The 50,926-nt window shown below is 37.1% G+C and overlaps 3 protein-coding genes and 1 long non-coding RNA gene across 5 annotated transcripts; all 4 read left to right on the top strand.

The window, feature by feature from the left end:
- Positions 1 to 18,972: 18,972 nt before the first annotated feature.
- LOC109116470 lies at positions 18,973 to 22,338 on the top strand. The gene is made up of 4 exons (XR_002023969.1): positions 18,973 to 20,040; positions 20,578 to 20,689; positions 21,346 to 21,433; positions 21,528 to 22,338. It is a non-coding gene; the product is annotated as an uncharacterized LOC109116470 (long non-coding RNA).
- Positions 22,339 to 28,657: 6,319 nt separating this feature from the next.
- On the top strand, positions 28,658 to 30,992 carry LOC104808250 (aspartic proteinase Asp1). Its single transcript, XM_010533897.1, has 8 exons — positions 28,658 to 28,917; positions 29,296 to 29,413; positions 29,496 to 29,722; positions 29,803 to 30,027; positions 30,120 to 30,258; positions 30,351 to 30,548; positions 30,639 to 30,708; positions 30,800 to 30,992. Exons 1-8 carry the CDS (start codon positions 28,748 to 28,750, stop codon positions 30,895 to 30,897), a joined length of 1,245 nt encoding a protein of 414 aa, XP_010532199.1. The 5' UTR covers positions 28,658 to 28,747; the 3' UTR covers positions 30,898 to 30,992.
- Positions 30,993 to 37,863: 6,871 nt separating this feature from the next.
- Positions 37,864 to 40,849, top strand: LOC104808251 (cyclin-A1-1-like). 2 transcript variants are annotated; one of them, XM_010533898.2, is made up of 10 exons: positions 37,864 to 38,225; positions 38,553 to 38,937; positions 39,041 to 39,180; positions 39,249 to 39,347; positions 39,478 to 39,611; positions 39,693 to 39,845; positions 39,940 to 39,973; positions 40,080 to 40,229; positions 40,310 to 40,444; positions 40,624 to 40,849. In XM_010533898.2, exons 1-10 carry the CDS (start codon positions 38,016 to 38,018, stop codon positions 40,693 to 40,695), a joined length of 1,512 nt encoding a protein of 503 aa, XP_010532200.1. In that variant the 5' UTR covers positions 37,864 to 38,015; the 3' UTR covers positions 40,696 to 40,849. The 2 variants fall into 2 exon arrangements, with proteins under 2 accessions (XP_010532200.1, XP_010532201.1); XM_010533899.2 differs by having other exon boundaries at positions 37,866 to 38,225; positions 39,255 to 39,347.
- A 2,020-nt stretch (positions 40,850 to 42,869) lies between these two features.
- On the top strand, positions 42,870 to 44,379 carry LOC104808369 (valine--tRNA ligase, mitochondrial 1). The gene is made up of 5 exons (XM_010534044.2): positions 42,870 to 43,122; positions 43,217 to 43,717; positions 43,792 to 43,898; positions 44,032 to 44,131; positions 44,224 to 44,379. The coding sequence occupies exons 1-5, from the start codon at positions 42,886 to 42,888 to the stop codon at positions 44,377 to 44,379; spliced, it is 1,101 nt and encodes a 366-aa protein (XP_010532346.2). The 5' UTR covers positions 42,870 to 42,885.
- The last annotated feature ends 6,547 nt before the right edge of the window (positions 44,380 to 50,926 follow it).

Raw genomic sequence — 50,926 nt, forward strand, 5'->3', positions numbered from 1 at the left:
TATATATATAAATTTATGTGTATATGTGTAATGTATACGTATATGTGTATGTGAATATACGTATATATGTGTATATGTATAATATATTTTTTATATATTTTTTTTAAAATTAAAAAAAATATTTGCGACGGATTTTTCTGTCGCAAATCTGTATTAAACGTAGATTTTTTGTTTTTTTTTTTAAATATTAAAAAAGATATTTGCGACAGAAAAATCTGTCGTAATTCTGTCGCAAAACTCGGATTTTGTCCGTCGCAACTTTGCGACAGATTAACGACCGGCAAACTTTTGCGACAACAATATACGGACAGAAATGATTCTGTCGCAATCTGTCGCAAATTTGTAATTGCGACAGATATTCTTGTGTAATTGCGACAGATTTTTCTGTCGCAAATTTTGATGTTTCTTGTAGTGGTTGATGTTTCTTGTGGTCGGCTTCCCCCCATTTGCTCTACATGCGCCAATATGGGGCAGGGGCACACGAGTAAATATTGTCCCAGGAATCCCCTTCCGGTTGAAAAACCCGGTAAAAGAGTGTATGTGAGAATAGACATAACCGTAGGATACAACTATTGTACTGGTTGTGTCTCTTGCATAAACACCACTTGATTCCTATAAAAGTATAGGTTCTATATGACAAATAAAAATGTAAAAACACCAGAAAAGAAAAACGTGAGTTATCAGTTTTGGTGAGTAGCATTTGGGTTGTGAATCTGCGATTCCGACTCTAGTAGCCGATTTCCGACCATCGTCCAGAGAATTAGAAGACTGTGATTTCAACCAAGTAAAAGATCGACAGAATCGGTACGCAACTACACTTCCGTATTCTTACATTGGTATTAGAGCATGAATGGTTGATTTTCTGTCTTCATTGGGTTCTGTGTTTGTGCTTCTGTTCTCTGTCTTCGTTCGTTCTGTGTTTGTGTCTCTATTCTCGTCTTTCTGTCTTCGTTTATGCATCTGTCGTCAATGAGAAAATAGTGAATCTCGTCGGATTACGATGAGGATCCGAGTCCCGTCTCTCTTTCGCAATGTTCATCGTTTTTTTCGATGATTGCTGGTAACTTGCGATGTCGAGTGAGAGGCGGAGAGTGGACATGAGATAGACAGAAAAGAGAAAGAAGAAGACACGGGTTTTTTTAAAGAAACCCTAAATTTCATTTTTTTTAAGTTGGGCCTGCGATATGTTAATAAGATTATTGTTCCAAATTTTTTAAATAAACTTTAATGGGCCGAGACTTCATTCTTTCTGGACCACATGTTGCAATTAAAAAAAAAGGCATGAAAGTTGTGCTCAGAAAAATGCACTTGCATTTAGAAGTAATATATGCATAATAAATATATATATATATATATATATATATAATAAATAAAGAAATTAAATAAAATAAAAGTATGCATATTTGACTGACGCAAGTATGGCTAGCATGCAAATAACACTAACAGTATGTCTTTCAATAAACTTAGTACATGTGTTGTAATTATTTTTTTTGTTATGCGTACTTGGTTTATTGCATTAGTTTTGAGATTTGGAATAAATATGTCATGCACGAGTTTGAATGAATCATATATACAGTTTTTTAAAAGAAAATAATAATGTAATATGATGTTTATTCGTATTGATAATTATTTGATTAATACTTAGTCTCGATTATTCACATCGTGAAAATTACCGAACCGTGGGAAAATTTAGGTTTGTAGATGTAGTTCTTGCCTAAATTAAAATTTCGGTCATTTTGAATTAATTGATGGTGATCAACTTTTAATAATGGGAGATGATTGAGTGTTTAACACTTTTTTCGATTCCATGTAGATGTTTGGTCATTATTAATTAGTTAAAGATTGATCCGAAATGAGTTTATACTAGTGGTTAATTTCTGTGCACTTGTCTCTGTGTAGCGTGTGATGGCTACAAGTAAAACCATAATTGTTGACCTCAATCAAGAAGACAAACTGAATTATAAGAATTACGATGTTTGGCATCGAAAAATTCAGTATCTCCTTGAGGAGCAAGATTTTCTGGAGCACATCACAACTTAAATGGCAGAACCTCAAATAGTAGAGACTGGGGAAGGGGTCACTGAGCAGCATACTCGTGACCAAGCGGCCTATAAGACTTGGAAACGACAAGATCGCGTTGCTCGCATAGTATTGCTGAGCAGTATGTGAAACGACATAATGCTGCATTTTGAGAAGCACCGTTCAGCCATGGCGGTATGGGATGCCGTCAAGGTTCAGTATGGTGAGACCTCTACTACTAGATTGCGCCAACTCACTATGAAGTTCGATGTTTATAAGAAATGCAATGATCATTCGATGAAGCAACATCTTACGGCAATGCCGAACATGATCAATGAGTTGCGAGCTGTGGGTCATGCGTTAACCGATGAGCAACAAGTGCAGGCTGTTATTTGCTCACTTCCTAGTTCGTGGGAACATATGCGAGTAAACCTCACTCATAATGATGGTATCAAAACCTTTGATGATGTTGCTCGTCATGTTGAGCTGGAAGAAGACCGTCTCATGGCCGAAACGGCAGGAGAGGCCTATATGATGGAATCTGGTGCTCGAAAGACATCGGGTTTCAAGCGCAAAAAGAAAGGAGGAGCGTTCAACCATAACAAGGGGTTTGCTTCATCAAAGGGGAATCCAAAGCGCAAGAAAATAAAGCGCGGAGGAAACAAAGACAAGACGAACAAGACTTGTTACAACTGTCGCCAGTTGGGTCATTTTGCTAGAGAGTGTACTCAAGCAAAGGTTTGTATCGAACTATCTAAATCCTCTCGTTTATTTGTTAGTAGTTGTGTAATGTTGGTTGAATCTGTTCCTTTGTGGACTGTAGACTCAGCAGCAACAAACCACATAACGAGAGATCGGGGTGCTTATATACGTTGGTTTAGTGCTCTATGATGTACTGTTTGCGATCTTTACTTGGATGCATTTGATGTATTGACGCTTTCTATGATTTATGGATTAGTGTTTTATTCATTACATGTTTTCAATACTTAAATATGTTATGAAATCTATGTATTGTTATGAACAATACTAAACTCCCTAGTCATATATCATTGTGGGAATAATGATATAGTAAGACTAGTATGATGTGCGATTGATGATCATAGAGATGATCATAGGTATTGGATACGATCACAATCATAGGTATTCGTTGGAGAACGAAATACCGGATTGACCCGCATGAGATTGTCACATGGACTAGCGTCATGACTTGAATCTCATATGGCGGTTCCATGATTGGATCCTAAGACCTGAGATATCTACGGAATCCAACATGAGGAGTTGCGTGCTTTGAATACGTCAAACGTCCTACGTAACAGGAGGACTATAAAGGCGTGTATCAGGTATGAAACGAATCATGTGTTGGATTGTAGATAGTCAAGACGGGATTTGTAGAAATGTGTGGTCGCACTATAGACGAACGTCGTCTATTTCAGACAGTCGAACTGTGAACGAGAAAGCAGTCGAATCAGATAAGGTGGCTTGCCCATGTCTTATGTTCGACATATGATATCGCGATACAAAAGGATCATCAGCCAGAATCATCACTGGCATTCATAAGATCACGAACAAACTCTATTCGAGATAGATAGTCATAGTGTCTTGCTAGAGACCGCCTATGATTTGTATATCCGAAATAGAGATTTCGGGTTATACTGCTATATCGAATGAGTCTACAGGGTCATACACGCAGGGAATGACAAAACGCACGAGAAAAACGACAGAAAAACCGAGACGGAAGAGGCTGGAATGGACGGACCAAAAGGTCCAGACTCGATGGTCCGCCAGGTCCAGACCCGACGATCCACAGAACGGACGGGCTGACCCAGACTCCGAGATTTTTTCGTTTTCTGATCCGATTGTGCCATCGTTGTTTAATCTGATTGACTGTGACTCAAATAGACATGATTTATTCTTATGGATGGTCCATAGTGAATGAATGCATGTAACTTGATCGAGATTGAGATTACATAATCGGATGGATGGTCTATTCGAATTATGTACAATCGTTGCAAAGAAACCGGTTAGATCTAGGAGCTCTACGAGTAAAACACTTGTCAAGGCCTCGATCATACGTGTCATGGGCCATGCCAAAGCTGGGTGTATCGTGCTATCTTGGTGAGGCAGGATAGAGAAATGGTGGTTCTCATAGCTTGAAAGTAGATGTTTGATCTAAGTGTGGTTTCGAAAATCCCTCATTTATGTAATGCTAAGTGTGTACCTTCCATTACTAGAGCATCTGTCAAGGCATCGATCGTCCATATCACGGGTCATGCCAAAGCTGAGCGTGCCAGATTATCTTTGTGAGGTAGGGTGAAAAATCGTGGTTCCCACAGCTTGAATATGGTTTACCTTAAGTTAAGTTGTCGAGTTTGACTTGAGACTTAACGGTACATATGAGACGAGTATGCGATGATATTTGATATCATAGTCTCATAAACGATCTAAGAGTCACATTGGATGTGATTGACATTAGATGTCTATCTAAATAGCGTAAGGCTGAGTGTAACAACTTATTCTTATGTGAAATATGGATCTTAGTCCCATATAGAAAATTATTGTAGGGTCATTTTTCTGCATGGGAATATAGCTTGCATGTGCATCTATGTTGTCGCTGATTGATGATGGACTAGCTGGTAGTAGATCACTGATAGAATCCACATTTTGTTTTTGTTCGTTCTGTTTTTGTCTTTTTCTGTATGACATGGCGTCAACCGGTAGCGTACCGAGTTTGACAATGCGATCTATCCTTGAGAAGGATAAGCTGACCGAGACGAACTTCTTGGACTGGTATCGTAACTTGTTCTCAAGCATGATAAGAAGTCATACGTCCTGGAAGGGACTCTACCACCAGAGCCTACGGCCAATGCCACGAGAGCAATCAAGGATGCTTGGTTGAAGCATCAGACTGACGACATCGAGATTTCCTGTCTCATGTTGGGAAGCATGACCCTGAATCTGCAGAGGCAGTTTGAGGGGAGGAGCGTGTTTGATATGATCAACCAGCTCAAGACCATGCTTGAGGAGCTAGCGCGTAATGAAAAGTACAAGACGCTGAAAGCTCTAGTGAAGACGGAGATGCCGAGAGGCAGCTCTGTCAACACCCACGTCCTCAACATGCGAGCTCATGTTGAGGAACTTGAGCGTATGGGAGTGAAGCTCGATGGTGACTTGGTCGCGGACCTGATCCTGATGTCATTACCCGAGGACTATAACCAGTTCGTGATGCAGTACCATATGCATGGGATGACTAAGAGCTTAGCCGAACTGCATGGGATGCTGAAATCGGCCGAGCATGATATCGTGGTGCCCAAGACTGTGCTTGCTGTTGAGAACCACTCCAGCAAGAAGCGGCGGGGTACTGAGTCTAAACCCGATAAGGGTGACTGTCATTACTGCAGAGTGTCTGGACACTGGAAGCGTAATTGTCACCTTTACTTGGAGGATCTGAAGGATAAGAAGCTTGGTGAAGCTTTTGCCTCAGGTATTCATGTTATATAAGCTAACATCTGTACTATATCTTCATGGGTATTGGACACCGGAAGTGCTTCACACATTTGTGGAAATGTGCAGGGACTAAGAAGAAGTAGGATGTTGGCAAAGGGAGAAGCGGATCTATGCGTCGGAAATGGAGCAAGAGTTGCTGCATTGTGTGTTGGCGTTTATGATTTGCATCTTCCTTCTGGACTTGTTTTAGAATTAAGTAATTGTTACTAAGTGTCTGCGATTAGCAGAAACATTATTTCTATTTCATGTCTGGATTTGGATGGTTTTCGATTTGTGATTGAGAACTCGAGTTTGATGATTTATCGAGACAACATTTACCATGGTAATGGTTATCTTGTGAATGGTTTATACGTCTTGAATGATCAGCCTTCGAACTCGACATCGTCCATCTATAACGTGAGTACTAAACGGTTTAAGCCGAATGACTTAAACCCGACCTTCCTCTGGCATTGTCGTCTAGGCCATATAAACGAGAAGCGCATTCAGAAGCTTCATTCTGAAGGTCTTCTGGATTCATTTAACTTTGAGTCTCTTGAATCTTACGAGTCTTGTTTGATGGGCAAGATGACGAAGCATCCTTTCAAGGGGAAAGGACAAAGAGCGACAGAGTTATTGGACCTGATATATAGTGATGTATGCGGACCAATGAGCTGTCCAGTTAGAGGAGGTTATCTGTATTTCGTTACGTTCACTAATGATTTCATTCGATACAGTTATGTCTATTTGATGATACATAAGTCTGAAACACTTGAAATGTTCAAGGCTTTCAGAAACGAAGTACAGAACCAGCTTGACAAGACGATGAAATGTTCAAGGCTTTCAGAAACGAAGTACAGAACCAGCTTGGCAAGACGATCAAGACACTTCGATCCTATCGTGGTGACGAGTATATGAGCCAAGAGTTCTCTGACTATCTGATTGATTGTGGTATTGTATCACAATTAACTCCTCCTGGAACGCCACAGTGGAACGACATGTTTGAACGGAGGAACCGAATACTGTTAGACATGGTTCGGTCGATGATGAGTCAGACAGATCTTCCGAAATCTTTTTGGGGCTATGCTTTAGAGACCACTGCGTATCTGCTGAACAGGAGTCCAACGAAGTCGGCTGAAACGACACCATATGACATATGGACGGGGAAGCGTCCCGCGTTGTCGTTTGTCAAAATTTGGGGTTGCGACGCTTACGTGAAGCGTCAGATGACTGATAAATTATCCTCCAAATCTGATAAGTGTTTATTTGAAGGCTACCCTAAGGAAACTAAGGGTTACTACTTCTATATTCCGGCAAAGAACAAGGTGTTCATTACCAGGAATGCGACTTTTATGGAGCGAAAGTTCATCTCCAAAAGAGTCAGTGGGAGTAGTATCGAACTTGAGGAAGTTCGAAAGCATCAAGTAGACGCTGAGCCGAGTGAACAAGTTGAAGACGTTCAACCTGATTCACTGCCGGTTGTGACTCAACCTTTGACGAGTGAACCTCGGAGATCAGGCAGGATTCGCCAAGAGCCTGTGAGATACAGATTTCTCGTGACTGGGAATGAGGAGCTCATGTTATTGGAACATGATGAGCCTACCACATACCCATAGGCTATGGTGAGTCCGGATTCCGAGAAATGGCGCAAGGCTATGAAGTCCGAGATGCAATCCATGTCAGACAACCATGTATGGACTCAAGTTGATGCATCTGAAGGGATAAAACCCATCGGATGCAAGTGGATCTTCAAGAAGAAGACCGACATGGATGGCAACATGCACACGTATAAGGCACGACTTATGGCGAAAGGATTCCGTCAAATTTATGGTATTGACTATGATGAGACTTTTTCGCCTGTAGTTATGATGAAGTCCATCAGGATCCTACTTGCCATAGCCGCATACTACGACTATGAGATATGGCAAATGGATGTCGAAACCGCGTTCCTTAACGGGAACTTGATCGATGATGTGTACATGACACAACCCGAAGGTTTTGTCGATCCAAGGAACTCGGGGAAGATGTGCAAGCTTTAGAGGTCCATTTATGGACTGAAGCAGGCTTCGAGGAGCTGGAAACTTCGCTTTGATGAGACAATAAAAAAGTTTGGTTTCTCACAGAACGAAGACGAGCCGTGTGTTTACAAGAAGGTTAATGGGAGCACAGTAGTGTTTCTAGTGCTGTACGTGGATGACATTCTCCTTATAGGGAATGTCGTTCCTACCTTGCAAGACGTTAAGTCTTGGCTAGGAACACAGTTTTCTATGAAGGACCTAGGAGAAGCGGCCTATATTTTTGGCATCAAAATCTATAGAGATAGATCGAGGCGTCTTCTAGGATTGTGTCAGAGTACTTACATCGATAAGGTCTTGAAACGGTTCAAGATGCAAGATTCCAAGAAAGGAACCTTACCGATGAGCAGTGACACAATTCTCTGCAAAAGTCAGTGTCCTACGACACATGATGAGCGAGAACGCATGGATCGGATTCTATATGCTTCGGAAATTGGATCCATCATGTATGCCATGCTTTGTACCCGACCGGATGTATCCTATGCGTTGAGCATTACGAGTAGATACCAGTCAGATCCAGGTGAGTCACACTGGATCGCCGTCAAGAACATCCTGAAGTACTTGAGAAGGACTAAGGATGTGTTCTTGGTATACGGTGGGTCGGAAGATGAGTTCGCTGTAAGGGGTTACACCGATGCTAGTTTCCAATCAGACCCGGATGACTACAGATCGCAGTCTGGCTATGTTTTCTGCTTGAACAGAGGCGCTGTTAGCTAGAAGAGTTCCAAGCAAGCGACCGTTACAGATTCTACTATAGAAGCTGAGTATATTGCAACGTCGGACGCAACAAAAGAAGCTATTTGGATCAGGAAGTTTGTTGGCGACTTGGGTTACATTCCTAGTGCCGATAGCCCCATTGCTCTGTATTGTGACAACAATGGAGCGATCGCACAAGCGAAAGAACCCAGATCCCATCAACGATCCAAACATATACTCAGACGATTTCACCTGATTAGTGAGATCATAGACAGAGGAGACGTGCACATTTGTAGAGTGTCGACAGATGACAACATTGCCGATCCGTTGACGGAGCCTCTCCCTTCGTCGAAGCATGAGGGTCATGTTAGGGATATGGGCATTAGATGTTTAGCAGTACATGTTTAGAGCAAGTGGGAGATTGCTGGTTTAGTGCTCTATAATGTACTGTTTGCGAGCTTTACTTGGATGCATTTGATGTTTTGACGCTTTCTATGATTTATGGATTAATGTTTTATTCATTACATGTTTTGCATACTTAAATATGTTATGAAATCCATGTATTGTTATGAACAATACTAAACTCCCTAGTCGTATATCATTGTGGGAATAATGATATAATAAGACTAGTATGATGTGTGATTGATGAACATAGAGATGATCATAGGTATTGGATACGATCACAATCATAGGTATTCGTTGGAGAACGAAATATCGGATTGACCCGCATGAGATTGTCACATGGATTAGCGTCATGACTTGAATCTCATATGGCGGTTCCATGATTGGATCCTAAGACCTGAGATATCTACGGAATCCAACATGAGGAGTTGTGTGCTTTGAATACGTCAAACGTCATGCGTAACATGAGGACTATAAAGGCATGTATCAGGTACGAAACGAATCATGTGTTGGATTGTAGATAGTCAAGACGGGATTTGTACCTCTCGTAAAAGAGAGAGATATTGCTGGGCCCCTCGTGTGAGCGAGTCTGTAGAAATGTGTGGTCGCACTATAGACGAACATCATCTATTTCAGACAGTCGAACTCAGTGAACGAGAAAGCAGTCGAATCAGATAAAGTGGTTTGTCCATGCCTTATGTTCGACATATGATATCGTGATACAAAAGGATCATCAGCCGGAATCATCACTGGCGTTCGTAAGATCACGAACAAACTCTATTCGAGATAGGTAGTCATAGTGTCTTGCTAGAGACTGCTAGGACTTGTATATCCAAAATAGAGATTTCGGGTTATACTGCTATATCGAATGAGCCTATAGGGTCACATACGCAGGGAATGACAAAACGCACGAGAAAAACGACGGAAAAACCGAGACAGAAGGGGCTGGAACAGACAGACCGAAAGGTCGAGACCCGACGGTCCACCAGGTCCAGACCTGACGGTCCATAGAAGGCAGACCGTCCATTCTGGCTTGTCTAGAATGGACGGTCCACGTAGGCAGACCGTCCGTTCTGGCTTGCTGGAACGGACGGTCCACGTGCTTTTCTGGACCGTCCGTTCCGGGCTTCAGGCTTTTCTAAAATTAAACCGAAATTAGGGTAAAATCACTTTAAAAGAAGGAGATTAAAACCCTAATTAGGTGAGAAACTTTTTGAGCCGTCTTGGGCAGAACTTTGAGAGCTTTTGGTGAGATCCAAAGAGTTCAAGGAGTTCTAAGTCTCGTTTTCTCAAAGAGATACCAAATAGCAGATTTGGGTCCTAGCAGACAAGTCTCAATTGTTTGAATCCATCTCGAGGTGTGGATACGTGTAGAGGGCAAGGTATTCTTCCTCCCTTTCGTGATCGAACGAGTTCTTCAATTGATACAGGCCCCGGATCGATTGAGGTAAGCGTTCTTACTTTTCTACGATTCATAAGAAGAATGGTTCTAGGGTTTCATAAATTTTTGTTTTACATCCGCTACACAAACCCTAGAATCGATCACTTAGGAATAGGATTCACTGTAGAGATCCCAGGAAACCCAACAATATAGAGTTTCGTCGGATTCCATCGGGAAGCAGACAAATATATATGGGGAACAATTCAAGTGCAGAAGTCTTTGGCATCAGAACTTGCATGTTGAGAATGCGAGGTGGACACATATTGTATTCCATGATGTTTTATATGCTCCAAAAGTTCAACGAAATCTTATCTCTGTATTGGTCCTTCTAAGTCTAGGTTTTAAGTTTGAGTTTGTTGATGTAAGTGTTAAGTTGTATTTGGGAACTACATATTATGGGTGTGGTTATTTATGTAATGGTTGTATGGTATTTAGACATTGATTCTTCTAATAATAATGTGATTCATTCTTCATATTTTTCTTCTTCTTCTAGTATTGATGAAAATGTTGATTTCATCAAATGGCATGCTAGACTAGGGCATATAGGGCAAGAAAGAATGAACCGATTAGCTAGAGAAGGTTTATTAGGCTAGATCGCTAAAACGGAATTGCCTGTCTGCGAACATTGTCTAGCTGGAAAAGCCACAAGAAAGCCTTTTGGAATTGGTAAAAGGGCTACCACACCCTTAGAGCTATCCATTATGACATTTGTGGACCAATGAATGTGAGGGAAAGACATGGTGCCTTATATATCATCACTTTTATCGATGATTTTTCGCGTTATGATATTGTATACCTGATTCGCCATAAATCTGAAGCGCTAGATTGCTTTATCAGATTTATGAAGATGGCAGAGAATCAACTCGGTAAGAGCATTAAGGCTCTTCGGACCGATAGAGGACACGAATATTTATCGAGTCAGTCAAGGAACTGTGTGAAGAAAAAGGCATAATGAGACAGTTGACTATTCCCAGAACTCCGCAACAAAATGGTTTGCAGAACAAAGGAATAGAACTTTGCTTGACATGGTGAGATCGATGATGTCTCAAGCAAATATGTCTATCTCCTATTGGGGTGACGCTTTGTTGACAGCAACGTATATCTTAAACCGTGCTCCCTCAAAGTCTGTACCTTCCACACCCAATGAGTTATGGATAGGTAAAAAACCTGAGTTAAGTAATTTACGACCATGGCGATCAGCTGCCTATATACATGTCACGTCCCATAAGTTTGGGAAGTTGGGTCCTAGAGGGAAAAAGTGTATCTTTATCAGATATTCTGATCTCTCGAAAGGCTTTGTGTTTATAGGTGAAAATGCTGATGGAAGTGTAATAGAAATTGAGTCTCGAGATGCTACATTCCTAGATGATGAGTTTCCTCAACGAAAAGAGGTCTCAGAAGACTCGCGGTTTTATGAACTTGAAAGTCCTCTGAGTGAGTCATCTCAATCGGTTGAGGAAAAGGAGAAGAACACTATAGCTCTCGACACTAGTGGGAGTGATGTTCCAGCTGAATCTAGTCCTAAAGAGATAGATCGAGTTAAATATAATCCTATGGAAATGGATTCAGTTGTATCTCAACCACAACGAAGTAATCGTGGTCAGATTCCTAAACGTCGATTTGAAATCGAAGGGGAATCATTTATGGTAGTAGCATCACTAGATGGCGAAGAACCTACAACGGTTCATGAGGCTCTGAATGGTCCAGCGTCTAAAGAATGGATGAAAGCTATGGAAGAAGAAATGGAGTCTATGAAAGATAATCATGTCTGGGACTTGGTTGATCTACCGCCAGGATGTAAGACGATTGGGAACAAATGGGTTCTCAAAGTCAAATACAAGGCGGACGGATCCATTGAAAGATATAAGGCTCGTCTTGTAGCTAAGGGTTACACGCAGAAAGAAGGGGTCGATTATGAAGAAACGTTTTCACCAGTGGTGAGGTTTGCTTCTATTCGACTCATTCTGGCCATTGTCGCATATATGGACTTAGAATTACATCAAATGGATATTAAAACGGTATTTCTCAATGGAATTTAGATGCAGAAATATATATGGATCAACCGGTTGGCTTTGAAGTCAGAGGTCAAGAGCAAAAATTTTGTAAGCTCAATCTATTTATGGCTTAAAGCAGGCGTCCAGAAAATGGAATCTCAAATTCCACCAAGAAATTCTATTAGATGGATTTATGATGATGGAAGAGGACCATTGCGTATATGTGAAAAAGTCCAATGAAAGTTTTGTGATACTCTCATTGTATGTAGATGATATTCTGGTGGGCGGAAACAGTAGGGAGCTGATTGGCGCCACAGAAAGGTGGTTATCATCTAAATTCCGGATGAAAGATTTGGGTGAAGCTAATTACGTGCTCAGAGTTAAAATTATTAGAGAACGTTCGAAGAGATTTCTTTGTTTGTCTCAAGAGACTTACATTAAGAAGATACTTGAACGTTTCCGAATGCACGATTGCAAACTCATAGAAACTCCCGTTGAGAAAAATGCGAGCTTAAATCTTGATATGGGTTCTAAGACTCGAGATGAAATGGAGAAAATGTCTAGAGTTCCCTACTCCAGCGCTATCGGTAGTCTAATGTACACCATGATGTGTACTAGACCCGATATATGTTATGCGGTTGGTCTTGTTAGCCGGTTTCAGTCGAATCCTGGACTTGCAGATTTGAAAGCAGTCAAGAGGATCTTCCGATATCTTAGAAGGACGACAAACTACATGTTATGCTATCAAGGAAATGATTTGCGGCTAAAGGGATTCAGCGATGCCGACTGGGCGGGAGATCCGGATGAGCGCAAATCAACTCTGGTTATGCTTTCTTACTGAACAACGGTGCCATCTCGTGGAGCAGTAAGAAACAATCATATATAGCCTTATCGACAATGGAGGCAGAATATGTGGCATGTTCGGCAGTCGTACAGGAAGCAGTTTGGTTGAGGAGATTCTTAGAGAATTTAGGGGTTATTGTTCGAGCACCAGACCCTGTGACCATGTATAGTGACAGCATGGCTATACTTGTTTATTCTAAGGATCCCAAATATCATGGAAAAACTAAACACATAGCCATACGATATCATTTTTTCAGAGACGCGGTGGCACAGAAGGAAGTGGTCTTGAGATACATCCCGACTACCGAGATGGTAGCAGATCCGTTCACGAAGCCTATCGCTAGGGATTTGTTTATTAGACATGTTAAATCCCTAGGATTACAAAGGATGTGAACTATGTTTATGTATTCAGTTGACTTTATTGTATTGTACGATCAGTTTTTAATAAGGTATTATTGATATTATTCTAAGTCGTGAAAAGTACCACTAGTATAATGATTCCATAGGCTATGATTGGCTTTCTCACATGAGCAATAGCCTCTGACGCTCTGGGAGCGAGTAGAGATGAGACATGAATGAATTGGGTCGTTGGGGGACGAACTCGATTTATTTCATTATATGTCGCCTTGGTAAGAACCTAGATGAGGCTTAGAGTTGTTTTGGAGCCGACATGGATGTTATTCCACCATCCATGAAACCTATGTAGAAGCCAGGTGCGAATCCTATATGATGTTGTAGAGAGCAAGCATATTGTGAGTTCGGGTTAATCGCTTGAGTAGCAACTAGACTAGGTCCTGTATGGTGTTGAGTGACATACACTCCGTGAGGGAGAATCTCCACCATAGCATACATTTCATACTGTATGTGCTAGAGATATGACCAATCAAGTAAGTGAGTGAATGGATCCATGTTTCATCACTGTGTGAGTACTTGATATCGTATATTGATTATACGAGTATACCCTTATGTCTTTGACTATGCTACGAAGCGTAGAGTTGATGTTTGCTACTTTAGTGTGCTTCCTATGGTCACGAGTGATTCGATCTACTGGGGCATGTTTAGGAAAGCAGTCGACTCGAAACTTAGTAGTAGGGCGAAAGGAAGGTAAAGTATTGTCATATCACTCATATGTGTTCACCGGCCGACCAGTTATAATTTGTTATGTACTTATCATAACTGAGAATACATATGGAGTAGTGGGGGTTAAGTATCGTCTTTATTTATTTTATTGAGGGATCAAGGAATATTGGACTCGATGTGACAAAGTGAACCTAGGGTATAGAATACATCGTGTATTTATTTTTTTTCTTCCCCGAGGTTGATGTCTCCATTCTGGCCCTGTGTGGGTTTCTAGTTTGGAGCTCCCGCATGCAGGTGTATTCGGTGGTCACACGACCCATTTGCTAGTATGAACTCAGAACTGGTAAAGTCATTACCTTTCACGGGTGAGTGGGAGTTGACGGTTGAAACACCCAGTGAAAGGGTGTATGTGAGAATAGACATAACCGTAGGATATAACCATTGTACTGGTTGTGTCTCTTGCATAAACCACTTGAATCCTATAAAATTATAGGTTCTATATGACAAATAAAAATGCAAAAACACCCGAAAAGAAAACGTGAGTTATCAGTTTTGGTGAGTAGCATTTGGGTTGTGAATCTGCGATTCCGACTCTAGTAGCCGGTTTCCGACCATCGTCCAGAGAGTTAGAAGACTGTAATTTCAACCAAGGAAAAGATCGACAGAATCGGTACGCAACTACACTTCCGTATTCTTACATCTTGGAATAGGTGGGGGGGGAATCCGACGCTTCGACATCGGGTGGTATCCCTCCCCTTGAAGGAAACCTCGTCGGAACCCCATGCACCGGATAATGTTGTCCATAAAACCCATGCTCAGCAACCTGAGAAACCCGCTCGAAACGAAGGATGAGATAATTGTCGCACCTTGTGTTCAGTGGCTGCAAAGTTTGCTCTCTTTTAGATGCTGTGAGGATACAAAGAAAGCACTTAGGCAAGCGGTTACAGCAGAGGAGATCAAGGCAACACTGTTTTTCATACCGAACAATAAAAGTCTAGACCCGACGGAATCAACAAAGTGTTCTTCTACTCATCTTGGAAAGTGATCGAGTTCAGGAAATATTTGGATCTGAGAAATTGCTAAAGAAATTTAATGCCACAACTATATATAAGCCTTATACCAAAGAAACCCGAGGTGATGAAATTGTGCGACTTTGATCCAATCAATTGTTGTAACATCATCTACAAGGTAATCTCCAAAATCCTTGCCAGCCGATCAAAGCTTGTATTACCGTATGTCATTTCTCCCAACTAAAAGGGTCGACTTATGCTTGAAAACACCATGTTGGCTTCGGAAGTGATAAAAGATTACAATAAGGAGGTGGTGAGAAAGTTTGGCATTGATACGGTCTGTTTCTTAGACTTGTTCTGTTTTCTATATTGATGGAGAGTATCAGGAGGAGTTTTACAGGTTCTGAATTCCTTATAAAACATATTTTATTTCATAACACATAACAACATATGTAGAGTTTTTACAGAGGTGGTTACAACTGTATTACAAACTAAAAAATACAAACTGATAACTTCTTCTTGAACTTCCTTCAACGTTATCTACATTCTTCAAACCTTCTTGATGATGCAGAGTCTTATGGACACTTCCTTAATTCGCTAACATACTCCTTCTTGACCTTAAGACTTTGCACACATCCCTATCATATCTCTTAGCGCCTCGAAACGTCATGCATTAAACGATTTAGTGAATAAATCCGCCTTTTGTTCCTCGGTACTGCAGTAAACCAGAGAAACTTCTCCTTCTTGCTGAGCCTCTCGCAGGAAATAATACTTGATCTTGAAATGTTTGGTCTTGCCATGAAACACCGGGTTCTGGGAGATTGCAATCGCAGCTTGATTGTCAATAAAAATCTCGGTTGGTTCTTGGCTATCAACAGAGAAATCTTTCAGAATTTTCTTGAGCCAAATTGCTTGCTTTGATGCTTCAGTAGCTGCAACAAATTCAGCTTCTACGGTAGATTGTGCAACGATACCTTGCTTCCTCGAGCTCCATGAGAAACATGATGTTCCTAACGAGAAACAATACCCAGTTGTACTCTTCATATCATCACCTGATCCGCCCCAGTCACTCTCAACAAATCCTGTCAACTTGACTTCTGCATTTTTCCAGAATCTGATTCCCAGAGTATGAGTTCCTTTCAAATACCTCAATATTCTTTTTGCTGAAATCAGATGCTCCTTCTTAGCACAACTCAGGTACCTTGATAATGCACTAACGGCAAAGAGAATATCAGGCCTCGAAGCCGTTAGATACATCAAACAACCAATCAAACTTCTGTATATTCCTTCATCTACTGGTTCCCCTTCTTTGAATTTATGCAGTTTCGTTTTCTGGTCCAGAGGTGTCTTCATTGTCTTCGAATCTTCCATCTTGAATCTTTTCAGAATTTGCCTTGTATACTTCTGTTGACATATGAAGATACTCTCCGAAGTTTGCTGAATCTCCAGTCCCAAAAATTGAGACATGAGTCCGAGATTAGTCATCTCGAACTCCTTACTCATATAATTCTGCAGATTTTCGATTTCAACACTGTTATCACCTGTCACGAGCAGATCATCTACGTACAGGGAGACAATTGTGATTCCAACTTGATCCTTTTTCACATATAAGGTATGCTCACTCAAACTTCTATTGAACTTCAGCCCTGGAAGACATCTATCAGTCTTCTCATACCAAGCTCTAGGAGCTTGTTTTAAACCATAAAATGCTTTCTTAAGTAAATATACCTTACTCTCCTGCCCTAGCACAACATATCCTTCAGGCTGCTCAACATATGTCTCTTCCTTCAAATCTCCATTTAAAAAAGTTGATTTCACATCCATGTGAAATACTTTCCAATCTTTCTGTGCAGACAAAGCCAACAGGAGCCTGACAGTGTCCATGCGAGATACTAGTGCGAATGTTTCAGAAAAATCGACACCCCAGACTTGAAGAAATTTAATGCCACAACTATATATAAGCCTTATACCAAAGAAACCCGAGGTGATGAAATTGTGCGACTTTGGTCCAATCAACTGTTGTAACATCATCTACAAGGTAATCTCCAAAATCCTTGCCAGCCGATTAAAGCTTGTATTACCGTATGTCATTTCTCCCAACTAAAAGGGTCGACTTATGCTTGAAAACACCATGTTGGCTTCGGAAGTGATAAAAGATTACAATAAGGAGGTGGTGAGAAAGTTTGGCATTGATACGGTCTGTTTCTTAGACTTGTTCTGTTTTCTATATTGATGGAGAGTATCAGGAGGAGTTTTACAGGTTCTGAATTCCTTATAAAACATATTTTATTTCATAACACATAACAACATATGTAGAGTTTTTACAGAGGTGCTTTTTACAGAGGTTGTTACAACTGTATTACAAACTGAAAAATACAAACTGATAACTTCTTCTTGAACTTCCTTCAATGTTATCTACATTCTTCAAACCTTCTTGATGATGCAGAGTCTTATGGACACTTCCTTAATTCGCTAACATACTCCTTCTTGACCTTAAGACTTTGCACACATCCCTATCATATCTCTTAGCGCCTCGAAACGTCATGCATTAAATGATTTAGTGAATAAATCCGTCTTTTGTTCCTCGGTTCTGCAGTAAACCAGAGAAACTTCTCCTTCTTGCTGAGCTTCTCGCAGGAAATAATACTTGATCTTGAAATGTTTGGTCTTGCCATGAAACACCGGGTTCTGGGAGATTGCAATCGCAGCTTGATTGTCAATAAAAATCTCGGTTGGTTCTTGGCTATCAACAGAGAAATCTTTCAGAATTTTCTTGAGCCAAATTGCTTGCTTTGATGCTTCAGTAGCTGCAACAAATTCAGCTTCTACGGTAGATTGTGCAACGATACCTTGCTTCCTCGAGCTCCATGAGAAACATGATGTTCCTAACGAGAAACAATACCCAGTTGTACTCTTCATATCATCACCTGATCCGCCCCAGTCACTCTCAACAAATCCTGTCAACTTGACTTCTGCATTTTTCCAGAATCTGATTCCCAGAGTATGAGTTCCCTTCAAATACCTCAATATTCTTTTTGCTGAAATCAGATGCTCCTTCTTAGCACAACTCAGGTACCTTGATAATGCACTAACGGCAAAGAGAATATCAGGCCTCGAAGCCGTTAGATACATCAAACAACCAATCAAACTTCTGTATATTCCTTCATCTACTGGTTCCCCTTCTTCGAATTTATGCAGTTTCGTTTTCTGGTCCAGAGGTGTCTTCATTGTCTTCGAATCTTCCATCTTGAATCTTTTCAGAATTTGCCTTGTATACTTCTGTTGACATATGAAGATACTCTCCGAAGTTTGCTGAATCTCCAGTCCCAAAAATTGAGACATGAGTCCGAGATTAGTCATCTCGAACTCCTTACTCATATAATTCTGCAGATTTTCGATTTCAACACTGTTATCACCTGTCACGAGCAGATCATCTACGTACAGGGAGACAATTGTGATTCCAACTTGATCCTTTTTCACATATAAGGTATGCTCACTCAAACTTCTATTGAACTTCAGCCCTGGAAGACATCTATCAGTCTTCTCATACCAAGCTCTAGGAGCTTGTTTTAAACCATAAAATGCTTTCTTAAGTAAATATACCTTACTCTCCTGCCCTAGCACAACATATCCTTCAGGCTGCTCAACATATGTCTCTTCCTTCAAATCTCCATTTAAAAAAGTTGATTTCACATCCATGTGAAATACTTTCCAATCTTTCTGTGCAGACAAAGCCAACAGGAGCCTGACAGTGTCCATGCGAGATACTAGTGCGAATGTTTCAGAAAAATCGACACCCCAGACTTGAGCGTACCCTTTTACTACAAGCCTGGCTTTATACTTGTTTACAGAACCATCTAGGTTGAGTTTGGTTTTGTAAACCCACTTCACGCCAATCACCTTCTTGTTTGCAGGCCTCTCGACAAGTTTCCAAGTTCATGTCTTGTTGATCATGTTCAACTCCTCTTCCATTGCCACCTTCCACTTCTGATCCAGTTTTGCATCTTCAAAATTTGATGGTTCCATTACAGCAATATTGCACCTTTCATATATTTCTGCAAGAGATCTTGTTCCTCTCACAGGTTCATCATTTGCTTCTTCATCAATCTCGATCTGATATGTTCCTCCATCCTGTTGTTCTTGCTCTTCAACTTCTGTATCATCCCCTTGCTCATCATCATTTCCTGGTTCTGCATTTGTTCCAGACCATTCCCACTTCTCTGGTTCTAGAAACTTAACGTCCCTGCTTACGACAACTCGATTTGAGTTGGGTAAATAGATTCGATAAGCTTTAGAAACAAGACTGTAACCAACAAATATTCCTTTCTCTGCCTTTTCATCGAGCTTGTCTCTCTTAGCTTCAGGAAAAAAGCTGAAACAAATGCAACCAAATATTCTAAAGTTTGTACAGTTTGGCTTCTTCCCGGTCCATACCTCGAAAGGAGTCTGTTTCTGCAGCGCTTTGGTTGATAATCGGTTGAGAAGAAACACGGCTGTACTCGATGTTTCTGCCCAGAAACGTTTTGGCAGACTTTTCTCGTACAGAAGACATCTTGCCATCTCCATGATCATGCGATTCTTTCTTTCACTCACCCCATTCTGTTGCGGGGAGTAGGGCACCGAAAACTGATGTTTTATGCCCGATCCTTCACATATAATTCTGAATCTGCTGGAGGTGTACTCAGCTCCATTATCTGATCTGATGACTTTGATCCTGTTTCCACACTCATTCTCCACCTCGTTCTTGAATCTTTCAAATATCCCATCAACTTCTGCCTTAGCTTTCATGAAGAAAATCCAGCACATACGAGTGTAATAATCAATAAACGTTATGAAATACCTGCTATCAGTAAGAGACTCAATTGGCATAGGGTCGCAAACATCGGTATGGATCAACTGAAGTTTATTAATTGCTCTCCAGGTAGATGATTTGAACGGCAATCTTCTGTGCTTGCCGAGACGACAAATGCTGCAATCTCAAACATCTCTTTGATGTTCAGGTAATCCTTCCAGCATCTTGTTCTGGATCATGTAGGACACTCCCTTATTGTGGAAATGTCCCAGCCGTTTGTGCCAAAGATCTTCTTCCTGCAACTGTGTCTTCATAGCCTTATTCTCATCTGCACTTGGTATGAATGGAAAACTCATATTCTGCATCTTGATCCTGAACAACGTCGAGTTTGTATCATTTCCGATGATACACTCCTCGTTATCAAACACCACACGATATCCCTTACATATCAGTTGTGCAACACTTAACAAATTTTGATCAATCTTTGGAACAAATAACACATTAGTCAAGGTTTTCATCCATTCTGCGGTTTTAATATAAACATCACCTTTCCCTTCGACTGATATGCATTCTCCATTCCCGATTCTGACTTTTGATTTGAATGTTGTGTCGAGTTGCTTGAACAAGCTTTTATCTCTTGTCATATGGTTAGTGCATCCACTATCTATCAGCAATCCATGTTTGATAGAACTTGAGACAAAACAAGATGCAACTAACAAGTTTTCTGTATCTCCTGTTTCTGCAGTATTGGCCTGGAAATTTTGAGGATTCTTGCTCCTACAGAACCTCTCAATATGACCATACTTGTTGCAAGCCTGACACTTCACATTTGGGTTTCTCCAACATCTCCAATGAGGGTAATTTCTCTTGTTACAATGCTTGCATGGTTCTAAAAAATTCTGACTCGAATTTGCTTCCTCGACAGCATTACTAAACTTCTGTTTTTCTCCTTCTGGTTTCTGCCTTTGTTTCTTCTGTTTTCCTTTTTCTGAACCCTTGCCTTTAGCCTTTGCCATAAGAGCACCCTCTACTGACTCTTCCTTTCTCATACGTCTCCTCTGCTCTTGTGCCTGAAGTGCACTCAGAAGTTCTGGCAGTTTGATCTCAGACAATTCCTTTGTGTTCTCCAGGGAAGCAATAGTTGCCTCAAACCTCTCAGGAACGGACACCAGAATTTTCTGGACAATTTTGTCATCTTTGACTTTTGTACCCAATATCCTGATGTTATTTACTATGTTAACCAACCAGTCAACATAGTCCTTGACCAACTCATCTCCCTTCATCTGTTGGCGTTCAAATTCACACAGTAGATTTAGGACTTTCATACTCCTGATTTTTCCATCACCTTCATATTCGGTCTTCAGGAAATCCCACATTTGTTTGGCAGAATTCATGTTCATGATCTTGATGAGAATTGAGGGAATTACTGCGGCAAAAATGCGGGATTTTGCCTTAGACTTCTTAGTAACCCTTTCCTTGTTATTCCTCAGTTGATTAACTGTTGGATTTGCAGGGAGAGGAGGGACTTCGTAATCTTCTTCCACCGCTTCCCAGAGATCTGCACCTTCAAGGAACGCTTGCATACGAACTGCCCAAATCTGGTATTCTTCACCATTAAAGATCGGAGCATTCTGCACTGGATTCACGGTTGTTACTGTATCTATCGTCTGATCCATCTTCTCTCTTCTCACACAGGTCCCGAAAAGATCCTTTAAGATGCTCTGATACCATTGATACGGTCTGTTTCTTAGACTTGTTCTATTTTCTATATTGATGGAGAGTATCAGGAGGAGTTTTACAGGTTCTGAATTCCTAATAAAACATATTTTATTTCATAACACATAACAACATATATAGAGTTTTTATAGAGGTGGTTACAACTGTATTATAAACTGAAAAATACAAACTGATAATTTCTTCTTGAACTTCCTTCAACGTTATCTACATTCTTCAAACCTTCTTGATGATGCAGAGTCTTATGGACACTTCCTTAATTCGCTAACAGGCATGCTCAAAATTGACGTGAGGAAAGCCTTTGATTCGATGAGTTGCGATTTCGTCTTTATTGGTTGGAACAAAGTATGCATTACGTCTCTACTAGTAGGTTACTTCCCGAATTGTCGAGGATCTCCTCATTTTTGTCAGTGGAGGCACTTACGGGGCACTACAAGCTGCACTCGAGACGTGGTAATGTAACCCCATTATCACTCTCCTGCCATTTGTGGATGATATCAGCTTCGAGGGAAATCTCCCACGTTGTAGACATCTTCAACAAATTCCCGGGCCTTGCGGTAAACCTGGAGAAAACATAACTATTTCTGAGTAAAAGGATAGCGGATCAAGATGCACATTTTGCTATCTTAATTTGGTGTTTCCGATGAATGTCTCTTTACCCATCGGCTACACAAATACCCGAAATAATAGCAAATGAAATGTTACAGGAAATTTACCTTGGCATAAACTCCTGATAAGATGTTTTTTTTTCCTCACTTGGAAAGAAGTTTATTCCCTTTTGACAAATCAGTTCTCTTGCACATGGATTCATCATCACCATCATCATCATTTTTTTCTATCATCAACATCGTATCATTTCTTCATTTGCTTTTTAGGACATTTGGAACTTTTTAACAATAACATAATATTAAATATTAATTCTTATAAAGAAATATCGTATATAAATATTTACATTTTTACAAAAATTCCAAAATTATAAAACTTTATAGTATTATATAAAATTTTTCTAATTTAAATATTTATATAGAATTTTTGTAAAACTTTAGATATTAAAATACGATCTTCCCTTTTCTTTATAAATACTCGTAATTGAATATATTTACTAAATTTAAAGAGAATATACAGTTTTTTTTCAAAAAGAAGATGAATATTCTTAAATCTTAAAACCTAACTTTTAAGGTATTTATATGAAAATTTTATATTTTAAATATTTATTTGAGATTTTTGTAAAAATTTAAATATTTATATACGTTTTTTTATAAATACTCTTATTTGAAAATTCATTTAATGAGTTTAAAGAGAATCTACATTTTTTTTTTCAAAATGAAGGAGGATATTCTTAAATCTTAATAATATACAATAAAGTTAAAGCTATTTTAGAGCATTTGTTTGTATAATATATAATATGGTTTACTAGTCTCCTTCAAAAACTGATATATCATGCAATTGTTTTTATTTAATTAAATGAATTTGTTTTGATTGAGTTTGAGTGTATCTTATAATATATATTATAATGTTATAAATAACTATATTTGTTAAATATTATATTCATAAATTATAAAATACATTATGATTAGACAGATTATTAATATATTATTGATCATGGTATATTTTATGAATGGTATTCTTAAATCATCCACACACACACACACACATATATATATATATATTAGAACAAAGTAAGACGATTTATATGTGTCGATAAAAACATATTTCCATAATTTAAATAATTTTTCTATATTTCTAAAAATAATTATTTTTTTCTAAATAAGGTATTGACTATGGTAAGTAATCGCAATCGTGATGAATATGTGCGTTTACGATGTATTTATTGACGATTTTAGGCGATCAGTGCTGAATAGTAAAAAAATTACTGTTGGGAGCTATTGTAAATGATTACGATTTAGAGTGAATGGTTGACAACGATTGTGATTGCGATTTGATATTATAAAAAATTATATCATTTTATTGTATATAATATTATATTTTTTAAAATATTTTAATTAGTTTTTACTAATATTTGATATCAACTAATTATCAAAATATAAATAAATAATCATAAATTTTTAAAATATGTTTTTCATCCATTTAATATAATTTTTAATAAAAAATTAATTTTAATATTAATTTTTTTAAAATATTTATTGACAAAATAAAATAATATCAAATGTAATACCAAACAAAATTATTAATATTTTTTTGATAGTTTATGTATATATGTATGTGTATGTGTATATGTATATATGTATATATATATATGTATTTATATGTATGAGTGTATACATATATATACGTATTTATATGTATGCGTATGTGTATATGTATATATGTGTGTATACATATATATATATTTATATTTATTTATATGTATATATGTGTATGTTTGAATGTGTTTGTATATATATGTATGTATAACTTATGTATATAGTTAATTGCCGGTATACAAAAACATAGAGAGAACTAGAGGTGAACAAAATATCCGAAAAAACTGAGCTAATCCGTTATTCTATTCGTATCCGAACCAAAAATTCGGATATCCGGAGTTTACGAATCGTATACGGATATTTATTCAGAAATATTTGTCGGGTACAGATGAGATACAGATATCAAAATTGAATTATTCGGTATATCTGATGTGAGGTGTATTTTGTAATAATATTATTACATATAAAAATAATTTGGCATGGAGATTTAAAATGCTTAATATTTATATGTTTTTTAAGGAGAATAAAAAAATGTTTTATATATATTGAGGTATATGATGTTTAATGTTATGAATATTAAGATTTATTATGTTTGGTGTTTTGAATTTTGAATTTTGAATATATTTGTATGTGATAGATTATGATTATATTTGTATTTAAGTTGATTTAGAATGTTTAAATTATGAATTTTAAATTGTGAATATCATTTATATTAAATAAATTATATATTTTATTTGTATTTGATTTTGTTATTTAATTTTAATTCAAATTTTTATAACTTTGTAAGTCGGATACGGATATCCACAAATATTCGTGATTTTTACGGATATCTGAAGTTGTCGATATTTTAAAATTACAAATCGGATACGGATAATAAAATCGAATATTTGTACGGATCAGATACGAATATCTCAAAAATCCCGGATATTCGATCCATGTCCACCCCTAGAGAGACCCATGAACAAGTGATACAAAAATTAGAAAAAAGTGGATCTATCAAGACTAAGTTATGAAAGAAAAACCAATCCTACACAACTTGGTTTCCACATTCTACTTGTTTTTCTGAAACGACATCTGATAGGGATAGACGTTTCGATATTCGATTCGGGTTCGGTTTGAAAATAGTTTGATTCGAATCTTTTGATTTTACATAAGTATATAACAATCGGTTATTATATCATATTCGGTTCGCTTTGGTTTCGGTTTGGTTCGATTCCGATTTTTACTAAAAAAATAGATATGTTTAAGAAATATTCGGTTTTCGGATTTTTTTTTAAATTCAATTCGTTTTTGTTCGGTTTCTATAAATTCGGTTTTCTAAAATAATACCGTTTGAAAATTTTGGATTGTTTGGATTAGAAACATATCTTATTTTTCAATTTTGTACGGTTCAGTAAAAATAATCTATAAATTCAAACGAATAACCAGGCTAACTCCTAAATCTAGGGTTTAAAATAGGAAGAATCGTCTGTGTTCTTTCATGGTATCAAATTAATATCTATATTTTTTAATCAATTTTATATATTTGTTCGATATATATACAGAATACCATTTTTAGGAAGGATCGATCGGCCTGGTCCCGTAGACCCGAAGTTTATTTGGCCCAATTTCCAAAGTTCAAAAACTTAACGAGCCTTTTATTTTTTTAGACGGGTTTGGGGATTTTTTTATGTCCTAAATATTTCGAGAAAACAAATTTTATACTTTTAAAAATCGTGACAACATATATGTGTATATATATATATATATATATATATATCCATCAAATAACACAGTTTAGAACCTAAGCGAATAACTTACAGAAAAATGGCGTGGCAAAACAGTAGTACAACACACTCGTCACATTAGCCACAACATTGAATTAAACCTTAAAATAATAAATAATAATAATAATAATAAATAAAAATAAAAATAAAACAATTTTTTTTGGTAAAAATAAAACAAATATACGATACATATGCATACACATACATTCATATACAGATATATACATATATACATATACATATACATATATAGATGCATACGTACATTCATATGTGTATGTATTTGTAAATATGTATATGTATATATGTGTATATATATAATATGTGTATATGTATATATATATGGATATGTATATATACATATATTATATACGTATGTATATGTATCTATGTGTATATATATGTATTGTATCTGATAGAGTATATTGCCACGTCAATTTTTCGTATCTGATAGAGTATATTGCCATAATTTTTAAAGTATAAGAATATACTATTTATTTGGTAACAAATATATTTATTAATTTGATAACAGAAAAAAAATCAGAAAAAAATAAAAAATTTTGACTTAATTGTGGAATTAAAAAAGAATGAGACGAGGGATTTGTGCATTCGATATTGATTTAACTTTAATTAAGTCTTTAAAGTATAGATAGAAATTAGACTGTATTGCACAATTTTGTCACGTTTATCAATCCACACTACAAATTCAGATTTTGTGGAACATATAAATTAAATTAGATTCAAAATCACATCCATTACACTTTCACTATGGTCAATCATTCATTCTATAATCACGAGATTAAAATTCTATATGATTGATTGATTTTTATACGGATACTTGTAACTGTTTCTTGTTATATTTCCATAAAATGACATTGGTATTTTGCTTATAAAGGAATATTACTATATAAAAAAAAAATATTGCTATATAAGAATGGAATTGTCAAGATTACCATAAATTTCCGCATTCTTAATTAATGTTCCTTCCGCGTGCCAAACCGCGTTTTGATCATCCTACGCGCCTCGAAACTTCCTTATTTCAATTTTTTTTCCTTTATTTAATTCATCACTCATTATATGTTGATAATCTTAATTACTATTATCTAAAGTCTTCAAAATGTACCTCATAATCCATTTCACTACATGCCAATGTCCTTTTCCAAGATTATACATATACATGCTTATCACTCCAATGACATATGAAATGTTGGGTCTGGTACACATAATCGTATACATTAAGCTACCAACTGCATTTGCATATGAAATTTTCTCCATGTATTCATGTTCCTCATTTGTGGTACGAGATAAAACTGAGCTAATCTTGAAATGATGGACAAGTGGTGTACGTACTTTCAGGTTTTGACTTTTCATCTAATCCAAACCGTTGAATTACTTTCTTTAAATATTGCTTTTGCGACAGACAAAGCTCGCCCTTTTGTCTATCTCTTGTTATCTCCATTCCAAAAATCTTTTTTGCTTCTCCAAGATCTTTCATTTCAAATTCTTGATTTCCATTTACTTGCTTATTCAGCATTGTTAGCCCATCAAATGTGACACTTCTATTAACGATAATCTTCTTTGTTTCAAAACATCAAAGACAATATCTTTTAACCCTTGTGTAATATCCATGAACAACAACTTCTTAATTCCAGGATCCAACTTTGATTCCTTCACATGATAGTAAGCAACCGAACTGAATATGTTGTGCAAGGAATCATAATCATTAGCAGACTTGTCATACCAAACTTGCATGAGTGTCTTGTCTTCTATTGTAGTAGATGACAACCAATTGATTAGATGACTCGCATACATCACAACTTCAGCCTAAAATTGTGTGCCTAATCCAACATTATACAGCATATACCGAATCTTCTTCAGTAAACTTCAATTCATGTGTTCTACCGTCTCATCCTCTTGCGAATTGTTTCGAACGGTGAAGTGTCTGATGATGCTATCATCTTGATAGATTTTGGCTAGTGGGTTTGTATGTTCGGAGACTCTTGATCTTCATCCCAATTTGTTTCTCCACTATATTTTTCCATTTAAGGAAACAATTCAATACTTCATCCCTAGTTTTCATCACATACACCAATACTCTTCTTGAAAAGTCGTCAACAAAAGTGGTAAAATAACGACCACCACCTAATAAGGTCTCCTTTATAGGTCCCCATACGATCACCACCTAATGAGGTCTTCATGAACAATCGGGTTCGATTATTTCCGGTTTTAAAAAATCTTAACCAAACGATAATTTAATTTTAATCGGTCCGGTTATATATCGGTCGGGTTCGATACTAACAGAATTTAACGTCGTCTAAAGGTAAATGAAAAATTGTTAAATATTTCGAAATTTGATATACATATTTGAGATATTTTGAATTTACTTGTAATTTATTTTTATTAAACTGTAAATTGTTTAGGAAAATGATACATTTTAAAATTTGATATACATATTTGAGATATTTTGAATTTATGTGTAATTTATTTTTATTAAATTGTAAATTGTTTAGGAAAATGATACATTTTAAAATTTTATATACATATTTGAGATATTTTGAATTTCCGTGTAATTAATTTTTATTAAACTGTAATTTTGTTTAGAAAAATGATACATAATAATAAAGTTGGAGAAAACTACATATTTTACAGTATAAATTGCGTAACATTTTATGAGTAATTGGAAATAATTAAGTTAATATTAATTTTTAGTTTCCCAAACGTTTGTATATTTATTTACTTATTTATTGAATCGATCGTAATCTCTTGATATATGTAGATGTTTTTCTTTTGGTAAAATATGCATAGATATTGATTGAGGCAATTTTTGTTTTTTAATCATTTTCGGTTTTTGTGATATACCTTTTGGGGATTATATAGAAATATCATAATATTTAATCTATATTTCTACATTTTATCCAAAAAAGTGTAATTTTTTATAACTTCTCTTGTAATTGCGTTGGATGCATTTTCCTGTGGAACTTTCAGTTGACAAAATGAGTCAAACAACTGATCCATCCACCTATACATACACAAATACACACGCATCCCCTTCCCTCTGTCTGGGTGTGTGTATATATATGTATGTATATAGTTATATACAAACACCAAAGTCAGTCAAGAACATCGTATTCTCTTCTCCTTCTCTCTCTCTCTCTCCCCCTCTCTCCCCCCCTCTCTCTCTCAAGGTTGGTTGTTCTGCAAGGAAGAGAAGATGGACAGAGGATCAGTTGTTTTGGTCGTCTTATTGAATCTTGCTCTGTTATTTCACGACATTGAATCAAAGCAGGCTCCAAGCTTCGAACACTTCCCGGGGATTCTCGCTCCCAGTTCTCTTCGCTCCTCCGTCGTCTTCCCTCTCTCCGGCAATGTCTTCCCTCTCGGGTGATTCCTCTCTTCCCCAAATCTTTTCTGTATATATTTGTATGCGTATATGTATCTGTATTCTTGATTCTTTCTTCTGATTCTGCACATTGGTTGATGTCCTTCATTGATTTACCAGTTTCTTGAATCCTTGCGTCCATGTTCTGTTATTCATCTTTGCATTTCTTTAACTCAGTATCCGGGATTTTTTATGCTGATTTGTGTGATGGAACATCATAATGTAGAATTTCAATCATCATAATGTTTTTTTAAGAACATTCCATGAATCTCTTCAACATGTTTCATCCACAAATGCATACTCTTGTCCCTTTTTTTTTTGGTTCGGAATCTCTGAGTTACTCTGTGTTCTACACTTCTAATGTTTTTGAATCTCTGCAGGTACTACTCGGTCTCTCTCCGAATAGGAAACCCTCCTAAGGCCTTTGATTTCGACGTTGATACCGGCAGTGACCTGGCTTGGGTTCAATGCGATGCTCCTTGCTCCGGCTGCACCCTTGCACGTTTCGATCCTTTCTCCTCTCCCTTCAACTGATAGTGTCCCTTTTCTTATGTTTCTGTTCGTCTTCCTTTGCTTGCAGCCTCGTGAGCGTCAGTACAAGCCCATGAGAAACATGGTCCAGTGCTCAGACCCTTTGTGCTTAGCTCTTCACTTCCCTAACAAACCCAAATGCCTGAAACCGACAGATCAGTGTGACTATGAGGTTAGTTATGCTGATCAAGGCTCATCCATGGGTGTTCTCGTGATCGATCAAATTCCCTTCACCCTCCTAAACGGTTCCGCCTCGTCGGTCCGTCTAGCTTTCGGGTTAGAAGAAGATCCTCTCCATAATTCCCAGTTGTGTTCGTTCTCGAAACAAAATCTTGAAACCCTAATGTCTGCTGCAGGTGTGGTTATGACCAGCAAGTTCCCGGTCCACACCCACCGCCCGCTACTGCTGGCGTTTTGGGGATCGGTAGAGGGATAATCAGCTTCTTGACGCAGCTTGTAACCGCGGGGTTAACAAAAAACGTGATGGGTCATTGCTTGAGCCATAAAGGTGGAGGCTTTTTGTTCTTCGGAGACAATCCCATCCCTTCTTCGGGAGTTGCCTGGGCGAAGTTGTCAAAAGAGTACATTCTGCAGTTTCACTCTTCTTTTGCTTCGGGTTTATGTTAGAAGATTGTATATGTACTGATTCATTCCGAGCCAAATTCTGTATCAGCGGACACTACTCAGTGGGATCAGCCGAGCTTTTGTTCAACGGGAAGTCAACCGGCGAAAAAGGCCTTGACTTGATCTTTGACAGTGGCAGTTCCTACACATACTTCAACAGCAAGACATATCAGACAATAGTGAATCTGGTAAACAACAACAAAAAAACCCTGATGAAGAACCTCAAAGTTTTTCAATCATGCGATATCTGATCGAGTCGTTGTCTCTTCTTGTGCCGCAGATAACAAACGATCTGAAAGGGAAGCCACTGAAGGATGCCAAGGAGGATAGGACCTTACCAATCTGCTGGAAAGGCGCTAAGCCCTTCAAATCTGTTCTTGATGCCAAGAGCTTCTTCAAGACCTTGACCATTAGCTTTTCAGGTTGGATCAGAAAAACACAGTTCCAGATTCAGCCCGAATCTTATCTCATAGTCACGGTAAGCGACGGCAAAACCCACATCGCAAAACTCGGAAAACAATCTCGTACACACGTTAATGCTGACGACTATTGTCTCATTTTCCACAAGACGGGAAACGTTTGTCTAGGAATACTGAATGGAAGCGAAGTAGGATTGCAAAACGCTAACGTAATCGGAGGTAAGAAACTCGCTCGGTGAAAGGACGCAATCGCCTTGCTGTTCATTCCTTACGTTGATCCCATCGGACATTGTGTGTTTGTTGTGTTCAGACATCTTTATGCAAGGGACCATGGTGATATACGACAACGAGAAGCAACAGCTCGGATGGGTTTCCGCGGATTGCGATAAGCATCCGAGGCTATCATGATTCATGAGCCACCATTCTTAGTCTCTATTGATATTACAACACCAAATATAACTATCCCTATGTTGTTTTATTTACTCTATAAATGAAACATTTGAGTTACATCATTTCCGACCTGTTCTTTTCCACATAGATGCAATTAGGGGTTAGCAAACTCTTCGGTTATTTGAAACTGGACCAAACCCGACCGATTTATATCTGAATCGAACCGATTAAAATTGAATAACCGTTTGGTTATAAATTTTTAAAAGCTAAAATAACCGAATCCTAATTAACCGTAGAACGAATAAACTGAACTCAAATTAAACGTAATCGAATATAACCATTTATCCACTCATATCCGGTTAATATGCAATAAATGTTATATTTATAGAGAAATCAATCGTAATAAGATTGTTTATAATTATGGTATGTTAAAATAAAATGAGTTTCTTTAAAAAAATTTCTTCAATAATAATAAAAAATCATTTCATCTACTATTCTAACCGAACAAAATCCAATCGAATTTTTATTTAGTTATAATTTGGTTACAATTTTAGTTAGACATAACCAGAACGAACCGAATCGATTTAAAAAACTGTTTCGTTATTAATTTTCAAAAACCAAAATAATTGAATCTGAATTAACCGTAACCGAATAAACCAAATCGAATCGAATCGTTCGCCCACCCCTAGATGCAATGCAACAACTGAGATGCCTTTCTCACATCTGAAATATCGGATCAATGTAAGAATGTTATAATATGGACCATTTGTAAATTCCTATTTAAGAAAGACTATTGTTCGGTTTAGTCCAAATTAAATATTAAAACGAATATAGAATTATATGTATGATAACCATTTGTCGTATCGTTTATATTTTGTTACGAGCAGAATTAAACGAATAATTGAAAACCAAATAATTAGTTGATTATCATCAAGTATATATGATTGGTTTTCACTTCAAGTGTGTATAAATGAAGACTTAGGTGTTGAATGGCAAGGGTTTTGGGAGTTTTTAGATTTTAAAAACTCAAAAATATTGGCCTTGAATGGTGAGAGTTTTTAGAGTTTTTAGAATCCAAAAACCAAAAAAAAAACATCATATAAGTTTTTACAAAATTACTTTTCCTAAAAATTTGGAAAACCATTTTAGTGAAAAAATCAATGAAAAACCAAAAGCTACTTTTTTTTAGTTTTCAAATATTATAAAATCCAAAAGCCAAAAACTAAAAACTAAAAACCAAAATCCAAAAACTAAAACCAAAAACCCAAAATAAAAGTCATCTCCATTGTCAATCAAGTTTTTTAAATTTAGTTTTCCTAAAAACCAGGAAAATCACTTTATGGAAAAAAATTGAACTAAAAACTAAAAGTTATATTTTTTTGGATTTACAAATCTATAAAAACCAAAAACTAAAATCTAAAAACCAAAAACTAAATCCAAAAACTCAAAATAAAAACCCCATCCATTCAACACCTTAATATGGTTTAACTTTTATTCTCAGTGAAAATCCACCGCACGAATTGTGTCGGTAATTGCGACGCAACAAACCGTTCAAAAACCGTCACATGCTACGACGACAGTTTTTGTCAGAATTCTGTCGCATATTGCGACCGAAACAAACTGTCGCATTTTGCAACCGATAGTATCGCTGCCGCATGGTGCGACCGGGGATCATTTCTGTTCGCATAATGCGACTGGATATGTTGTTGCATTGTGGTCAGACATTTTGACGATCGAAATTCCATCGCATATTGCGGCTGAATGGTTCTGTCGTAATGTGCGACGAAATTAAAAACTATCGCAACGATTCTGTCGCACATTGCGACTAATATTCTCGCTCGTTTGGATCACTAAATAACCGTAAAATGGTAACTGTCTCTATCCAAGTCCACATGGGGCAGCGGATCTAGTGGAATCCTTGAGAATTCTTCTGAACAAGAAAGAGAGAAGAAAATTGGCAACCACAATGAATATGCGTTCATATTTGGAGATTATGTCAATTTTTAAAACGTGTCCTAAAGTCACGGGCTTGAATGTGAGATAATCTAATCCGTGCAGCAATAGATCCAATGGGCTGTAGGAAAACCTGAGAGGAGTCGACTAAGCCTATCCCAAGGAAAGGTTCCGAGAGATTGAGGATAGAAGGTGAAAAGAGGGAGAGAGATCCGAGAAAGCCAAAGAGGAGAAGGCCGACGGTACGACTTAGTTTACTGATCTACTTTCAAAATTCAAATTAACCTAGACCTAGTCAACTAGAAAAGAAAAAAAGGGCAAATGGGCCGAGAGATGGCCATGAGAAACCATCGGGCACGGTGTCGTAAAGAGAGATTAGGATATGGTCCCATAGATTCACAATTTGACAAGACCTCGATCCTTACCCAATGCGTATCCGTTTCGCCTGTTGCAGGCACGGTGCCGTCGAGGTGTCCCATTGCATTAAAACTGAGGCAGTGAGTTTCAAAGAGTTCCCTCCATGCGTCATAGTTGAATTCTTTCATGTCAAGGATGATTGGGATGTGAGTTTTGATGTTACTCACGCCAAATGGTTTTTCCGATTGAGCATTATCGGTTTCCATGGTTGTCATGTGAAGGAAGAAGAAGACGAAGAGGGGAAAGAAAGAAAGGTGGTGGGGTCAATCTGCAGAGCAAGGTCGGTGGCGGTATCAAGAGAGAAAATTAGGGTCTTGCTCTGATACCATGAAACTTGGTAAATTTCCCCGTGTCTCTCATTAGCATTTGCTTACAATATATATACAATAATGATACTAGGGTTACATATACATAAAAAACAATATAATATAGCATAATATATTCGATTATTCCTTAATATTCCCTAACATAAACATATCAAATTGTCATTTGATTATGCATTGTTTATTCTCAGACAAACTTTGTTATTCAAATTCGAGTTCATTAATTTTGTTTTTGTCTCTTCGCGACTTGTTTTATTTAATCTCCACATAGTGGTTAGATGTCAAAATCGAGCAATCAAGGGAATTTGTGCTAGGGATCAAGAGAGATGTGGTGGAATTTGTAGCACGATGTTAATTTGACATGCAAACAAGTTAAAGCTGAATGGAAAATATCGAGTGGCAAATCACAACCGTTGAATATCCCAGAGTAGAAATAGAACTCAATTGTCATGGATTTCTTAGTGGATCTACCGATGGCACCGATAAAGAAGAATACTATTTGGGTGATCGTGAATCGACTAACCAAATCAACCACTTTATAGTGATACGATAGGGTATCCAATGGACAAACTCGCTCTTATTTACATGGATGTAATTGTTCAGCTACACAGGGTACCGAGTGAAATTATCTCTGATCGCGATCCTCTTTTACTTCAAGATTATGGAATGCTATTTAGGGAGTATTGGAGACATAACTTAAAATGAGAATGGCATATCATCTATAGATGGATGGATAGTCGGAACGAACCATTCAGACACTCAAAGACATGTTGAAATCATGTGTTTAGATTAGGGATTTCCATGGCATAAATACTTGACACTGTGTCAATTTGCATACAACAACAACATTGGGATGCAAACATATGAGATATTATATGGGAGGCCCTGTGAAACCCCACGTTGGATAGAGACTGAAGAAATACGAGTATTTGGGTCTGAGTTAGTAGAAAAACTACGAAAGTGATACAAAATATCAAAGCTAATTTGAAGTAGCTCAATAACGACATAAATCCTATGCAAATTAAAGGAAACAAGACGTTATGTTGGAAGTGCGAGTTCGAGCATTCCTCCGAGTACAGGCGATGCGAAAACACGTATGGTTTGGACAATCAGAGAAGCTAAAGTCGTGATACATTAGATCATATCCTTTTATTGCGAAAGTGCGAGTTGTGACTTATCATTTGAGACTACCATTGGAACTGAACAATATCTAGGGATGTAAAAAATGAGTCAGACCCACAAGTCGGCTTATGATTCGACCCATTTTTTTATTGAGTCGAGCTAGAAAAAAATGAGCTCGGAAAAAGGGGTTGAGTCATCCAGCTTGCCGCCAACCCGAGCCCGATCGAGCTAGCTCGATCAACTCGCGAGCTGGCTCACAATCTTAACCTAAAAAAATTAGGATTTCTTTCTAATTTCTATGTTCTTTATGTTATTGTGTCTCGCTCGACTTGGACTCTTTCTCTCTTCTTTTCTTCAGACTTCATCTCTCATCTTCTCACTTTTCAAAGCTCTCTCTCGACAACAAGACCATCTTCATCTCTTTTTTTCTTATCTCCATGTTGATTTACCCATCGACCATGAATATCAATTCATTGACAATTTCGTAGTCGAAATCAACTCTCAATAACTCTCGTATCAGGTACCCTCTCTCTTTCACCGAGCATAATTAGCCTGATCTCGTGATTCTTCTTTATTTTTTCATTGGGTTTTCATCTTCTTTGTTTTTTCATACATTTCAATTTTGTTTGATCAGATGTTTCTACTTTAGGTTTTCCTCTTCTTAGTATCTAATGAGTAGAATATAGAGCACCAATTGCTCTATCTAATGCTTGAAAGAGATATCTAAGTCAGGTTATCTGTGTTTGATTTATTAAGATTTTTGTCAAATATTTTCGACTTGATTTGTTGATTATAATGGTTTCTTTCTTTGGTTGCCTTTATTTGATGCAATAGCCACTGGTCAAAGTGTTCATGTCTCTTTTTTTTATATCTTGTAGATATGGAACCATTTTACTAGGATTAGTGTAACTCATATTGAGTGCGATCATCGTAAGAAACCATATGCTCAAAAACATGATGCACATGGGACTTCAATTTTGAAAAGGCATTTGTCGAATATATGTCCGAATAAGTCATTGATAAAGATGTTAGGAATATGTTAGAGATGTGGGGGAAATGTGAAGATAACCAAAAAGTTTGATTTAAAAAAATTGTTGATGAAAAGTTGACTCAGTGCATTATCTCTCATGATCTCCCCTTTGGTTTTGTTGAGTATAAAAATCTAAGAGATTGGATTCATTACCAGAATCCGGAGTTCAAGTTTTTTTTTGTAGAAATACTATTACTATTCGAGTTTATGAGTTTTATTTGAAGAGTAAAGATAGAGTTAAAGTTGAGTTGGAATAAATTTCTAGTATGATATCTTTGACTTCTAATTGTTAAAGAGTATCAATGGTAAGTGATATATTTGTTTGAAAGCACTTTACGTGAGTGAAAATAGGAATTTGAAAAGCAAGATATTATTTTTTATCGATACATGTCTTATCCACACATTTGTGAAACTTTAGCTATTAAAATTCATGAATTTTTGAAGGAGTGAGGATTTAGAAGAAAATGTTCACCGTTATTTTAGATAATATTTCGGTTAATGACTCTTGCTAAGAGATTATGAGAGAGATTTTGTTTAGATAATAATTTATTGTAGACTTAGGTTTATTTGGGAACTGAGTCAATGAATGATATGAAATTATTGTAAATTTTGAAAGAGTTAACTCAAAATTGAAATGAATGTAAATGAAGAATTTATGTGATGAACTCCAAATAAATTTGGGTTTAAAGTGATGTTGATGTTGAAATATTTGACATGGGCCAAAAATATTAATGTGAGGTAATGGATTTACAAGTCTATGTTCGATTCTTATTATAAAAAAAAATTATATAGAAGCGTAACATACGTGTATATATGCGTTTTCATTTATTTTTTTATACATTTTTTCCTCGATTATATAACTAATTACCATGTAAATAAAAGACTCATGCCACACTTGTCATTAAAATAAGAGAAAATAGCATATAAATATCCAAATTTTACAAAATCTCATATAAATAACTGAACTATAAAATTTCCATATAAATACTCGAACTTTTCTAAAATTCTATATAAATACCTAAACTTGTGAAAAACTCCTAAATAAATCCAAATTTCGTTAATGACATCGCCTATTTTTATTTGAAAAATATCTAAAATTTGTATGTATTTGGAAAAAAATTCAAAAGTCTAGGTATTTATATAGGATTTTTAAAAGTTCGGATTTTATATGAAAATTTTATAATTCAGATATTTATGTGGGATTTTCATAAAAGTTTAGGTATTTATATGTTATTTTCTCTTAAAATAACGACTATAAATTATTAGCCTCGATAATTTTAGAGACATAATAATTATTTGATTTTTAATTGCCATTCTTTTTTTATTAATAGTGGCCTGGATAGTATTATTTGAGAAGTTATAATTAGTTGATTATTAATTACCATTCAATTCTTTATTTTTGAATTGCTTTCGGGTACATGGGCGGCTAATTTCCGACAATGATTTTTATTAGATAAGACATATTTAATCGTTAAAATATTCAGTTAATTATAGGACAAATAAAAAATTAGATTATTTGATTTAAAACTACTCTTTGTTCATATCGCTACAAAACATCATTTTAAATCAAATGCTTTGTTTTCTAAAAAAAAAAAAAAGTCTTGATATCTTATGCAAAATTCGAAGAATTCACAAAACGAAAATCATAATCTATTAGAGAAGAAAAAAAAGATTATTTCAACCTCCTAATTACAATTTAAAGGTACCAAAATCAAAATTATACCCAAGATTTGAATAATTGCCCAGGAGCCTGTATATATACGCATTGTATATGTGTATTATATTCGCTTGTTGATTTCAAATTCAATTTATGATTCTTTTTGGGCTCCGGGTTGTTTAAAGTTCAAATCCAAGTGACCGTTTGAAATTTGAATTCAAAAAAAGAAAACTCCAAAGCTAATCTGACAAAGCTGTCGAAGCCGATGCTATTGTCCACCAATCAATTCCTTCTATTACGTTTACCATATAGAGTTGACTATGACGTGGCAAAATATAATTGGTTCGTAATGAACCGCTTAGTGAGAATATACACCCTTATAACTGAGCACGCTCCTTGCGAAATCTACCCGTTAAATCAACGGTCAGGATCATCCCATGAATTCAAAAATTCATCGACCCAGATGGTATTTACACAGCCTACAAAAGTCACTCGCTATTTCTGTTCATAAACACTCGACACTCTCCCCCCTCTCTCTCTCCATTCGAAAATCTTCTTTCCTGTTTCTGTTTATCTTCTTCAAGGATTCTCGGAGAGAGAGAGAGAATTCCCGGACGTCATTTTTGCCCTAAAGATGTCGAGCAATCAGAGCCGGCGACCTTCGTTTTCCTCTTCGACAATGTCGTCCATGGCGAAGCGTCACGCGACGTCTTCCTCGGAAAACTTCGGGAAACCGACGTTGGCGGCGCCGGCGGCTCCGAGGTTGACGAAGAAGCGAGCCCCACTTGGTAACATCACCAATCAGAAGAATGGGTCCCGGATCCCGAATTCCTCGTCTACTTCGGTGAGCACTTCGTTTTCCAGCTTTAACGACTTTCATCTGTTTGCATAGCGAGAAAATGTTGTCGGTTTTCTTGAGAATTCACTTCCCATCTGCTTCTTTCTGGATATTGGTTGTTGGGTTAGTTTTCTCTGTACATTCTGATACGTCTCTCTGATCAATTCTGTGTTTCTTCGCATAGCAAATCGTTAATTTCTTTGACGAATTAAGGGATTTTGTGATTCCAATTGATTTCTGTGACGAGTTAAGGGACTTTGTGATTCCAAATCTATGCATTGATCGTTTGATTCAGTCTTTGATTGACAAGATAATTTCTGATTCTGTATCAAGGCCCATTGCTCGAACAAGTCTGCCAAAATCAAAGTAGCACCTACTCAAACTGCTTGCTTATACACCGATTCAGCGAGCACCGGCCTGCGTGCCCAGCCGATTGTCCAAACAAGCTCGGTTGTTCCCGGAAAAGATACGTCGTTGCCTTGTCGAGATGAAAATGCATCTGCCACTGCCGTAATTTTTCCAAACCAATGTGAAAACGAAGCATCTTCTCCCATTCAATTCGAAGATGTTTCAGTTTCTATGGATGAGTCGATGTCAACTTGTGATTCCTTCAAGAGCCCACAAGTAGAGTATATCGACAATGGCGAAGTTTCCGCTGTAGAATCTATCGAGAGGAAGGCATTGAGTAATCTGTATATAGCAGAGAATTCAGAGACAAGTACTTTTCTTGTTTATCAAGTTTTTTTTTTTTACTTGGTTTTGAGTTCTGTCCCTAAAAACATTTGGTATCCAGAATTTGATACATTATGGTCGGCTTGCAGGTAACTTTTGCAGCAGAGATACTCTGTCTGAGATGGAGATCGACAAAGACAAAGTCTTGAACATTGATAGTGACTATGATGATCCGCAGCTATGTGCAACATTTGCCTGTGATATTTACAAACATCTGCGTGCTTCCGAGGTATTACCTGTCGAAAATTGATCTCTTTGGAACGGCATTACGCTTGCAATTTCTTAATGTGTTCCTAGTTTCAGGCAAAGAAAAGGCCGGCGGCAGATTTCTTGGAGCGAGTTCAGAAAGACATAAACGCTAGCATGCGTAGCATACTCATTGATTGGCTTGTTGAGGTAATTTTCACTCCCCAATTCATGATAATTGCTTGTCCTGAAGTGATGATGTCCTGTACCTGTACCCTTCTTGCGGATTTGGATTATTTCGGTTCCGGGCAATCTCAAAACCGGAATTACAAAAATGCAGGTTGCGGAAGAGTATAGGCTTGTACCCGATACACTATACTTGACAGTGAACTACATAGATAGATATCTTTCCGGAAATGTGATTAGCAGACAGCGACTCCAGTTGCTTGGTGTCACTTGTATGATGATAGCAGCGTAAGAACATAAATCTCCGCCCATTTTCTGATGACTGAGAGAGACATGAACTGACAAGAATCAAATGTCTGAATATGGCAGAAAATATGAAGAGATTTGTGCTCCTCAGGTGGAAGAATTTTGTTACATCACCGACAATACATACTTCAAGGAAGAGGTTCTGGAAATGGAATCTTCTGTTCTAAATTACTTGAAGTTCGAAATGACGGCTCCAACTATCAAATGCTTCCTGAGGTAACCTGTTAAAACCATTCTCTGTCATCGTTTACAAATTGACCCTTTATTCCTTACTCCAGTTTCATAATTCTCGAACTTTAATCATTAACAGACGCTTTGTCCGCGCGGCTCAGGGGATTACCGAGGTACTTTTCTCTCCATAGAAATGCCGAAACGAAAACAGACGTTCATGCTTTGCTATGTGATGATTGATTACTTGAAAGATTCTTGATTTCTTAACTCTTCGTACAGGCTCCTTCGATGCAATTAGAGTGCTTAGCAAACTACATCGCCGAGTTATCTCTACTCGAATACAGCATGCTCCCTCATCCTATGTCTCTTGTAGCCGCATCCGCGATTTTCTTGGCTAAATACATCTTAGATCCCACAAGAAGTCCATGGGTAAGTTACTGTGAAAATTTTCTTGGATCTTCTAAACTGGGTTCGATCCAATCTTGACGTTTCCTTGTTTTGTTGCCCAGAACTCCACGTTGAAACATTACACATTATATGAGGCGTCGGATTTGAGGAAATGCGTGAAGGATCTTCACCGGTTGTGCTGTGGCGCCTGCACTTCCACTCTGCCCGCAGTGAGAGAGAAGTACAGCCAACACAAGGTAAGAAGCTAAATCCCCAAAGCACATGCAGGAAATAGAACGGATGATCATGAGAATTTCTACGGCAATCCCCTTGAAATTCATGAATAAACATGTGAAAATAACACGCCGAAGATATTCTTCATCATCTACATTCGAAGACCATTGTCTTAAAAACAGAAACTTTTGGTTTCTTGCAGTACAAGTTTGTGGCGAGGAAGTTCTGTCCTCCCATAATCCCACCGGAGTTCTTCCACAACAACGAATCTTAGGGCAAGATTCCAAGGGAGCTGTTCCAATGTTTGAATATAAATTAGTCTTTTTTTCTTCCCTTTAGATTTCCAAAATGGCTTGGTCCACGATCTCATCTCAAGAACCGTGTGATCTCATCTCAAGAATCATAATGAAACTGTTTATTTTTCATCATTACAACAATATTAAAGATAAAAAAGTGGGGAAAAGATAAACTAAATTTGCTAAGACTATAATTGTTTTTCTAAAGGAAAAAATACCTGAAAATTTATTAATTTATATAATTTGGTATAATATTAATTTCTAAACTTATAGTTGTGCCTATTTATTCCTAAACTTACATTTTTCAACACAGTAATTCCTAATCTTGTTTAACAGTTTCATATCACTAATTGACCAATGCAAAATTTAGGAATTACTTTGTTCAGAAGTACATGTTTAGGAATTATTGTATTCAAAAATATAAATTTAAGAATTATTGTATTCAAAAATGTAAGTTCGGGAATAAATAGGCGCAACTACAAATTCAGAAATTAATATTATACCAAATTACAAGTTAATAAAATTTTTAGATATTTTTTCTTTTCTAAATTACCAGTAACTTATAGGAATAAGCTTAAATTTAAATTGGATCTGAATTTAATATAGAAATAATTTTAAAAAATGGATGGAAACGAAACAAAATTGTAGAAAGTAAGTACTTTTACAAAAAAAATTGAAAAAAAAAACTAAAAGTCAAGCTTAAAGATAAGCGAAATAAAAATATGACAAAAAAATATGAAATATCTATAATAAATGTATTAAGGTAAAATCAAGAAATGGGAGGAGAAAGGTAACAGGAGGGGCATAATAAGAGAACCAAGGAAGAATTATTTAATTGACGAATAATATTTAAATAAATGGTTAAATGAACTGATGCTAACAAATTGGGTAGCATATTAGATTTAATAGACCGACTGATAAAACAAAAGAAGAAAAACGTTATGAATAATTGGCATTTCTCATCACTCTCTCGTTATTTAAAAATCACTATTTCATTTCATTTTTTAACTAAATAATTAAATTAGAACATATAATGCCAATTTAAGAGGGTGTGAAGATTTCACACGTTTATTTGAATAAGAAAATCGAGTGGACGTGTGAATATAAGTAACTTTAGTTTTTTTGGAATATGATTTACTTATTATAAAATGAAACACTATAAAGTTAAAATAAGGGGATATAATAAAATATAAAAAAAAATGCTGAAATGATACGAAATGCCAAGGTCGATCATTATTTATATTGATGGGCATATGAAACGATGAGGATGGAGAACCCTATTCCCATGCAATAAGGATGGATGAGAATCCATACGCATTAGAACATTTTTTTTTATAAAAAAAATATAATTTAGAAGGTGCCCTTTTTAAAGAGATGATAAATGAAAAAAAAAACTCATTGTCATATTTCGATAATAAAATTAGAATTCGATCACTAAATTCTGAAAAATTATTTGGGTTGAATTTTCTATTAATGTATATAATATAATTTTTTTCAATTAAAGTAAGAACCTTGTCTTGGTAATAATATATATGTTTTATATATAGGCAAATAAGTCAAAAGCTAATGAATTTAATTTCATGCATTCAATTTGACCGGCAGAATCTCAAATACAGTGGACAAGTCGAGAGAGAGGGTCGCTGGGAATTTAATTATGACCACCATTTTTAAATGTTTTTTTTTTGTAATAAGTTAATAACTCGAGGAAATTCCATAAAAATTTCCTAATTTATCAAAATATACCATGCAAAACACCCAATTAAAAATTTATCATATTTATTTTTCAATTTAAAAATTGTTTCCAAATGAATACTCAAATAAAAACGACGTTACTTTGCCGTTTATATTTCCAATATGGCATTTTTAATTATGTTGCATCATGTGGCACATAGATGTCGCATAAAAAAATCACGAAATCAACCAACCTAATTATATGAAAATCAGTTTACATATACTAGATCTTTAAAGCAATTTAAATAAAATGGGATATATAAACAAAAAATAAAAAAACAAATAAAAACATACATGTCATGGTTTTTCAATATTATAGGAATATACTATATGTTATATATATATATATATATATATATATATATATATATATATATATTAGAAAAACTTCAATGCCATTAAATGTTTTTCCTCTAGTGCAGGTTTATTTGCATCCTATGATACGTGATGCACATGGGCGTAAGATGTCAAAATCTCTTGGAAATGTCATCGATCCTCTTGAAGTAATAAACGGGGTAACACTCGAAGGCCTTCATAAGAGGCTAGAAGAGGGTAACTTGGATCCAAAGGAGCTGGTTGTTGCCAAAGAAGGGCAAGTGAAGGATTTTCCAAATGGTATCCCTGAATGTGGTGCTGATGCTCTCCGTTTTGCACTTGTCTCGTACACAGCTCAGGTACTGTATATCCACCCCTACGTAGACCATGTTATTTGCACCATAAATGGGCTAACTCGTAAACTAATCAAATTACTTTGCATCATTTTTCTAGTCTGATAAAATAAACCTGGATATCCTACGAGTGGTTGGTTACCGTCAATGGTGTAACAAACTATGGAACGCTGTCAGATTTGCAATGATGAAGCTTGGCGAGGGTTACACCCCTCTGCCAACTCAAAACCCTGAAACCATGCCATTCAGTTGCAAGTGGATTCTTTCGGTGCTGAATAAGGCAGTAACAAAAACAGTGGAATCCTTGAATGCGTATGAGTTCTCGGATGCAGCCAACACAGTGTATGCATGGTGGCAATACCAGTTCTGTGACATATATATCGAGGCGATCAAACCTTACTTTGCTGGTGACAACCCAGCATTTGCCTCGGAGAGGGTGCATGCTCAACATGCTCTCTGGGTGTGTTTGGAGACGGGTTTGAGACTACTCCACCCATTTATGCCTTTTGTTACCGAAGAATTATGGCAACGATTGCCCTCACCCAAAGACTATCAAAGGGAGGCTTCTATCATGATCTGTGACTACCCATCTACTATGGAGGTCAGAAGATTTTCTATGGACTTGTGAGTAACCTATCTTGGTGGGTTCCTAATATCTTGTTTTTTGACCCACAGAACTGGACAAATGAAACGGTGGAAACCGAAATGGAGACCGTTCTGGCAACTGTCAGATCTCTTAGGGCTCTCAGAGCGGAGCTGCTGGAGAAACAGAAAAATGAAAGGTTAGAGCATATGAACCAAGTGCCTTTGAGTACGACACTGCGACTAAAACTTTGTTTCGACACTTAACAGTCTAAACTGCAAATTTTTTCTACGGAAGAAACAGTTTCAGTTTCCCACTGTAATTCTTTGCAGATTACCAGCCTTTGCTCTATGTGAAAATAACTCAACATCAGAAATTGTTAAATCCCACGAGTTGGAGATCAGAACCCTAGCAAACCTATCATCCTTGGAGGTGCGTGAAATGGATACCATTCTTTTTTCTTCCTTCCTTATGTTTCTCTCATATTACCATGCTTTTCTAACTTGTTTATAGCTTTCCAACAGGTTCTGTTAAAGGGAGAGCACTCGGCCCCGGCTGGATCTGCAGTCGAGACAGTGAATGAGAACCTCAAGGTCTATCTCAAAGTTGATGGAGCCATTAATGCAGAAGCTTATACATCTAACTCTCCACACAACGCTGCCATTTCACACATAAGATGAATTGCTTTGTCCCCATGTCCTTCATACACACGTCTCTTCTCATCCAAACTCTCATGTGGTAATTTAAACCACATTTCTCTGATTGCACCACTTATCTTACGAGATTTCACGAAATCTTCAAGAAAAAACCAAGACATAACATCCATATCCACCATAACACCTTTCTCCACAATTCCATCCAAGTAACAGCATTTTCCATCTATTTCGTGCATAAATCCAGCCATATAAAAGTTTTGATTATGCGTTATGGGTTTGTGTTTAGGGATTGACGATTTTTGGTGGAAGAAATTTGGATTTTGTATTATTAATGATGTCTGTTTTGGTTTATAGTTTATCGGGTTTGGAATTTGTTGACTGAAGAAACTCTGAACCATCAGTGGACTGAGAAAATGAGGTAAGTTACCAATTTCGTTGTTGATTTGAGTGGTTCGATTTGATTAGTAGATAGTAATAATTGTGTTAATTTTGTAGTTGGTGTAAAATCAACTTTTATATGACTGGATTTATGCACGAAATAGATGGAAAATGCTGTTACTTGGATGGAATTGTGGAGAAAGGTGTTATGGTGGATATGGATGTTATGTCTTGGTTTTTTCTTGAAGATTTCGTGAAATCTCGTAAGATAAGTGGTGCAATCAGAGAAATGTGGTTTAAATTACCACATGAGAGTTTGGATGAGAAGAGACATGTGTATGAAGGACATGGGGACAAAGCAATTCATCTTATGTGTGAAATGGCAGCGTTGTGTGGAGAGTTAGATGTATACGTAGACCACCATTTATCTCCTCCAACTCCAGTTAAGGCACCTACAGAAAGGAATGATGACGAGAGTGTAGGTGATTATGACAGTGCTGATGATGATGATTTTGAAGGCGACGATCATACTGCTGAGTATGATTATGATAATTCTTCTGATTATATGGATGAATTTCCTGAGTATGAAAGCAGTGATGATGATTTCGTTGAAGAGGTTCATGTTGTTGTTGAAGATGATGTTGTTGAGAATGAAGAGATGAATTCGAGTGAGGATTATGCAGACAGTGATGAATTTATTCCAACGACACCTGAAGGAACAGATGAAGAATGGGAAAATTTTGATAAGCCTAGGAAAAAGATTCCGACATCATTCCCACGTAGTGAGATCTTGTATCTTGGTAGGACTTTCAATTCAGGGGAAGAATTTAAGAAGGCTCTGTTTGATTATGTGTTAGTTGAGAACTTCAATGTCAAGTTGTCGAGGTGGGACCGAACAAAATTAGCCGCAGTGTGTTGTAATGTGGGCTGTCCATGGAGGGTTTATTGTTCGGTTGAGGCCCCAATCAACAAATGGATGATCAAGGTCTACAAAGACGATCACAACTATACTCCGGAGAAATATGCAAATATGTTAACGATGAGGCAAATAGCCACAATGTACGCTGAGAAGATAAGGGCAGATCCAAGTTATACAGCCAAAAAGATGCAGGATGACATATAGCGGGATAAAAATTTGACTGTCTCAATGAGCAAGTGTTTTAAGGCTCGAAGTTTGGCCTTGAAAATTGTGCGTGAAGATCAAGAAGTTCAATTTCGAAAATTGTGGGACTATGAGTTAGAGTTGCAGCGTTCAAACCCCAATACGAGTACTGAAATTGGAACAAAACCAACTCCGGGTCAAGAAGTGTTTCACAAATGCTATGTTTGCTTCGAAGTCCTACGTGATTCTTGGAAAAGACATTGTCGTCCGGTTATCGGATTAGATGGATGTTTCTTGAAGTGGGACTTTAAGGGAGAACTTCTATCTGCAGTTGGTAGAGATGCAAATGATGGTATTTACCCTATTGCATGGGCCGTTGTACGTATCGAGGATACCGACAATTGGACGTGGTTTGTGAGAAAATTGAGACTAGATTTAGATTTGGGCGAGGGACAAAATTTGACGATATTGTCCGACAAGCAGAAGGTATGAATAACTCTTTAACTTGGTTTTATAAATATTAATTAACAATAACATATTAATTGTGTAACTTTGAACAGGGTTTGATGAATGCCATCGAATCAGAGTTACCTTTGGTTGAACATAGGATGTGTACAAGACATGTTTTTGCAAACTGGAAGAAACAATTCAAGGACCTCGAGCTTAAACTTCTTTTCTGGAAGGCGGCCAAGAGCTACCTTGAAAGTGAGTTTCATCAATATGTACGTGATATCCGAGTGTATAACCCATTGGCTTATGATGGTTTTATGAGGGCAAAACCGAAGAAATGGTGTCGCGCATTTTTTAATCCTGAGACGAAATGTCATGACGTTAACAACAATTTATCAGAGAGCTTCAACGGGTCCATAAAAGAAGCACGTAGTCTTCCCATGATTGACATGCTTGAAGAAATTCGAAGGAGTATAATGCGGCGGATATCGCGACGTGCAACTCAAGCAGAAAGGTGCAAAACCGACTTCCCTCCAAGAATCTTGAAAGTTTTAGAGAAGTCGCGTGAGAAATCCCGTCATTGTAACATAATACGGAGTGGATACGGGAAATATGAGGTGGCTGAGTTTGGGATAAGTTATGCGGTTGATTTGTCTGCGAGAACGTGTGGCTGTCGGCGATGGCAATTGAGAGGTATACCTTGCCAACATTCCTTAGCCGTCATCAAAGTCAACCGAGAAGACGTTTCTAGGTAATTTTCTGTTCATTTATTTTTACATATACCTTGCATTATAGTTGATCATTAACAACTTATTTTTTCCATTTTTCAGATATATGTCGCATTACATTAAGAAATCCACATGGCAAGCAATATATCAGCGTAATATCCTACCCGTAAATGGTGAGCCGGCATGGATGAAATCAGGCAAACCTCCAATTGGTGTCCCCACGACAATACAAATGACATGACGCCCAAAGAAACACAAAAGAATTAAGGAGCCTCATGAGTCAGCCTCAAAGAGTGGTCACATGACTCGACATGGAAGAGTTTTCCGATGTAGAATTTGCAAACAACCTGGCCATAATGCAAAAACATGCAAGAATGAACCAAGGCCATCTGAGGTATGTTGTATTTCATTTTTTTTGTTCTTTTGTTCAATCTTTTCTATCAACCTTTTTCTACGTTATTATCAAGAAATTCAAATTATATTTATACAGACATGTTCAATCTTTGTCTTCCAGATTAGGAAAACAAGTTCAAGGAGATTGAAGTTGAAGAATATGATCCTTCTTTTTTGTTGCTATTGATGTGATAATATGAGAAACTAAATGATCTTTTATTTTGGATGTAAGACAATATTTTGGATGTAAGACAATATGTTGTATGGCATTTATGAACTCATATGTATTGTAATGCCTTTTTGTTGGATATGAAATGTTTTATCCTGGATGATGATTTCGTGTGCGACATTTTTTTTGCCATATTATGTTCTAATTATATCTGTTTTACATTCATATTTATACACATAAACATCAAAAAATAATTTTTCTAACCAACCATATTATACACGAAATACAGAGTCCCAAAATATGAAATTTCTTGCCTAACGTAGTTCAAACCAGAAAATACATTTACCAACAAATCCCATGAGAAACTTCAAACAGACAAACCATAGTAGTACATGCAAACTGATATGAAAACAAACACTAACACCAACAATTTGGAGACTTGTAGTTGCAATACCAAATCCTTCTTCTCTGTTTCAATTGTTCCCATCTTGCCTTCCAATTCTTTCTTTTCTCTTTCAGTTTTTTCCATATTGGCTTCCAACTCTTGCTTTTCTCTTTCGGTTTGTTTCACCTGGGCTTCTAAATCTTGCTTCTCTCTTTCATTTCTTCTCACCTTGTCGTCGAACTCTTCCCTTTCTGCTTCCATTTCTTGCATCTTTTTAATGATCAACTCAATCTCAGCACCTTGTTTTTGTTGTTCACCATGTAAATCCTCGATTGCTTCAATAAAAGCATCATCCACCCATTTAAATAAGTGCGAAGGATTTCCCTATAAAACAACATCAAAAGAACAATGTTATGCACATCTGCCCAATGAAAACAAATTTTCTCAAAAACAATCTATACCTCATGATTTGCACAACGGAAAAAAAACTCTTCCTGGGTTATTGTGAGTTTTGGAGGTCCATCTTGTAATAGTAGATCCACACTCGCATTGTGTAGGAACACCTCGTCGCGGCCTTGCTTCTCCTTTTTTCCAATTCGAACTTCCCGACTGAGAAGTTGCCTCAGATTTTGAACTCATCTACCAACACGATATAATACAACACCATCAACCCAATCAACACAATCAACCCAAAAACGACAATAGTCCATCAGAAAACACAATCTAACAAATCATTCTAACTACAAAACTAATCCATCAAACATGATCGAAAGGAACCGAAACTTGTAAACCATAATCCATCAACTACAAAACTAGATTCAAGCAAAACCAGGGAAGTAAACAGAAAAGCTAAGAGTGAAAGAACAGATCGATAACTGTCGATTTCACGAAAAAAATGTGATTACCGATGAAGAATGGGAAACTGAGGCGGGAAAAAGAGGGCGACGGTCGGAGGAGGAGAGTTTCGCGGTGGCCGAGGGTATCGCCGAAATGAGATCCGACGATGATTAATGGTGTCGTCGATGAGAGATGAGACACAGGGAACCGATGAAGAATCTCTTTGTCGGAGATGGAAGAAGCGCGGGGGAGGATGTCGCGCCGGAAGAGGGCGTCGCCGGCGGAGGGGATCGCGCCGGAAGAGGGCCTCGCAGGGGGGGTCCCTAACCCTAAATCGACCCCTCTCTCAATCGGACCCTCACTCTCACTCTCACTCGCTAATTCCCCCAAATCCCCGACTCCACCGCGACTCCCCCTGCGAGGCCCTCTTCCGGCGCGATCCCCTCCGCCGCCGACGCCCTCTTGTTAATTATGTACCGAACCGGTTTAATTTTTTACAGATTTTCTGGTTTTTAGATTTAACACGTGGCATATACACGTGTATATTATTTCCGACGTGTCTGGCCACGTCAGTTGAGATTTTAACGGAAATTTGTTACGTTTAACGTCGTTTCGTGATGTGTAGGACATTGCAACGAATTTACCGATTTCGTGTGGGAATTTGGAACATTTTGAATTTGCATGTAGGTTTTTGTGAAATTAAAATTTCATGTAGGAAATTGATACAATTTGGCAAATTCGTGGGGGAATATGAGATTTTCCCTTATATTAAATAGGTCTTTTTATTTTTTTTACCTTTGGCAAAAAAAATATGGAAATGCCTACTGTAAAAATTCTTTCAACTGGTGCTGTTAGCAAAAAAAATATGGAAATGCCTACTGTAAAAATTCTTTCAACTGGTGCTGTTAGGTATTTTTTTTCTTTAATTAAATAGAAAATTTGTCTTGAAATAAAAAATAAAAGTGATTTCAAATGATAACACAATTTGTTTTGGGTTAAATAATATAATTTTTTAGCACTCAATTAGTCAAAAGGATATTGCGTTATTTATGCAAACCGGGGTAGGCAGCGTGTACGAATCAAGACTTCAACGCTTCTCTTTGTTTTTCCACTCCCCAAATTTTATATTCTCCGAACAAAAATTGTAAGAACCACATGCGAATTTTTTCTAGCAACTCCCTTCCCTTCACTCTCTGTCCTCCATGGCGGCTATATATATATATATATATATGCACTTTTTTTATAATTGTATATATCTATATATATATATATATATATATATATATTTATGCACTTGCTTTCGAGCTTGTGTTGAAGTATGATACTTGCACAAGTACACAAGCTTCCCCGTTTCTCTCGGGCAACCAGATTTGCCTCTCTCTCTCTCTTTCTTCTGTCTTTGGATTTTCCTGCCATTTAGAGAGAAAATTCTGTCCAGGGGAAGAAAAAGAAAATAATCCATCTTTATATATCATTTATGTGTTTCTGAGAGAAAATATAAAATCACTTACACATCTCAGGCCTTGCCACCGAGAAGTCTCCCTCTCGGACATTAACGCACATCTCTCTCTCTCTCTCTCTCTCTCTCTCCATATCTACACACAGAAATTTGTCCGTCTTGATTATGGAGGGAAGGAAAGAAGTATAAGAATTTTTTGGTTTCTGGAATTTGTTTTGTTTTATACAACATCGAAGGAGATGGTCGGGACAGTCAACGGCACGCAGAGTTTCGGTGTCTCCATGGACGTTCTACCGAAAAACAGATCCGATTTGTTCGATGACGACGGCCGGCCCAAGAGAACCGGTAATTTACCAATAAAAAAGTTTTTCTTTTCTCTGTGGTTACATTCCAAATGAAAACTCTAATCTCTGGGCATTTCGTGCAAAAGCAATACGGAGTTTGCATGTTACTAGAAGCGAATTTGAGATTTAACTTTCTGATTTGTTTTCCAAATCACTCATATTCCCCCACGAATTTGCCAAATTGTATCAATTTCCTACATGAAATTTTAATTTCACAAAAACCTACATGCAAATTCAAAATGTTCCAAATTCCCACACGAAATCGGTAAATTCGTTGCAATGTCCTACACATCACGAAACGACGTTAAACGTAACAAATTTCCGTT

Source organism: Tarenaya hassleriana, unplaced genomic scaffold (genome assembly GCF_000463585.1).
Source record: "Tarenaya hassleriana unplaced genomic scaffold, ASM46358v1 Cleome14, whole genome shotgun sequence".
NCBI lineage: Eukaryota > Viridiplantae > Streptophyta > Magnoliopsida > Brassicales > Cleomaceae > Tarenaya > Tarenaya hassleriana.

Coding starts and splice junctions, on each gene's coding strand:
- LOC104808369 (XM_010534044.2), top strand. CDS start 42,886: ATGATACGTGATGCACATGGGCGTAAGATGTCAAAATCTCTTGGAAAT. Junction 43,718..43,791: donor ACTACCCATCTACTATGGAG/GTCAGAAGATTT, acceptor TTTGACCCACAG/AACTGGACAAATGAAACGGT. Junction 44,132..44,223: donor CAAACCTATCATCCTTGGAG/GTGCGTGAAATG, acceptor GCTTTCCAACAG/GTTCTGTTAAAGGGAGAGCA.
- LOC104808250 (XM_010533897.1), top strand. CDS start 28,748: ATGGACAGAGGATCAGTTGTTTTGGTCGTCTTATTGAATCTTGCTCTG. Junction 29,414..29,495: donor CTTGCTCCGGCTGCACCCTT/GCACGTTTCGAT, acceptor CTTTGCTTGCAG/CCTCGTGAGCGTCAGTACAA. Junction 30,259..30,350: donor ATCAGACAATAGTGAATCTG/GTAAACAACAAC, acceptor CTTGTGCCGCAG/ATAACAAACGATCTGAAAGG.
- LOC104808251 (XM_010533898.2), top strand. CDS start 38,016: ATGTCGAGCAATCAGAGCCGGCGACCTTCGTTTTCCTCTTCGACAATG. Junction 39,181..39,248: donor AACATCTGCGTGCTTCCGAG/GTATTACCTGTC, acceptor ATGTGTTCCTAG/TTTCAGGCAAAGAAAAGGCC. Junction 40,230..40,309: donor ATCCCACAAGAAGTCCATGG/GTAAGTTACTGT, acceptor TTTGTTGCCCAG/AACTCCACGTTGAAACATTA.